General features: G+C 40.4%; 1 protein-coding gene and 1 long non-coding RNA gene across 2 annotated transcripts; one reads left to right on the top strand and one right to left on the bottom strand.

Moving 5' to 3' along the window:
- Positions 1-1,501: 1,501 nt before the first annotated feature.
- Positions 1,502-19,137, bottom strand: calcoco1a (calcium binding and coiled-coil domain 1a). Its single transcript, XM_086277492.1, has 15 exons — positions 18,925-19,137; positions 17,722-17,882; positions 17,529-17,631; positions 9,768-9,970; positions 9,384-9,596; positions 9,014-9,162; positions 8,852-8,921; positions 8,601-8,756; positions 7,978-8,232; positions 6,873-6,998; positions 6,566-6,661; positions 5,743-5,830; positions 5,317-5,564; positions 5,001-5,092; positions 1,502-3,503 (listed from the first exon to the last, which is right to left on the bottom strand). Exons 2-15 carry the CDS (start codon positions 17,851-17,853, stop codon positions 3,476-3,478), a joined length of 1,959 nt encoding a protein of 652 aa, XP_086133618.1. The 5' UTR covers positions 17,854-17,882; positions 18,925-19,137; the 3' UTR covers positions 1,502-3,475.
- On the top strand, positions 16,676-39,117 carry LOC147304785 (uncharacterized). Its single transcript, XR_015126619.1, has 3 exons — positions 16,676-16,777; positions 25,591-25,767; positions 39,059-39,117. It is a non-coding gene; the product is annotated as an uncharacterized LOC147304785 (long non-coding RNA).
- Positions 39,118-51,219: the final 12,102 nt, after the last annotated feature.

Below are 51,219 nucleotides of genomic sequence, written 5' to 3'. Positions count from 1 at the left end.
GGTTTAGTTTTCTATATGCTCATCCTCACACATTAGTGACGGTTGATTAAATAATGACTTGAGATGGGTAGGCTTATTCATTTGAAATTAAAGAATGGAAATGTGACACCTAGAGGTACAACTTCACAATGATTTAATAAAGTGTGAGAAAAAAATCACCCTTGTAATATTCTTACAACCAAAGGACATCAATTATTAAAAATAGTAAAGAATCCATAAAAGCAGGCCGTGAGTGTGCATACCAACGAATATCATTTGAATATTTAAACCCACACTGATATCCCGCTGCACATCTGAGCTGTAGCTACAACTCGGTCAACACACAGGAGAGATAATGGACCAGCAGCAGCTGCAGGGCTTCAGAGAGTGATCTGCAGGATAAAGCTCAGTGAACCCAAATGCTTCTGGCAGCAGTTAGTGAGGAAGGTGCTGGGCTCGGGGTGTGATAAAGGCAGAGAGTGTTGGTGCATGTGACCCAGGTTTGATGTGATAAAAAACTGTAGGGCCTTTCTGTGTGCACCTGAAGCTATATACAAGACAGAGAGGTGCATATGTCATGTGCTGGAAGCATAGAGCTGGGTGCAGGGTCATAATGTGAAATACCACATCATTTACTGTGTGCCTCCTGGATGGGTCAGAACAGACAAAAAGGACACGTTTGCCATTTGTTACATATGCGGCAAATCCACCGAGGGTTGGGGATCACAGTCAAGGAGGGAGAGAAAGAGAGAGGTGAGGAGAAGGTGAGAAACGTTTTCATGTGCAAAGACCATAAATTTAACACCTTCCCCTGTACGAGCAAGAAGGCAGACGGGCCATCTCACTGAAAGGGTAATGGAGAAAGTGATGAAGAAACGGGTAAAGGTATCTGTGACAAGAGTGAGAATGGAGGGCGTGCCAGAAGGGAGCCAGAGGAAATAAACAAGGCCAGGTAGAGGTGGGGGCGATTTGGGAATGAGGAGCAAGCACTGGGAAGGCGGGCAGGCGGGCAGGCGTCGGGGTCATAAAAACTAGGAGATGTGTTCTGGCCTCTGGGTCTTCATATCTTTTACATTTCTAATTAAAAGAGATAAAGAGTGAGGGAGTCATCAATCCCACAGTGATTTCCCAGTTAAGGTTTTAGAGGGGGCTGTAAACTAGGCAGCCCGGCATCATTGATTTTATAATTAGCTATTGTCACCCCAGACTTAAGATGGAGGGAGTGTGGTAGAGGGGCACGACGAGAGCTTAAAAGACAGAGCAGCACGACTCTGCTGGTGGAGTGAGGAGGATGAAGATGATGAGGAAGTCAGCCCTGAGGGGGGACTGCAGGAGAGTCAAAGGTGAGGAGAGAGAAAAAACCCAGAATGGGAATGTATATGAAACAGGCAATGAGCCAAAAGGGAATATAGGCTATAGAGCCGTGTGAAAAGAAATGGCATAGTTAATTACCAATGAAATGTCATGTGAGGATCAAAATATTGCTATAATCATTGGCCAGAAAAAGACACATTAGACCCAATAATGGATACATAAACGTTTTTATTATGCAGAACCCCACCCAAACCCCATTACATGACTGGTAAGAAAATACACAGTGTACATGTGGGATAACCTTCACATACAGAAGTTCAAAACAAACCGTAACCACTGGAGTTTTATTGCGGTGTGAGACAGTGTCCTGATGAGGAGCACTCGTACTGGAGATCTCAGTGGAACAACAAAAAGATAACTTCCTTGAGACATAAAGTCAGATTACAACTACAAACAAGGACTACTGAGAATACGTTTAGTGTGCCATCTTCTGGGAAAGAACACGGGGCTCCTTAAAACCTTTCAACCATCCACATATGTAGTGTAACACAAGGTAAATGAGGCGTCGGAAAGACGTTTACTTCTTTCACTCCTAATTTTATAAACTTAAACATTAGGATCAATTCCTTCCATATGTATTTTTTTACATCTACCTTTACCATACGATGTTGGCATCACTCCCTTCCATTAGCACCAATACCTTGCAACAACGTAACCTTTAAACAACCCATTAAAGTATTTGAAAGCATAAAGTAAAAATAGAAAAGAGATAAAACGTGAGTAAACACAACACACGTGGGTAATGGTTATGATAACAATGATGAAGGACACAGATGGCATATTGGTGAGTATCAATATCAACTTTTCATCTAAAAACTCTTCTCTAGTAAAAATAGGGTGCAAATACAGCAGATAAAATCAAGCATCAAGGTATCTAGTAAATTCTCTTAGCCAAGCATGGAAAATTTTGTTACACATTGCACAAACTGTGAAAACTGTACACCTGTTTCAAACTAAACCTGAATATAGTTTAATTGCAGCATAACTCAAATTAATTATAAATAGAAAATCATGAAAAATGCATATAATATTGATTAAAACGTAGGCAGCATTTCTTTTATTAGGCAGTATATTACCTCAGGGCTGGGGGAAAGTATCAACACCATGATTCTGATGTCAGGATCTATAAAGATGACTCTACTTCATTATTTTAGGCACAAATTTAGAACTGCATCACCATGATTTCTGTGCAATCTAGCTGTGATAAAGGCTGATGCTAAATATCCCGAATGAGCAGCTAGAGAATTTCAATAAACCCAGGTTCATTAATAAATAAAAAAAATTGCAGCTTTGCAGTGTAAAGCTAATAAACATTAATTTCATAATAACGATTATGTGAAGTTACTCAAGTAGAAAGTTGCATGTCGTCCCTATTTAAATAGACCTGAAGCACAATCTGTTGAATAAGCTTTCTATTTCAAAAGCTCGTCCTAAGCGTCAGCATCCCTAAATCACCTTAACTGCATCTGCATGACAACAATCACCTGCTAATGCATACAAGAAAGTTCAAATCAAATCTTAGTTCTGAGTAAATGGAGGAGAAATATGATGTCATAGACCTACATTACTGCAATATAATTTAGCATGATGCTGTATCATTACTTTATGCCGCCATGAAAAGTGCTCGAAGCTGCTGTGGAGAATTTAATGCTGGAAGAGAGTTTTGCTATGATTTCCAGCGGAGCTGGGCCTGCACAAAACATCATAATTACAGTGCCTGTCATGACTCCTGATCACAAATGCAATAAAAACGACATAACATCCATCGTAAAGCTCTCGACATAGCAATGATTCAACAGAAATCATTCTGCTACAGCCTGCAAACTCTCAAATGCCAGAGCCCACGTCTAAAAGCCTGCTGCTTCAAACTGTGCACCACTCTTATGTCAGTCATAAATATTGTGTTGACCTGCCACCGCTGGCAAAAACAGTCAGGGTAAAAACACAGCAATCTAGAAAGACAAAAAACAAGGTTTATGGCAGATACAACATAATTGCATATTAAAATTCTGTCTGTATATAGAGCATAAGCTGTATTTGTGCTTGTTATAGGAAGTAATGCGGAAACAACAAGGTCCCTCTTTCCCTTTTTGATCACTTGCTGTGGGTAGGTGTCCACTGGTTACCAGAGCGAGGTGTCAGCTGAACCACTGGAGGAAGAAACAAAGGAGAGAGAAAGGATGTGTGAGTGTGTTAAAAATGGAAAGAAACACACATTCTGGTTGAAAGAGCAGGCGAGACGAAAGGAGTGGGTGAGTGGGAGAGCGAGAGCCTTAATGATGCTGAAAATTGGCCCGTGACTGCGGTACACCCCTCAGGTAAATCATTGCTACAGCTTGCTGTCAACTCGTCTGTCCCCTTGTCCTCCCATCTCGCCCCTCCCATGCCCCGAATGTGTCTCAAACAGCCTCCCTCGCTTCACCCTGACTCAACTTCTTTTACGACCACGTATTCAAAACTTCCATCTTCGAGTCATATTCACCGTGCCACCATAAATAACTAGTTGCACATGTCTGTGTGCATTAGATACCTTTGAATTCATTGTGCACGCATCAAACCATTTCTGCGAGAAGCCAGTGAAGGAAAGTAACGGAGTACATTTACTCAGGCATACATACATTAGTTCACTCCCCAGTTTTGAGATACTTTTCTATGTTCCAGGGAGAAATATGATACTTTTTACCCCACTGCAGTTTTATAGCGGCTTTGTTCTTTAATTACTTTGCCGACTAAGACTGTACACACAAATCAAGTCATGAGCTCATAAAATATAAAGACGATGCTAGAGTTTAAAACCAGCCAGCACGACGGGGTGATATCTGGTGGCTTGTTTTGCCTCAGAGAAATTTTCATTTCCATATGCAGTCAGCAACGCAAATCTTTTTTGAACCTTAAATCTTCACCTGTGCACAATTTGTTGCAATCCCTCACGTGTTTAGCAATCCTACACCCTTTATTGAGAATATCCTTCAGTGTATTTTGAGTGCCGACAAGAAGTTATTTCTGACTTTTAGAGGCTATAACACTAGCAGTTTATGAAACTGTTATATCATCTGCGACATTAAATACTTCCTTGTAATAGTAAAAGGAAGCGGTTGAAGAACAAATATGCTTGAGTAAAAACTGTCCCGTACTACACATATTAGCAAAATATAAGTACTATGTCTGCCGTAGCATGGCCCTCATCACGGATATATTATTAGATATGATATTAATAGATTGTTACTACTAATGCAATAATCTGAAAATAGCATGGTGCATGTTAATATGGAGGTATTGTTTGTGAATTAAGGTCTTTTCAGTGTTTAAAAGAAGAAGAAAAATGATCACAAATCTTTGCTTCTTTAGATATTGTACACTTTGTCTCTCTTTCACTGGTAAAAAAGACTTTTTAACAATGCAATGTATTCTATGATCTGTACTATCGTACCCCATCCTAACGCTGATCAAAATCAAAGGGATAACTTTGGCTTTTAACATTTTAACCTAATTTTCTGTAAATACATAAAGTTTATACTTTAATACTGGTTAAAAAAAAGAAAAGAAAAAGAGTATTACTCCGTTAACACTTCACAGTAATGGGTATAAAGAGTAAGTGTTACATGTATAAACATATAAGGGTACGCGTTTGTAGTGGAAAGCTGTACCTGAGAAAAGTATCCATGGGGTCAGGCAACAAAAGAGCCGTTTCCTCCCCAGAGCTGTTCCTTCTACACTCACGTGGATCGCATTCCTCCTCCTTAATACAGTAAAACACACACACACGCACAGGATGACACTTAACACATTTCTATCCAGCAGCTATTACCATCCAATAACTTGCACACTAGCAGCCTAATTGGTACTAGGAGATAATGTCTATATCAAACGACCCACTGCCCATGTTTAACTGGTGTGCATGGCTATCAGCATGAAGGCATAGCTCAGTTTCAATATCACATATAATTATGGTGCACGTCTCACCGAATCAGAGCTGTGTGCCAGAGTGTCAGCGGTGGCCTGGTGTGGAAGGGAGAGCGGTGCCGGCTGGTTGATGACCACTTCCCTCCTGCTTACCTCCCTGGGGGAGAGAGGAGGGGTGGCAAGGAGCAACGAGTCAGGCTGCCCCTGCTCACATAGGCTGTAGTGTGCCAGGGGGGTCGGGGGGTGGAGGATCTGCAAAGCCTCTGGGTTCTCATCCTCCGAGTCAGATGACACACTGTCAGGACGGCCTGCCAGACAGAAACATTAGTTAAGAAATAGCGGTCACTTTTCCTCAGAGCGCTGCTCTTGTCGTCCACAACACGGGCCAATCTGAACAATATTTAGTGTGGCTCTTGAATGATAGTTAACACTTTTATTGTTCACATCTGCAGGGCATACAGTAGATTGATGTGTAGCTCAATTCACCTGTAGAGGCAACTGGGGCCGAGTTCCACTTGGCGCTTGCAACTGTTCCCATCTTCTGTTCCAGCTGACAGATGTACTCCATCAACTCCTGTGGTGAAAAATGCAGTCATCACCCTTATAACCCTCAAAATGTCAGACCTCTTCAAACCAGCACTACGTAACATTATTGCACTGTGAAAACACAACGGAAACATTTGCCATTATATAAATGTTACCACAGTACAATGAACATTTAAGTCCTTCCTTGGTTTCTCATGTGCCGCACATTGGCTGTTGTACTTAGATATGGCTGGAGTTATAATTAGGCTGGACAGTAATTTAGAAAAAGAACTGAATATTTACTTCTGCCTTCAGAGTGAAAATGTTATGGTAGTTAGCCAACAAAACTCTGCAGGCACTTTAACAACAACAGCACCGACTGCCCTGAAATCCACCGATTTATATTGCACTGTAAACAAATTATATTGCACAATAACAAGAGGACAACCACAGGGAGATGATTCCCAACAGCAGGGTCATTCACAATAAGAGTATTACTGTTGTTATATCAGTAAGGATGTGTGTTCATTATTAATACAAAGATTTTAGAAAAAATTGCAGGGGTGTGCCCAGGCTTTATAGTCACACACTAAACTAGATTTACATTTAAAAACTAAACCATGAGACCTCAGCAACTGATAATGGCACAAAGTCTGTGACACCACACACGCACAGTGTTAAATAAGTACACTACCCACCCAGAGTTTATCGTTCGCTGCTTTTTAAAACTAGTTTCTGTCAGTACTGATTCAAATCATGCACCGTGGCAGACAAGGTTTCTAACCTGTTTCTCTGCAAGCAGCTGCTCCTTCTCTTTGTGGGCAACCCTCAGGCTGGCCTTCAGCTCCTGAAGCTCCCTACGGGTTTCACTCAGCTGAACCTACAAGCCAGATATCACAAAACAGCAGGGTGAGGTATATTAGACCCACTCGAAAGACACTTTGACTTTTGTGTGATGTTCTAGAAGTAAACAGCCAACATCTAAATGATGCTCATTCTGAGTTTGACCTTGTTTTTGCCAGTTCAAACAAAACTATTTGTTCACACAGATACAGAGTAGGCTATAATGTATATGAAGCAGCTTCTCTCACCCGGTTGCAATCTTTTTCTCTTCCAAGCTCAACCTCTAGCTTCACTCTCTCCATCCTTTCCTCTTGCAGCCTCTCCTCCATCGCCTGCATCTCTTGGCTGAGTTTCTCCAAACGCTCATGGTCTTTCTATGAGGGTGACACACAGACACTACTACTTACTGTATTTACTTCATATATAATTTATTTGCCTCTGCCATTCGATCTTTAGGTTATGGACTCAAATATTGACTCGATGTCATACCACCTACACATTACACCTACAGAAGCTGCTCAGCCATGAAGCTCCTGGTGCAGTTTCCATGCTGATATTAAGGGAGTTTGAAACTCTGGAGTTACTGGGTCAGAATAGCGTTGGGGCCCCTGCTCTCTGTAGCTTTACATGCTCTGCCGCTTCATGGCTGAGTTGCTGTAGTTCCTAAATGCTTCCACTTTCCAATAATACCACTTACAGTTGATTGAGGAAGAAATTTCCCAAACTGACTCATTGCAATGGTGGCATCATATTACGGTACCACGCTCAATTTAAGCTCTTCAGAATAGGTACTTCATGTAATACACATCAGGCAATAGGATTGAACACACCTGAATTCAAAGAGTCAGAGGTGTGACCCAGTACTTTTAGTAGAACCAGCCATATAGGCCCATTTTGAGAACTATAGAACATTTTGTTCTTTTTCTCATTATTATTAATATCCACTTCATATGTCGAATGTTACATATACCAAATATTACAAATACAAAACCCTGCAACAACTTTGAATCAAAACAAAGACTTGTAAAAATAAAATCAGGTCTACTGGGTGTGACATACTTAAACCATTTTTATCAAAAATATAACAAACTGTTCAGATGTATAATAGCAATATATTGCTACCCTCTCCCTTGCACCTTCATATCAACATAATGTCGCACCTGCTAATATTGATATAAATCTCCCTTTTCTCATTTCTCTTTAAGCATTTAAAAACTGATCGTTTTTTCTTCTTTTATTATGCTGCATACAATTGTTATTGATGCCATGGGAATATTTCACTTTGAAACCTCGTGGCATTTATTAGTGACATTCTACATTTTCCAGATTTCATGCTCTACAGCGATGCAGTACCTCAGCCGAGCGCTGCATGTTCTGCCTCTCCTGGGCCCAGTGGGCTCTTCCCTCCCTCAGGGCCAGACTGGAATCTGCAAGCTGAAGGGTGAGCTGAGCAGCCTGAAGGCGAGCCTGATGCAGTTCAGCTTGCCCCTGATCCCTCTGGGCAACCATAGAGCTGAGGTCACTCTTCAAGCCCTCAGCAGCTCGTTCGCTCATGTGCAGCCGCTCACGCAGGCTACGCATTTCTTTCAGAGATGCCTCATTTTCCGCCTGTGCATAAAGGACCAAGAAACCATGTTGGTTACTCATCTCATACTTCAGGTGATTTTCTGTATATTGCCAGACCCAAACATATCTAAGAGTGGATTTGAACTGGTCATTGTTGTTTGTTTGTAATTCTTTTAAAACATAATTGCTGAGTTAAAATACAAAAAAACATGTTCCAAATAAAGTAGCAGTGATCACTTTCCCCCCAAAAATCAATTCTGATTTTATGTCCAAATACTTGTAACACATTTCACAAGAGTCGAGTTGAAAACAAACAAACAAACAAAAATCCTATTTTTACATCCTCTGAGTGAGCATCCTGGTCGAGTTTCAACCACTAAAACATTCATTAATAAGTCCTTTGGTTTGACCTCTTTCCTGTGGGCTGTGGTGAGTTTCTGGGTGAGGGTGGTGATGGTGTTTTGAAGCTGCAGGACACTGGTGTCTCTTTGGGCGAGGGAGTTCCTCAGGCCCTGGAACTCCTTTGACAGGATTTTGAGCTCGCTTTCTGTTTGTTCCAGCTTAGTCTAAGGAAAAAAGGCAAGAGATGGGAAAACTGAGATGTTGGGGGGGGGGAGGACCATGTTTTACTATGTTACACAGTATGTTTTGAACTGTGCACCTGCAGGCTTCTTCTCTCACTCTCCTCTTCTTTTCTCAGAGCTCCTGCCCTCCTGGCTCTTTCCTTAATTCTGCACATACAGATTTTGTTATAGACAATCAAAACTATTCACAGGACCCACATAAAAGTAAAAGAAGGACAAATGAGAAAACCATGTCAAACCTCTCTAACTCGGTCTCTTTTTCCACAGCTCTCTGTGCCAGGGTTTTGATGTCGTCCTCTAGCTCTCGGATTCGCGCTTTGCTTGCCTCCCTGGCATCCATTAAAGCAGTTTTCTCCTGGGCTAGTGATTCTCCTAATGCCTTTTCCTCCTAACAGACCAGAGGCGTGTTTAATTTTTGTGTTAATATAAGAACTCGGGCAATTTCTTAAATGTCTCCTGCTTACATTTTTACACTTAACACACAGGGACATTATTTAAGCAGAAATGCTTTATCTGAGAATGAGGGCACTGCTGTAGGGAAATGGAAGCAGGCACATCGGTTCTAATCAAATGACTGTGCCCACCATTTGCATAAGCTTCATACATCACCTTCTGCTTCTTCTGCAGCTCATCAAGCTTCTCTAGAGTTTGGTTCAGCTCTTTCTGAAGCCTGGCGATATCACCCTCCAGCTCTTTGCGTCTTCTGTCCCAGGCCTCTCTCGCTCGCTTGTACTCCTCATTCTCTTTCTCTCTTTGCTCTTTAACCGCCTCCTGCACCTGCAAAAGCTCAGCGCGCTCTCGCAGACATTCCTGCAGTCGATTCTAACAAGACAGAGAACAGAGGAAGCAAGCAGCATGACTGTGTGCCCGTCTTTGTGTAACTGCAGTAAACAAGAGTATTGATCCCCCCCCAGCAGATGTGTTTTATAAGCACTCGTTAATTTTGCAAAACTGAAAACACACACTCTCCCATGCAGTATCTTATCCACTCACCTGCAGCAGCTCAGCCCTGGGGACTACCAGCAGCATATCTGTGCCTGCCTCCTCTCCATGGGAGTCTTCCTCAAGAGTCACCAGATCCTCAAGTGGCTTTGGTGCACAAAAAGTGAATTTAGAGCTGCGAGAGCACACCTTCCCTTTAGCATCAATATATACGAACTCATACTCCTGGGAGCTGGGCTTGGGTAGGTAGGAAGCTAAAATAGTGATTTAAAAAAAAAAGCAAAAAAAGCAAAAGGTTATATTACAATCTGCAGAGAAGAATAATTGTTTTTCAAAGTAGCCATGCTTTAATTTAGACCCTACTTCCCATTATACTTTTAGTCAGTCTAAATTACATACCTATAATTTTGGAACATCTAATCACAATTTAAATTAATGTTCTGGTAAATATGAACTATGAGTCTAATACATTTATTTGTATTATATTGCTGGTTAAGATGATGTGTTTGCCATCAAAAATCCATTTCACAGACCCTTTTTACAGCAAACATTTTGACTTGTCAAAGTAGGGAAAGAATCAGAATCAGAATCAGAATCAGAATACTTTATTGATCCCTGGGGGAAATTATTTTTTGTTACATTGCTCCATTTTAAACCAACATTAAGACAAGACAGACAATACGCTAACTAAGAATAGTACAATATATACATATATATACATAAATACATAAGTCACTTATAAATAAATATTTGGAAAAGAAACATGTGTAGCTGTAGCAGCAAACAGTGTGTTAAGTGGATGCGTTGTACAGGGAGATGGCCACAGGCAGGAATGATTTCCTGTGTCGTTCAGTGGTGCTTTTCGGTAATCTCAGTCTCTCACTGAACGAGCTCCTGTGACTGACCAACATGTCATGGAGTGGGTGGGAGGTGTTATCCAACATTGTCTTTATCTTGGACAGCATCCGCCTCTCCGACACCACCTTGAGGGAGTCCAGCTCCATCCCCACAACATTGCTGGCCTTACGGATCAGTTTATTAAGTCTGTTGGCATCTGCGACCCTCAGCCTGCTCCCCCAGCATGCAACAGCATAGAGGATCGCACTGGCCACCACAGACTCATAGAAAATCCTCAGCATTTTCTGGCAGATGTTGAAGGACCTCAGTCGCCTCAAAAAATAGAGACGACTCTGGCCCTTCCTGTAAAGTGCTGTGGTGTTTTTAGCCCAGTCCAGTTTATTGTCAATGTGTACTCCAAGGTATTTATAGTCCTCCACAATGTCAACACTGACCCCCTGGATTGAAACAGGGGTCAAGTGTTTCCTGGTCTTCCTGAAGTCCACGATCAGTTCCTTGGTCTTTGCCACGTTGAGCTGCAGATGATTCTGCTCACACCACGTGACAAAGGAGTCGACCACAGCCCGGTACTCTGTCTCATCATCCCTGCTGATGCATCCAACCACCGCAGAGTCATCAGAAAACTTCTGAAGATGGCAGGTCTCTGTGCAGTGGCTGAAGTCTGTGGTGTAGAGGGTGAAGAGGAAGGGGGAGAGGACAGTCCCCTGTGGTGCTAATCACCTTGTCAGACACACACTGTGGGAGACGTACATATTGTGGTCTTCCTGTCAGGTAATCAACAATCCAGGACACCAGAGAAGCATCCACCTGTCTTCCTAGTTCCATTAAGTTTCCTATTTCATGGCAATAAAACAGAATGTGCAAAAGGGGGACCTCCCCTAAGTGGAATACAGCCATTATTCATACACTTTGGAGTCTGAAGCTGAAGCTGGAGCTGGAGTGGAAACTCCAGCAGAACAGCATGAGAGAGGTGTGGAGGGGCATGAAGACCATCACTGGATTCAGGCCAACCAACAGCAGGGGAGCTGAGGGAGGTGAGAATAGAGCCAACGAGTTGAATCTGTTTTTCAATAGATTCGACACCACAGTGTCTGCTCCCACCCCCACAACCTCACCTGCAGTCAGCCTGGAATCCAGAGCCACACCACTGTGCCAGCCTCTCTCTTCACATGTTGCCTCCTGTGAGATTCCTGACACCCCTCCCCCACCCATCACCTTCACTCAATACCAGGTTGAGATGCAAATGAGGAGACTTCACTCAGGCAAGTCTGCTGGACCAGACGGAGTGAGTCCCCTTGTCCTCAAGGCCTGTGCCCCCCAGCTGTGTGGAGTCTTTCATAAACTGTTTATGCTGAGTCTGAGTCTGCAGAGGGTCCCGGTGATGTGGAAGACATCATGCCTCGTCCCTGTACCAAAGACGCCTCGTCCCAGTGGCCCCCAGGATTACAGGCCCGTGGCACTGACCTCCCACATCATGAAGACCCTGGAAAGGCTCATCCTGGACCAGCTGCGACCCATAGTAAGACCACATCTGGATCCCCTTCAGTTCGCTTATCAGCCTCGTCTCGGAACAGAGGACGCCATCATCTACCTGCTCAATCGTGTCTACACCCATCTGGACCAGCCGGCGAGCACTGTGAGGGTCATGTTTTTTGACTTTTCCAGTGCTTTCAACACCATCAGGCCGACCCTCCTGGGTGATAAGTTAGCAGCGATGCAGGTGGATGCTTCTCTGGTGTCCTGGATTGTGATTACCTGACAGGAAGACCACAATATGTACGTCTCCCACAGTGTGTGTCTGACAAGGTGATTAGCACCACAGGGGACTGTCCTCTCCCCCTTCCTCTTCACCCTCTACACCACAGACTTCAGCCACTGCACAGAGACCTGCCATCTTCAGAAGTTTTCTGATGACTCTGCGGTGGTTGGATGCATCAGCAGGGATGATGAGACAGAGTACCGGGCTGTGGTCGACTCCTTTGTCACGTGGTGTGAGCAGAATCATCTGCAGCTCAACGTGGCAAAGACCAAGGAACTGATCGTGGACTTCAGGAAGACCAGGAAACACTTGACCCCTGTTTCAATCCAGGGGGTCAGTGTTGACATTGTGGAGGACTATAAATACCTTGGAGTACACATTGACAATAAACTGGACTGGGCTAAAAACACCACAGCACTTTACAGGAAGGGCCAGAGTCGTCTCTATTTTTTGAGGCGACTGAGGTCCTTCAACATCTGCCAGAAAATGCTGAGGATTTTCTATGAGTCTGTGGTGGCCAGTGCGATCCTCTATGCTGTTGCATGCTGGGGGAGCAGGCTGAGGGTCGCAGATGCCAACAGACTTAATAAACTGATCCGTAAGGCCAGCAATGTTGTGGGGATGGAGCTGGACTCCCTCAAGGTGGTGTCGGAGAGGCGGATGCTGTCCAAGATAAAGACAATGTTGGATAACACCTCCCACCCACTCCATGACATGTTGGTCAGTCACAGGAGCTCGTTCAGTGAGAGACTGAGATTACCGAAAAGCACCACTGAACGACACAGGAAATCATTCCTGCCTGTGGCCATCTCCCTGTACAACGCATCCACTTAACACACTGTTTGCTGCTACAACTACACATGTTTCTTTTCCAAATATTTATTTATAAGTGACTTATGTATGTATGTATGTATATATATGTATATATTGTACTATTCTTAGTTAGCGTATTGTCTGTCTTGTCTTAATGTTGGTTTAAAATGGAGCACTGTAACAAAAAATAATTTCCCCCAGGGATCAATAAAGTATTCTGATTCTGATTCTGATTCTGATTACTTTGACCTGCTCCTCCCCTGCTGTGACAACTAAAAATACACGGGTGACAAATTCAAGTAAAAACTACTCGCTGTAAACTTAATGGCCTTTAATTCGTCATCTGTCTTACTGCAGTCTAAAATGGCCTAGCTTTGCAAACTTGGATTAAGCCCACTGCTAAACTAAAACATTTATTAAATAAAGCTATCTTCTCATTTAGTCTTAGAAACTGTCTGATAATACTTCAATTCAGTAACACCAGGTTCACATGTTGCAATACAGCTTCTGGCCACTAGTGGCAGCAGTGCGGCCATTCACGGCAGGTGAGCGACAAAACGATGATGTCTTTTATGTAACTTGTGTCCCATGGGCTGTGAGGTCTGTAAGCGTCTATTCATTCTCGTTGTATCATTTGTGAAAAACCGCAGAGTACCTGAAATAGCAGAGCGTCTCTGGTTAGCTAAGCTGGCCAAAGTCTTAAACAGGTGTTTTAAGTGACTCTCGGGCAGTTTGGTGCTTTTTTTCCACGTAAAACTTGAAGCGCTTTGCGAGTTGAGCTTCTCTGCGCCATTTATATGTTTGTTGTAAACATCGTCGGCGTAACAGAAGCAGTTAAACAACTTTGTATGTTCTGCTTTTGTCCTGTAGTGTCAAAAACAGCTAGCTCCAGCCAGTGTTGCCAACTTAGCGACTTTGTCGCTATATTTAGCGAGTTTTCAGACCCCTTAGCGACTTTTTTTCTAAAGAAAGTCGCTAAAAAAGACGTGAAAGCTCGTATCGCTTTTACTCTCAACAAGCAGCGGGTGCTGTAACGCAGTCAGTTCTTCTTTTACTCTTATGCTGTTTTGTGGATCACAAGGTTTAAAACTACTTATAAACACACACACACACACACACACACACACACACACACACACACACACACACACACACACACACACACACACAGTTTTGGGTCCAAAATTCTTCAACTTGTACATTAACGACATCTGTAAAGTGTCCAAAGTATTAAAAATGGTTCTCTTTGCTGACGATACAAACATTTTTTGCTCTGGTGATGATCTGCAGAATTTATTGGAGGATATGACTAATGAAATAAGTAAAGTGAAGTTCTGGCTTGATAAAAACAAATTATCATTAAATTTGAATAAATCTAAACTTGTGTTATTTGGAAATAGTAGTTTAAATACAAATGCAAAGATTCAAATAAATGGTGTTGATATTGAAAGAGTCAGTGAAAATAAATTTCTGGGGGTAATAATAGATGAAAAACTTAACTGGAGAGCTCACGTAAGATATATTCATTCCAAAGTATCACGAAGCATTGCAGTACTAAACAAGGCAAAACAGGTATTCGACAGAACATCACTTCATATTCTCTACTGTTCACTGGTTTCACCATACTTAAGCTATTGTGCAGAGGTCTGGGGCAATAACTATAAAACCACATTACATTCACTTTTTACTCTTCAAAAGAAAGCAATTCGAATCATCCACAATGCAGGTTATAGGGAACATACAAACTCACTATTTTTGCAGTCTGAAATATTGAAAATTGACGATATAGTGAAATTCCAAACAGCACAAATTCTATTCAAAGCAAAAAATAAAGAACTGCCAGGTAATATTCAGAGTATGTTTTTTTTGAAAGAAGGAAGTTATAATTTAAGGGGTTTTTGTAACTTCAAAACAATGAAGGTACGTACTACAAGAAAAGGCTTTTGTGTTTCTGTTCAAGGAGTGAAACTATGGAACAAACTGAATATGGAATTAAAGCAATGTCCAAACATAAAACTGTTCAAAAAGAGTTATAAAAATATGATCTTCTCGATCTATAAAGAAAAGGAAAATATTTAAATTAAGTGAATGTCTCTATTTAAAAACAAACAAACAAAAAATTCACGATGTGATATTATAGTATATAGTATATCAGAAATCTGTTCACTATTTTTATTACAAATTATATCAGTAAGGAAGCTGACTAAATATTCACTGATAATTTATGGGACAGGGGTGGGATTAAATAAGTGTATACTTCTTCCCACTCCCTTTCAACATGTAAATTAATCAGAATGTTTTTTTGTATGTAATTTGTATAGTATATTTTTTTTCTCTCATTTCTTTTCTAAATGTACTTGTATATTGTTCACATGTTGAAATAAATTACCAATCAATCAATCAAACACACACAAAGTAACTCCACCAGAGTGCCTATTTCGGGTCACTTGCCGGTCCAAGCCCGGATAAAGGAGCAGGGTTGGAATTGTGACATTAAAAAAAACAATAATTGCTAAAAGAAATTTAGTTTGTAGTTCTAAATAAACTCTAAATGCATTTAAGACTTTTTTTTACTCACTTTATGTCTCTTCCACGATGTTATTTCTCTCTCCAACAACATAGGTTACAATTAGATTAGCATGACCAATTATGCAAATTAGGCGTTGACGTCATTTAGCGACTTCTAGCGACTTTTAGGACAGCCAATAGCGATTTTCCTTACTGAGGAGTTGGCAACACTGGCTCCAGCAAGCTAAACGCTCATTAAACAACACGTGTTTGTTTATCACATTATAAAATAGCTTTTCAGTCGCCTCGACTGTTTGTGCTATGCTGCTATGTCCTGTTGAAACCACAGAAATTAATCTAGTATCAATTCAACAAACATCCTGTTAATGACGCGGTCCATGCTTTCAGCTGTCCTGCCAAAAAATGTTTTCCTGCTATTTAAACCGCTGTAAATGACTAGCTGGCCTATAATCTGTCAAACGTATCTCTCATGAAGGATATCGAGTCATTATGTGCCAGAAAGAAAATTCCCGTCACAAAGTAGAAGCTACAATCAGTTTTTGGCAAAGTGACTTTTATATATCCTTTATGAATCGATGTAAAAACTATCGTTGACAGTAAAAACGTCTTCTCCAAAAGAGAGCTGGCCAAGAGGGCAGGAGAAATTGCAACAAATATAACATAACAGTTCTATAAAGATATTTTAAGTGGCCCAACAGGACTGGATTGATTAAAATGTAGAGCACAAAGTGGGTATGATAATGCTGAGTTAAAAGACACTTGCAGAACAGGTCATTTCTTTATTTTGTACGTAACCACTTCATAAATCTTGTTGACTACAGCCTATCTACCAATATAAGCAAAGCTATTAGTCATAAAAACACATCAGCAATCACTGTTTCGCATAAGACTGTCGCTCATAAAGTTGAAGGCTTACAAATTTTGAGAGCAAAATAACTGCTTTTCAGACCAGCTGTGCTACTTGCATAACGTTCACCTGAATCTGCTTTCTTTTCATGCACCTTTAACCAAGCATACTGGAACTGATGATGATACACCTCCTGCCTCCCACACTAACCACAAAGCAGTCAGCCTTATTCTGTGACTCCTTCCAGCCTATAAAGTAAGTTGATCTAATATCATTATCTCACACAGACCATAGCTTCATGTTTGGAGTGATTTACTTAGAATTACTGTTTCACAATACGGCTACAGCAAAGGGCCAAGATAGAAAACAGACAGAGGGAATGACACACGGTAAAGTTTATGAGCTGTATTTCAACTTCGAGCACCGGCTAAGGTCACAGAAGAGGCGACCTTCTTTTTAAATCACAGCATTGCTGCTGATAAGGAACCATCTGTACTTTCTTTAGTTTCCTTTCTCTGTACTGAAGAATGACATTGACAGTATGTTTAAGTTAGCGATAAATCACTTTACCAGGGGTCAATGCCACACCTGCTGCACACGTGCCCCTCACCCTCAATCAGGCTTATCAGCTGCCCCTGACACACAGGACAAAGTGAACACTGTATTCTCCAGTGAGCAGCAGCAGTCAGCAGAGCAGCCTTTGGGCCATTGTCTTACTAAAGAAATGAATTCAAACCATGACAGAGAGTGTCTCTGTTAGAAACCAAGTTAGATATTTCTCTTGTGCAAAGGATTTTTTCCCCTTTTTTCTGCTGAAGAATTATTTTAAGATAGAAATAAACATTTGCTTCCACTCAGCATGTGATTCGCTAGCTTTTTGTAAACAACAGAGCAATTCATTTTACAGAGGCATCAATCTCCTGCTGAAGGTTTTATGCGCTGATCTAGTACAGATCCTGTGTGACTATGGGAGGTAAACCCAGTTAGAAAACAAAGGTATGAATACCCTGAAACTGAACACAGCAGTTGACATCTGTGCCCTCTTGGTAGTCAGCCGGGGCTAGCGCCCATACAAAGGTGTGGTATTCCTTTACTGATGTCCATCCCTCCTGAAGAAGAAAATGTGTGCACAGTGTTAACTTCCAGTTGGATATTATTTATTTAGTTGCTTTTCCAGAAATTCGTCAGAACAGCAATACCTTGAAGAGCCCTATCCAATCATTACTGGCCCATATGTGCCGTGAGCTCAGCGTGTAGTGGCAGTCGACTCTGCTCTCAGGAAAGTAGCTGCAGCCCACGTTTCTAAACTCCACCTGCCAGTCCTTGTCCATGGCAACACAAAACAAATGCTCTATTGCACCTACAAGAAAGAAGGTAAAAAACAAACAAACCCCAAATCAACCTAGAAACCAACATGCACAGTTACATTACACAGCTATTTCTGGAATATAGGTAAGAGGTGGTCCCTGCTGAACAAACAAGAGGCCCCAAGTGTGTGAGTATTTTTGTTCAGTGTAAGATCTAGACTGAGTGCACACTTAAGGAAACAGCACCGATGCACAACTAATCCTCATTGACAGCATGGTCTTAAGGCAACATGACACGTTACACAGGTTGTCACCAGGGGCTATTTCAGTCATCTTCAAAATCATTTGCTATTATACAGCATCACGTGTAAGCATGCAGGATATGGCCTCAGATTCCACTCGAGGTTACTTGCCACGAATTTGTGGTGTCCCTGCAGTTAACCACACTGCTTGCCTACCGAAAGCACTATTTTTGTGTGTGGTGTAATAACTATGGTATAGGCAACATTTATGATGTGATGGTACACTGTTACACAAACAGGGTGAAACACATGGTAAATATACATTTTAATAGAGCAGCAGAGACAAGCATGATGAGATTTTCAAAAGGAACAAAAATAAAGCAAGCGCACTTTAAACCCAATGAGGATTTACAGCGAGCATGTTCTTTAAACTTGGATTAACTTTCTGTACTTTACATTTATTCCCTGTGGTAGAGTCAATAATCACAGATGATACAAGTTTTCTATTTTTGTTTTGCAAACAAACATCCGTTCGGACAAGATAAAATACAGACAGTGCGTAAAACAATACACCAGTGATCAAAATAGCTTTCCGTGGACTCGTTTTACATGGCACGAGGCTTAAGGCCCAACAGTAGCACATGTCAAGAAAACAGTGTTATGCCCGTCGATGAAAGCTTTAAGCTGACAAACAAACAAACACAGGCACTGCGGACAGACCTGAATCCGTGCACGTTAGTCATATTTGTTAATTTGATGGAAATGCAAATAATAAGAGACAATGCAGGGCTTTGTTAACTACCAAAAGAGATCTGCGCACATTATCTCGACCCGTTTCTGATGTCTTTGTTACCTTTACGGTCCTCAGCCCTCTGCAGACGGTCCAAAGGAGCCCTCTACGTGCGAGGTACCGGACTGACAGTCCTCAAGAAACCCACGAAAGAACACGGCCGATGCAGACTCGCTTTCCTCACGGAGCTCAGCTGGACCAACAACGCGAAATAACAACAAAAAAGCCAAAGCAAAACACAAGCACCACAGCTTCTTCTGCACCGTGGAATTATGGGAGCTGTTGTTCACGATGTAGCTGAAACTATGCCGAGATACTCCTTTTTAAACTACAACCCCCAGGCTCACAGTAGACTAACAGATCCGCTGAATGTAATCTGACGCGTCTCATCGGCCGCCGTTGTTTTTCGCATCGGATATCTGCCAAACCGCGGCTGTCCTGCTCGTTCACCAATGGAAAGAGTGTGTGTTATTTGCGATGAGAGGAAGACACTCTTAGCGGATGTAATAATGAAAACGGATGTTTTTATTTGCAGTGATTGTTCGAGTTCATAAATATTTGCTACATTGCGCTGTAAACAAATCTGCGCATTATTTTCCATGCAGGTAGACTTCGCACTATGACGGTTATTTAATTTGATGGTAAAGTATTACAGGTTGTATAGTTTTTGCCTATTTATTTTAGTTTAAATCAGTGTCCCACGGGAGCCTTTTCCACTTCATGTATTATCTATACTTTGATGAGGAAAATCAGGAACCACAGCAGATCCTCTGACGTCAGCCCACGTTCCAGATTTGATGGAGGGGAATTCGGATTTTAGCCAAAATTTTTTCCAAAATAATCCAGTGATCCTGCATTTTGGAAGCGCCCCAATTTGGCAGTTTCTTTAGGGTAAGCTTGATATCCCACAACGTCTTCAAACATGAGGACAAATAGAGCGCATGACGAGGTTACAGTGCCGGGCAGCAGATGGCAGTATACCATCTTGAAAACCAAAATTACACATGCAAGTCTAAACACACAGTGCGGTCTTTTAAGCCCACAATGAAAATATATCACAGCCTTTTTGTCCTTTCACTATTAGATACAAGATAAAAGGGGGGGGGGGGGGGGGGGGGGTACACTGTCTCTCTATGCTGCAAATTTTAAAAACAGCCTGGGTTCACCATCTCTAGCTTTGCCTTAATTCATAGTTTTGATTTTGCAGATATATCAGAAGAGAAATGCAAATATGGCTGTGCAGATAGGTCTCAAGGCTACAGTAGTAGTATTGTCTATCTGGGTTCACAATGTGTTATTCTGAGATTTTTAATTTAAAAAAAAACATTAAAATACTGGTTTTAGTTGAACTGATTATATTAAATGATTTAAATTTAAATTAGAGTTAAAATGGCAAATAAGTCTTTAACTGCAAAAAGCCATCAATAACAAAAACCTATTTAACAGAAATGGAAATTAAAAGTTAGCATTCTCTATTAAAGGTTATTAGTCCTCCACAACCACAAGTTAAATAATGCTCAGCCTGTATTATTATAGTTATTGATGTTAGCTCATTGCCCATAGCCAGCCTATTTATCTCTGCTCATTGATGAGACACTCCAGTCACACAATACTTTACTCCTCCTCAATTAGTAAGTCCAGTTTGGCTAATTTAGTCTGTTGACGACACTATAAGGATGCTTCATGTAATTTTATGCCGACGGACAGTCAATGCTGAGACCCTATAAATTGTGTTTAAGTGGATTAATAGTGTGCTGAGCCTGTGTGAGCAAAGTGGTGATGGAAATAGTGGCTCGCTCTCACAGTGGGATAATTAAATAGGTTCTACTGTGATGACTGGCTTATTCAGTAGCCACTGTTTACATGCGTGTTTAGCTTTAGGTATTATTAAAGAAAAAGATTTCTTCTGTTGAATTCTTCAACATAATTCAGTATGGTTGTCTTACGGGTTCCCTGGAACACAGAAAAATCAGATATACCAAAAATACTAGCATAAGTATTGTTTATGAATTAATTCTATATGCTTATTTCTGCTGGTTTTGTGCCACCCTATTTTATTTTATTTTATTTTAGTGTTGTGTCTGATTTCCCATAGCCTTGACTTTGAAGCGCCATTGTTGTGTAAAGTTAGAAGACAGTTGTGCAGTAGGAGTGTGAAGGCTTCACCATAACAGAGGCTAGACTTAAAGTGGATTGTCCATGAAACTGCTTGATCTTGACCTGGCTGCCTGCTGTTATGGCTCCTCTGCCTATCATAACATCCCACCTCTACCCTGCAAACTTGCGCACACATGCAGTTATGCTGACCGTGTGAATTTACAGCTCTTTTTTGTTTTTTGGGAGGAGATGGCTAACATTCACACTTTGAGGCGTTAGGTTGGGGGAAAAAATAGTGTTCTGGCACAAAACGTTCAACATGTTGTTTATTTATCTGTTGTGGAAGTACTCCACACAAATTTAATCCCTGTCATCTGCTGATTTCTAGCAGCTTGGCTTGGAATTTCTCTCAATGCTAGAAAATGGTATAGCCCCTGAGTGCTACTGCAGTTTTATTACCTGAGGTGGTTTGTCTGAATATAGCTTACCACATGTCTCATTCAAAGGGAATGGCAGGTATGTGTCACTAGTCATAAATTGCAACTAGCCTTCAGCAGTAATCAGTTGCCAAGGAAACCTCAAATGGGATTATGACCTTCTGTTGTGTATAGCCAAGCAAATTGTTAGAGTTGTCAAGATCCAAGAGACAAACATTAAAGATTTATGTCAGTAAACAATTTATTTTCTCATCATACTAAGTTAATGGGTAGCGTGTCTTGCGTGGAAATAAAACTGAGAATATAAGTTGGCGGCATTTTTTTTTCTGGCTGGGTATTACTTAAAACTATACGGGCAGTTTTGACTTTAATAATGGTAGTTACTGTGTTTTGAAGTAATGTTGTCTTGTTTTAAGATATAGTCAAAGAAAGGCATTACAAGGTAGAAAACAAAGAAAGAAGAGCAGAAGCAGAGTGCCTAGAAGGAGGGTAGAGTGTTGGGAGGGTGGAGATAGAGAAATGGGGGACGGTGGTATTTAGTATGCACGGCCAAGCTGCCCCATCTGCTTAGCGCAGCAGTCCCTGTCGTATAACTGTCTGCAGGCCGTGGGCCACATAAAGAATGTCTCAGATTTGATGTAATTCCGCAAAATTAATGACAGCTTTACTCGGTATGGGCCGTGAGGGAATGATTAGTGTTTGATCGTCCATCTGATCAGTTCCCTTGGCTGGCTGCTGAGAGATGCTCCACTATATGCCGGTATGTTGCCTATGGCAAGCACACATGCACACACAGATACACCTATCCCAGAGTAATTCCTGGGCCCCCATGTTGTAGTTTATGTTTAGGTTCTGGTTCGCGTTTCCCTCAACAAAAACATCCAATATCTTGTAAAATTCTCTGTGCTGTGACACTTCACATCAATGTGAACACCTACTGATGTGCTGGATGCAGGTCCCACTGGTAATGTGAATGTGCACAGGGCACTTTTATATTAGGCTGTGCGGTATTTCAAAGAAAAGTGGGACAACCAGCATCCAATTTAGAGAACTCGGAGGTCACACTATGACCTTTTACAAGATATGCTTTACTGCAGCTGTGATTGGAATTGGGTATTAGTTTTTAAAAGAGATGGTGAGTGGATTGGGAATTTGAGAGAGAAAAAAAATTGATCCATTGGATGGATTGCTGGAGTTGGACAAGTGGAATACCTCTCGTCGTTTTAATTCAGCCCCACCTCAGCGTTCCCAACCCCCATCTCTTTCCTCCTCTTGGGCTGCTGCGTTTACAAGCGAAGGGGGCATTCTGTTTTACAAGTGAGCCTGGTGCGTCTCGGTGTGCTAGCAACATTAAAATTGAACTCGTCTTATCTGTGCAAACCGCGAGGCTTTACATCATAGGCTGTCGTGCTACTGCCATGAGGCCCCACTGTGCTTTTATGTAATGTGGTGCAGTCAAAAACCCAGTGGACAATTAAAGTGAGCTGATAGATAAAGAAGTGATTGAAGACCAGAATCTTAGTTTGTGGAATGCCCTGTGTGTTGGGGGGAGGGACACTTTAGTGGTTTATTATTGTTAACAAGACACAACATCTCACGTAGACAGACTGAACTGGAGACACAGTTTTCAGAGTTGCATCTATTTTTTGTTTTTTGCTGAGTTGCATATGGCAAAGCTAATTTCCCATCTGACCATTAGTACTCTGGTCAAGTCCAAAGCATGGAGAGCCTAATTCAGCAAAGGCTTGGGGAGGGCTGTTTCTGCCAACACAGATTGTTGGACAGATTGGCAGTGCTTCACTCTGTGTTGATGCAGTACTTTTCCCTCAAATTGTGCACAATTATAACAAATCACTTGCAAAAACACCATTAAAGTAAACAAAAACTTGTTCCAGTTCAATTGCAACTCAGTCCATTATCCTCTCTGTTTTCTCCTTCCTCAGTACTTTAGAGTTTTTGTCCTTCCTTCCATAACACTCATTCCAAATTATTTGAACATGTTTCCTCCTGCTTGGGTTCCCCCCTTCCCTGTTGCCATTCTCTAATCTCCTTTCATTTTGCTCTTTTTCTTGGCCCACTCTTCCTCCCCCACTGCTTTCTTTTTCTCCTCTTCATTTTATATTTTTGGCTGAGCTGAGGACCTTTCCTGGTGCAGTGACCTTTCTGGTTTTAAATTAAGCCCCACTGCGGCACGTCTCTCTTCATAGATCGCCAGTTACGAGCCTTCAGAGAACCGCAAAAAAATAACGATTCTGATGAAATGGCCCCTTTAAAAAGCTCTTTCAAATTCCTTTTACATTTTTCTTTGCCTCTTCCCCCCTTTCTGGTTGCATTAATATTCACACTAATGAGGAACATCCTAAAGAGCAGACCATGGAAAATGTGAGAAGAGACATATGCATGTGCCTCCCGACATGCACGTCATACACATACTGTTGCTCATTGCTAATGGGGTCTAATTAAATGCCACATATGTTTGAAGTGATTTATGAAATCTGGGCATCCAGGGCTTGCATTATGATTGCTTAATCAGAAAGAGACCATTTTTCAATGAATAACACAGTTTGTGGCCTTTTAGAAGAGACCAATGTTTTGCATTATGTGATTAATAGGCCTCTAATAAATTTTTTTTAAAATGATAAATAGTTCTTACTGCGCTGAGGTCATAGTTCTTTTACCTGGTAGTCCAGCATTTGTCTTAATATTAGTGCAGAATTTATAGTATGATGTCAATAGGCTTGGGCCATGTTAAGAAATCGGGTTATCATAAACCACAATGCAATACAGTCACGAAGAACCTCCCAGGTGCTGAGTAAAAGCACAATGACTTGTTCAGGACCACCATCCCCTGGAAATGAGGAACCAGAATAATTTAAATACAGAAATGGCTTGAATTTAAACATAATTGGTCACAATCCAACCTCACCTGTTCACTGAAACCTTCTAAAACTCAAAATAGAGGGAGTGATAGCAATTATTGGGAGTAATTAAAGCATTTAAACTTTTCAGTGAGGACTCAAGACTGTTTTGAGCTACATTAAAAAATATGGTTTTAGTGGCTACTGGCAGAGATCAGTGTCTTGCACTGATAGGTGAGAAATTGTAATGTTTACTTTTGGTACATATACAGATTCACTATAATGTGTTACAAATGTTTATTTATCTATACATATCTAAATAACCTTTGTGTAAATAGTTCGAGACTGAGGATTTTTTTTTAAGCAAGAATACAATGGATACAGCAGAGAAAAGCACAATAAAAGACAACAATTACAAATATTGAGTAGTTTAAAAAATGATAGTAATGTGTTAAGCAAATCCTGTAAATTCTTTGGAGGTGCAATTTAATTTTTTAGAGCATATTGTTTTATATTGTTTGCAGTATTCTGTGCTGTGCTGAGATCCAAGCAAATAATTTTGTATTTTAGATGAAATGTGATGATTAAGACATAGGCTGCATAGGGTCTATATAAAAGTGGCAGCTTTCTTAGAAGACCTTAATCAACAGAGATTGTAGTGTGTGAGGTTATTGTTTTCGTTTTGCTGGTCCAGCTTGTTGCTCCTAGTGTTCAGTTATTATTGTACTGCTCATAAAATTAAGGTGTCCAAAATTAAGTTGGACATCTGAATGAAATATTCATGGTGAAAATCTTTACAGACATACTCAAAATGACACTAAAATCAAAGGTTAACCAAGTGTTCCCTTGTTTTGAGCGCTGTGCTGGTATTTGCAAACTTGCATATTTCTTTTTTCTGGAAGAGGTTAGGGCATGCTGGAATTATAGCATGGGAAGATGGCGGAATTTAAGCTCCCTAAAACTGTGCTTTTTCCAGTTACATATTTCATGTCATAAAAATTCCACTGACACCCTTAGCCGCAGAGTAACCTGTGACTTGATGTGGAAATATGCAGAAAGCATCACGATTGGTCCTCTCCAGTAATGGTGAGCTGTGAATGTTAATCTTCACTCTATATGGGCTGCATCCAGCAACATGCAGAGATTATTTCTGAGGCCCATCTCCTAAGGTGCTCCTTGTAGCCTTGGTAACCCTAATGAATTATGGGCCAGCCCAGTTAAAACATGTGTGGTATTACCCCATTCCACGGTATGTCCTCCTGGGTGTCTATGAATCACTGATCTCATCAAACTGGGTTTCTCTCTCTCTTCCTTTCTTTCTCTATCCTTCCCTCCAGATCGCCCCGTGTGCTTCCCTCCCCCATTGCTTGTCACCGTCCAGTCCCCTGGGGCGTCTGTCTGGGATCTGCCAGGCTCATCAGTGAGGAGAGGAGAAGGCTAACTGGGAGCCCTTACTGGCTGTAAATCCAGAGAGGGTGGAGAACTTGCAGCGGCCACACGTCCACTGCAGCCCAGTAAGTCCAGCAGCCACCTCTCCTCCCCCCAGCCCCCAGTACACTTAAGACACTTATAATCCGTCTGCATGTGCAAATGCATTCACACAAGTACTCAACAAGGGTTTGTTCTCCTACTGTTCAAAGTTAACCTAACTTAATCCTGTTGCAACCTGACCCAAGGAATGGGATTTTAGACACCAGGTATTTTGATGCAGACATTCTGTATCTTTATATAAAGGTTGAGAGGATTAACATGTTACAGAGTGTCTGTGTTTGTTATTGTTAATATTTTGCAATACTGTCAATTTTGCCTCCTGTTAAAACAATAAATGGCATGATTATAGGCCTGTATCTGTGGGCAAATTGTCTGTGTATGAATAAGCATATCGTTGGACTCAAGAAGAGTTTCTATTTGTGCTCAAGTGTTTATTATTTCCTTGAAGGAGGATGACAGCAAATGTTTGCTGCTAATGAGGTGATCAGAGTTCTAGTTGTGTCTAAGAAGTGAGACATCATTTAATCCATGGTGCTATGCAGAGGTAATTTCAGTCTCAGAGTAGCCATAAAGTGCTGGAAGCCTAGCACAGATCTCGACTGCAATGCAGTGAGAGGGGCCCTTCTCTCTCATACATACATTTAGCTGGGTGTGATACCATTCCATACACATAGACACACACCCTCCCTCTCCTTATCTGAGAAATAAGCATTTTTACAGAGTTTGAGCTGTAAAAGGAGAGGAGCAGATAGCCCATAAATCTAGCCATAAAAACGTTAAGTTGTCAGAGGTGCCATCAGCTATCAATCGTGTGCGGCAAGCTGATGAAGGGGAAATAGGTGATAAAAAACAGCATTTTAGGGAAATTATGTCCAGTCTTCCATTTGCGAAGTGCTGCAGTCGCATCACTGCAGAATCTTAATCACTGGCTGGTGTGGTCAGGGACTGTTCCTCGCTGTGACAGTGAGGAGGAGCACACCCTAGTGGGAGGGTGGGATATGGAGGAGGCAAGAAGAGCTGTAGCAAGGGGGGGAGGGGGTGCATTGGTGTGGGGGCAGCATTGTAGAAAATTATACAACTACCATAAATCACTTCTACACTACCGTTTTTTTCCTCTCCCTCAATTTCTCACTTCCCCCATCCCCACACTTGTGCTCTGCCTCTTTCTCTGTTTCTTTCTGTACTTCAAGGCTGTGCATCTTCTTCTCCTCATTTGCACTCCCACCCTGACGGTCCCCCTGGCTTTCCGCCCTTTATTCTTCTTTCAGTCCCTGGCGATGTTCTTTATTCGAAGCACTGTTGGTTACCCTCACTTCCCTGTTCTCTATCTGTCTCAGCTTCATTTACACTGTGGTTTGTTTACATGCTTTCTTTATTGATCTGCTTTTTGTTGCCTAGCAGGGATTTATCTCCTGTCCATGGGACTGTATTAGTAAACCCCGAAATTGACCTGTCTCTCTGAGATGGTTCCGATATAGTCTGTTCTTGAAATAAAAGAAAATGCCATCTTGTCTGCAGCTTATTTCACATTTTATCAGACAGCACTGTGACGGGATTCCTGGTTGCTTCTTTATTGGGGATTTTTTCCAAATAGAAAAACAACCAGTGATGCTTTTATATGCTGAGGCATTCTAGTACAAGTCATGTCTTTATTGAAATGGTCGAAATCCAAAAGCAAATTATGCAATATCCTATAGCTTCTTTATTTAAACTATATATATTGAAGAATGTGTCTTATTTGCACCAGTATGAAGGAGTACGTGCCTTTAGTGCGTAGAAATAATATAAAGGCATCCTGTGAGAGTATCCATGCCTATTGAATTGATAAATGCCTCCATTGTGTGATCTGTGACTCCCCTGTAATCTAAGGTCATTTGTTAATTAATTTGAATAGCCCTACAGGCTTTGGTTCTGCTCCAGTGGTCTTGGATGAGTGATGTCATTCTGTACTGAGCTGACTTTAAGCATTGTGAAATGAATGCAGTGAAGCATGTTCATCTGCAGTGGCCCCTTCAGTATGTCCTGCCCTGTGACCATATATCACGGGAAGGTGTTGCTGTGCATGAACCACTACCTAAGAAGTGGAAGTTGTCATTTTATTTTTCACTTTGTAATAATTATGAGGAGGAACTACTGTACAGACTCTACATATTATGTATAAAGAGCTTATTGTTGTTGTCTGGACGCGTTTGTAAAATTTCTTATATTTTCAGAGAAGACTTCTTCACCAAAGTCGCTGATCATCTACAGTGGATCTTTGTGGTTCTGGTGGGTTTATGCTCAGACATTAAAGATGTACTGATGGTGAGCGGTTATCCAACTCTTGTGTCAGGTGCTGTGCTGCCACCTTTAGTTAGCCTGAGGTACTGTAATGCAGTACCCATTTACACATCATCTCTCTACGTGGGCTATTCTGCAGTTTAGTCACACAGCATCTTTTTGTGACAGAGGGTAGTTTAACAACACATCTAACCCTACTGCATTACAGCTAGTGTACCTGTGAACATGCAGACTTTGTTTAAAAGGGGCTGTCACATAGAATAAAGTTGTTCCATGCTGTGAGTGTGATTTAAAAACAACTAACTTTGTAAGCAGTGTTGTCTTGCATCATGTGTGTCTCAAGTATTGCCTTGTGTTAGCTAGGCATTTTATTGGCTTTTTTAAAAAAACTCAAGAGTGTGCATTCAGATATGTCATGGTGCTGCTGCTAAAGCTGTGAGCCTGCCTTTTTCCATGCATCGTTAAAACACCGATCCCCAGGACAGATTTCAACCTTTTTCTGTTCATGTGTAGTTTTTGCATCAGCACTAGCAGTTATAGGTTTTGACATTTAGACATTTCCAGACATGCTACTTTGAACACAAAAGACTCTAATCTCAGCTGGATGGCAGTAGATTTCTTCCATGTATTAATACACAAAGTCAGAGACTAGGGATGTATGGGTTTAATTTACGCGTATCTACGCTAGAGTGAGTCCTAATGTAAAACTTGTGAAATGTAAATTGACATGATCTGGTCTCCACTTAAGATTTTTCCATTTTTGCAGTGCTCTGAATCCCATTATGCGTCATATATTTTTTATTCAGAGTCCCATTCCTCATAAAGAAAAACTTCTCCAAGTTTCAGACGGTATGTTTCTTTCTATCTCTCCTGAATCATTAGATGATTAGTCCTGACGTGGTCCCCCAAATAATGTTGATGGCATTAATTGCTGGGTGGGTATGGGTGAGCGCAGTACCTTCTTGTGGAATACAGTTTTAGGGAGTGGTTTTTCTTCCTGCTGACATGTTACTGCAGTGACAGCTGTATCTGCCAGGGGGCAGGCAAGCACACACATCAAGGCAGCAGAGAGCCACATGCAGCCCTGCCTTTGCAGAGCTTCACTCCCTCTTTTGTGGTAATATTGCTGTTTCTGTTTCTGAGTCTGAAGGTATTTAAATAAATATGCAAACTTCTTCATATTATTGCTGTTATATGTATTTGACTTGAATTATGAATATCATTTTGTAAAGCCTATTTAATTATAGACACTGTGGTTTATATTACCTATTCATGTTCGCTTTATTAGAATTAATTATATCTGTCAGTTTCTCTATTTGAAGGTCAGAGGAGACAATATGGTGATGCAGTGGTGATATTACATGTGCATTACAACAAATTTATGTTCAAACGTTCAACAAGAACATATTCCTTCTCATAAGTAAGCTTGCCAGCTACAGTTCAATGAAGTTAAGTTGGAGAGCTGTAATTTTGTACCAATAAAACTGTTGAAAGAATTTTATTCATTTCACTACCACTCATTTTCCTACTCAGCTATTTATGAGCAATAAGAATAGATACATTAATGTTACTGCATATCTGAATAATGGTTTTGCACTAAACCTCCTCTTGAGCATTCAGTGTTTTCCCTTTATTTTTAACCAAAAAAGTAAAATCAAGTTATGATTCCAGACCACTTATAATTTAGTTTGGAAGTACTTTTCATTTTTTCTTATTATCTATATTTATTGTAATTCCTCATTGTATGTTTACTATAGAACATATTAAAATAAAATATTGCAATTGCTTTCATGTTTTCATTCAGAATTAATTTGTCTACTCATCAGCATTTCTGCTGTTATGAAATGTCAGGAAGTGTTTGCTGTGAGTTCATAGTAGCCTGTTTAACCTTATTTGTTATTGTGCTATAAATGTGATTACATCCTAGGTCTAAACTTGGTTTTAAGCCCAATGTCGCTGCTGTTTCCTTAGGCCTCCATAGGAGAAAAAAAAGCCATAAACCTTTTTTTCTTCTTCTTCTTTTTTCTTTTTTGAGTAGCCGTGTTAAAAAGAACACCTGTAACTCGACACACAGACCCCTCTACTAAAATGCCAGGGCCATGACTCATGGGAATGGGCACACACAGCTAAATAGATAGTTTGTGTACAAGCTTGTCTTCCAGGTTGAATATTCTCCTGGTTTCAAACAAAACATGCATTTGGACAACATCTGAACGGAGGCCATTTTGGTTTGGCTTTATGTTTGCACAGTCCTGGGATTGTGCAGTTGCAAGTGGGGGATGGGCGAGCTACTGCGCTACCATGAAGACTTCTGTTAATGTTTTAGTCATTCTGGTGCCGCTGGGCTGGGAGACAGATTCAGTCAAAAAGCATTTGAGTACCCTCAGGTCCTCGGAGTGATTTACTATGTATTTGGACATCTGCAAAGAGCTCTTGCACCTTGAAATTCTCTCTCTCCTTTTCTCCCTCTCCCAATCGTTCTTTCTCTCTGTCTCTCTCTTTGCAGTAGTAAACCCTTAGGAATGATCTGTCATGCTGAGTCACCTTGAAGATATCTAAGGTACTATCACTTCCTGTCACCTTTTCCTTCATCCCTTCTCCAATCCGCCCTCCCTTCCACCGTCTATCTTACCTCATCTTTCTATCACCTTCAAACCTTCTGCTCAAGTCTCAGCCACATCCCTCTTATCTTGACAATGAGACTTTGTATGCAATGCTCCTTCTGCTCAGTCTCTTATCCTGCCTCTTGCTCACCAGCTGGGCACATCAATCCATGTGACAGGTGGTTGTCAGTCAGCGCCTCACTGGTCAGCACCCTAAAAAGTTTTAAACATTGCAAGGTTGCCAGTGCTAGAGAAATTGCATCAGTTAAATGAACAAATCTTAATATGGTTTTCATCCTCACTAACAAGTGTAAGTAAGTGATAAGCAATTATCAGTAAGTTATGTTACCTTGACAAGTTGTATTTACTGCTTTGTTGCCTATGGCAGCCACCCTGAGTCGAGTGAAGAGGAGAGCTGTCAGTGGCCATCAATAACACGTCTGTGTGGTGTGGGTGGTGCAGGCTGTGTGGCATGTGTTTTAGAAGTGATGGCCAGAGGCCCTCTGTCTATGCAGTTCAGAAAATATGGTGTCATTAGCATCTGTGTCTCCATAACTGGCCGAAGAGGCCCAAACATATCTGGTATGCAGTGTTTAGAAGGCACGCAGACGGGATAATTGGTGAGCAGAATGTGTCCGTAGCTCCAGACTTTCAAGTGCTCATTGCCTTTGAGTGTTTTACACCCCAAGTGGCTCAATAGCCTAGGGGAAACAAGGTCTGCATTGATTTATTGCTGACCCTTAGGTCTTTTGTTTCTTAGAGCCAAGGACAACTTAATAATCAACCGAAGTCTCAAAGTTGAATTCCTATAATGAATTTCATTTGATTATGTTATCTTTATTTGATAGAAATCATAATGCTGCAGGAGTATACATATAAATGAAACCTGTATGCTATGCCTTTGCTGCTGCATTCTCTGGCAGGTTTGGTTACTGCTGTGGATTTCATAATCACAGCAGTCTCTCTGTCAATGCTGGTGATTAAATGCAAGGAGAAAATGTTCTTCGTGAGGTAGCTTTTAGGGTTTATTTCAAACACTATATTTAATTAATGTTAGTTATCTATTGATTGCTGCTGCATAAAGTGCTGAACAGTATACTGTAATTGTAGGTCCATATTATTGTTTATTCTGTTACATTGCTTAATCTTTTTTGTGTAGAGTGCATAGATGAGACATTGCAAGGTAACCTAGAACTAAAGATGATCTCATGCTTCCCTCCTTCTGTATCTCAATTGCTTCCTGCTTATCTCATCAATACACAGAGAAATAATTCACTTAGTTTTCCATTACCGTTTAAATTTTTTGACCAAGACATATTTGCTGTCAAATGCTATGTCTTACCATGCCTATATTTATTTTTATAAAATACTCTAGTAGATATGGTTCAGCGATTGAAACCACAGTGAAGAATAAGAGTAAAAAGTCTGTGTGTGACTTTTCACAACATGAACTACACCTTTGTTACGATCATCTTCACCATGTCAAAAAAAGCATTTTTATTTTTTGTATTTTACTAACATAGTATATACATTTCATTGTATATTTCAATATCCAATTCCTTATATTTCAAATAGGTTACAAAACAATCTGCAATTTCTGGACATTTGTACTAGTATAGGCTTAAATAAGTCTGTGTATGAGGATATTGTTGCTACCTCTGCCAATCCAAACTGGGAAACTTTTGCCTTGTCTCAGGATTTCACTTAAATTAGAGCTGGAATATCTGCTCATTTGAACAAACCCCTGCCTAGCCCTCTAAGGTATGGCTTGAAGTATGCTAAACTGCAGCCAGCAGCAATTTCTTGCCAGCACTATAAATGCCCAGATGTCAGTACCTAAGCAAAGCCTGACATAAGGAAAAATGATTAAGACAAGCAGAATCTCCAACACACACACACAACTATAAAAGCTACTGAGAGATAAATATTAGCTTGAAGTTTTGTATCAGTTTAATCCAACTGAAGAGACGGAGCAGTCAATACATTTTCAGACAGTAGCTGTAAATTATGAGTATGTTCGTGGGAGATTAAGGACTACTTTCAAATATACTTACAGATTAGGTGGGAACTTGGGAGTGACAGTTGGCAAAATGTATACATTGACATGTAACCCATGCAGTCTATTGCAAGAAAATGAATAGTGACAGAAACATTTTGGCTATTTAATTAGAGACCACCTAATCGCTTCCATGTTGCTCTGCAGTGGTTATTCGTCATGGTTGGAAAGTGTTGGAAAGCAGTAGTAAAAAGAGAGTGAAATCAGCATACGTAAATGGAAACACATGAAGTCTAATTACATACTATCTGTATTTACCGTCATGAAATTGGAGATTTAGATGTCTAACTGAAAGACGGGAAACATTTGTGAATGATATCGATGGAAAAATCATCGAAGATCGTGGCAGGAAAGGTTTTGGAGGAGACATGTTGTGCGGATGCATATTTCCTCCATTTGATCAGAAGTGGCAAAGAAATACTACACCCTTTTCTGTCGTGGAGTTTGGACTCCACCTACATGACCAAAGATGTCCACCTTTCTTTACTACAAAGCCAAGGCTTTTGTGGTCTGGTTAAAAATAATACTGTTGTCCTTCTGCAAGAATTTTATGACAATGGTATATGCATATACTTGTGTAATTATTCACAGGGACACATTAAGTCACCAGACAGGGGTGTGTGCTCATGCACACATGGAAAACTCACTGAAGTCAAGAAAAAACTGCTTAGATGAAGAGAATTAAAGACCATGTCAAATGTCCGTTAGTGGTTGCACTTAAGAGGTAAAGCAGTGGCAAAAAGTGATTTTGATTCACAGCTTCTACAGTTTTTGATGACTTCATTTGATTTGATGTGCCAAATCCTCTCATAAATAAACAGACAACCTCCCACCAAAAGTTAAAACAAGGGATTGAAAGTAAATTTCATTCCTAAATTTATAGCCCGAGTTTTTTATACAATAACTGACAGTAAGTGACTGTTAAACAAGATAAAAAAAAAACACTTTACTGACTGTTAAAGGTCTAGTAAAAAAAAAATAGAGCTTTAGTTTTAAGTTACGATGTGATGAAAAAACTGAAAGCTATGGCTCATGAAGTATCTATAAATACTCAGAATGTTGACAAAAATGTGATAAATTTTGTTGCACTTAATTTTAAATGGAGACACAAACTATAACACATATTCCATATTATTTAATGCTGGTAAAAGACTTTTCCAGGAGCAGATCCATCACTCAGCTAATTTCTGCAGTAGGAATAATGATATACAGATAAAGGCATGCTTAGCTTCTTTACTTAAGTACAAAGTGTCCAGGTGTAAAATATTAAGAACTGTGTATGTATCTCACAAGTATGTGTTTTTAAGTAACCATTTTCTCTCTTTCTTAAACACTGTATTCACATTTGATGTCCAATAAATACGGTTATGAACTTCCAACCCAGTTTGTTTCTTTATGCATTCTTTTTTTATATATTGGAATTTACACTTAATATAGATAATAAACTAAAAACACTTTAGACATAAACTAAATTAAAAATAATAATGGCTTTGTCAAAAACCCTAACCCTAAGCGATCCCTTCAATTTTCATACATTCTGTGTGGAAATAGCAAAAGAAGCCAATGCGAACTAACTTGTTAGACTTGCGCAGTTAAAGCAGTTCAAGTATCTGTATCTATTTATCTCCCTCTCTATCTCTGTATGTCTGTTTATCTGTACTGTAAACCAATAAAAACCATAGAAATCAGTCTTGTTGATTTATGCTTCTCTGCAGCTGGCTTTAGCTCTCTTATGTGCATTTATAGTCTTCTTGCTTTGTGTGTGTATTGGCTGGATGTGTGGTTTCTATATCCTGGCTTTGTTGTGAAACCTGTCACATCTTCATTGGCTTCGATATAATTTAGCTGCGCTTGGATGGATAGATCCTTTTGATAGAATGGCATATGTGGCCCTTACTGTGATGGTCCTTCGGTACAGTTGTGTTTATAAGGATGCCATAGGAAGACAGGATGTGAAGCACAGATTACAAATGGCTGTTCCTGGCTGCTCTACAGACAGCTTAGGAAGATCTGAGCTGAACTAGGACTGCAGTGTTCTGATACATGTTGTTGTGGTCGACTGACTCTACAAGCGTATAGACTCTTTTGAAAGATTTGATCTGAACCTCAAAAAATTATGTTTCAGTATTTACTATTCTAGTTCATGGTGAGGTGATTGATATTTTATGGTTAAGTGGTTAACCAGGTGGTAAGGATTATGTTAGAAAATTGCAGGAAATATAAATTTAAAATTCCCAAAGTTAGTGAAATTAGCTGCTGTGTCATCTAGCCATCAGCTGGTGGCTATAGGCTCATGTGTTAACACCCAAACAAATAAAAATCCACCCCATACAATTGTAATGAAGGGGAAAATGTGCTATAAAGACGAAACCTGTTTTTTGGGGGTTGGGCTATAAAGATGTGTTTTTCTTTCTTTCTTTTTCTTTTTGCTCTAAAGTAGGACATCTTAAAATGGGACTCATGGTGAGCTTTAAGTAAATGTTTGGGGATCTTCAGATGTTGAGGCATGGGGACTGAAAGGCTGCTATAAACGAAGTATTGATAAAGGCAAAGTTTAAAGGTTGAAATGATCATTTCAATTAAAAAAACACACTGTATCCTTTTGTGTATTTGCTCTTACTGATTGTACAAGTATTCATGGGGACATGAACAAATGTGAGAATTATCTGCAGATCTTGAAATGAAAAACCTGACTTCTCTGTGCATCTAAAGTTACGTTCTGGGGCTGAATCGGAGAAGCCAGGCATAACCAGTCATTGTTCAAAATCTATTCAACAATTAGGTGATTTCTTATTACTTGTTGGTAAATTTGAGGTTTAAATAAGATGGGTTCCACTGCATAAAGAGGTTGTAATTACAAGCTCGTAATCTGAAATCTTGTATGGAATTGGAAGCTAGTGGGGATTGTGTTCTCTTTATTAATCCTGACTGCTGTAAAGAAGATTACATCTTTGTTTGTCCAAAAATATTAAAAATACCCTTTCTTTAACCCCTTTTCTCTAAGAAACAAGGAAGAAATATGTCTCAAATCTCTACATATTCCTCTAAATTCTCTTTGGTTTTTATTTTAAATAGATAGATGATAAATATCATGTATATTATGTATGCACATTTAATCAAAAGTACATAACTGATGAATTTTAACTGGATTTCTGCATTAGAACTGTGTACACAGCTAAGTCAGAGTAAATTATTTACAAAGATTACACTTTCATTCTGTCCATTAGTCAGTATACTTTTCTTTTATTTACCTTTCCAGTCCAGACTAAAAAAATCTCAACTATTTGAAAGATTGCTGCTACATTTTGGAAGAGAAATTCATTGTCAACTTTGGCAACTCCATTTAACATCACAAGTAAGTTGAAGGTTCCAGTTTAATGTGGCATATATTTTCAAGAGCACCAAAAGACTTTGATGGTGGCTATCAGGGGGGCCTGGAGACAATGATTCTTTTTTTTCTATATTTGGGTCCACTATGAACACCCTGTAACACCCATTTTCCAAAGAAGATTTTGAAGTAATTTTTCTTGTGTATACATAAACAAAGTTCTTGCTGTCTATTTGATTTTACGGACAGTATGATGGTGGAGTGGTTAGCATTGTGGCCTCACAGCAAGAAGCTTCCTGATTCGAATGCCAGTTGGGCCTTTCTCTGTGGAGTTTGCATGCTCTCCCTATGCCTGTGTGGGTACTCCTGCTTCCTTCCACACCATATGCATGGTAGGTTTAATGGAGATTTTGCCATGGATGTGAGGTAGATAAAGTACTCGAAGTGCATACAATAAGTGCTCTGTGAATGTAGAGTTAAAATTTAACTAGTCTAAATTAGAGATGGACCGATCCGATATTACCTATCGGTATCGGTCCGATACTGACGTAAATTACTGGATCGGATAACGGAGAAAAATAAAAAAAACGTAATCGATCCATTAAATATCAAAAAAGCACCTCACAAAACTTGCGACATGACGTAATTCGGCTCATAACCGTAGCACGTCGCAGCAGTAGGCCTCACGTGATAGAGCGGCTGTGTGTATTTGTAGCCTCGCTACCAATCCGGCATTTCATCTCAGAGGAAGTGATCCCAGACAGAAGTAAAGCAAGTGTGTAAGTTCATCTCTGAATGTTTGTAAAGCATTCCCATGTTAAGCTTAACAACCGATATATGGAGCGACTGCCTCTCTCTCCCTCTCTCTCCTGCTGCTACTTCAATCATGAAACTGATCAATGATCAGCTGATCGTCTCTCTTGTTTGTTTATTGCTCACTTCGCGCCAGAAAGAGGAAACCAGCGGCTGAACAACAGCAGCACATTTAAGCTTGATAAGCTGTTGTTAGAATTTATTTACTTTCTACTCGAGGATCTTTTTCTACGTAGCTGACGCTGGTAACTGTGCAGGGGCGGATCTAGCAAAGTTTAGCCAGGGGGGCCGATAGGGCATTAACAGGGAAAAGGGGGCACAAAGACATACTAACTACAAAGACATAAATAATTATCTGAATCTTACACCCAAAGTTTTAATCTGATGTAAATAGTTACTGTATATAGTAACTATTAAGTCTAATATACCCTAGTAAGCTATACTACTTTTTCCTTTGGGAAGGTACCATCTGTGCAGTCTGCAGTTCTGTTGAAGAAAGATGTTGAATCTATTTAATTATTCTTGGAAAATAATTTATTTCGGTGCATTTATTTCACACTGCATCAAATTAAAGTTGATTACATCAATTAAGCATCATGAGGTGGAGGGTGGGGGGTGGTTCCCTATTTATTTTTTTTTGCTGGGTGTTTTAGAGCCCTATTTGTTAGGTTGCTTACTCTTTAAAATACTTTAAAATACCAGAATAGGGAGGATGGAGCAGGTTTAAGTTCATTAGATTGATCAGTTTTGTTGAACTATGAAATATTTTGGGTGCAGTGTATTTTTTGCATACAGATATAACTGAATAGCTTTAGTGTTTGTTTTTTTAACTTGAGAATGAACTTATTCAAAAAGCAGCAAGATATTAAAAAACTGTGTTATTGATTAAAAAACACACTATATCGGATTCATATCGGTATCGGCAGATAACCAAATTTATGATATCGGTATCGGACATAAAAAAGTGGTATCGTGCCATTTCTAGTCTAAATTGCTTCAAGTGGTCAGTAAGACTAGAAAAGTGTTATCACACACATTCTTACATATTCTTTGAAAAGATTAGCATTGTGTTTACAGCTGTGCTAATTATTCTGTATTAGTACTGAGCACAACGGCAATTTTAACACACTTGTGTTTACTGGGTAAAATGTACACTGTTTTAGTTTAGACAGAAAATACAAAGTACAACTGAAGCTCATGGAAACATATTTTTATGATGTGGTGATTGCAGTTTGTTTGCTAGGTACCATTTCTGGTAATTAATTACTACTGCTTGTTATGGCCCCTTCTCAGTGGGCTAAGGAAGGACACAGTAGCACGTGACGATCTAAAATTAATGAAAGAGAAGGTTGAGGGCAAGTGTAAAAGACATGCAGTGTTTATTTACTGCATGTTAGCACAATACTCAACTGGATAAAAATTGGGTGAGGGGGGAGGACCAAGTGGTTGCGCCAAATAAAAGAAATTAATAAAATACAAGCAGCCTACAGCCTCTCTAAGGTCTAAGTCAAACAAACTCATAATAAAAAGGCCTATCTAGCTGGTCTACTAAAAGGTTAGCCAAAACCCATACAGAAGTGGCATCAACCGCATAACCTTGTGTCTCTAACGTGTGTCTATGTGTTGCGTATGTATAGGGTACCACAAAATAAACCTATCCAGCCTCCCACCACAAACACATTACCCATCCACAGAAAATACAGAACACTACTCAGACAGCGTTAACAGCTGGCCAGCTGGTCAAGGAGCTGCCCCATTTGTGATGATCCCTGGTGAGTGATTGGTCTCCTGTGCCCAGATCAGCCAATAGGCATGTGCTAATAAAGTTTGAATAGGCCAGTAGGTGGAAGCTTTACACCTGGAAGAGAAAAGAGAGACAGAAAAACAACCGTGCCACCTATCCTGGCATGTAACACCCATTAAAAACCAAACCCAGGGTTGGGTACAATCTTTTAGACTGCACAAGAGAGAGCGTCTGCTACAATATTCTGTGAACCTTTTTTGTAATGGATGTCTGCGATATGGGGACATAGCTTTGCCCAGGGACTTGGGCAAAAGTCATTGGTTATGATTATATATCCTAGACAGGAACACCAGAGGCTTATGATCTGTGAAGATCTTAACACATGTAATATGTACCATGTAACGCTCATTGAGAATTTTTAGTCAGGATCAAAGTTTCACTGATAAAAAGACATTATTGAGACTGTAATTGTGCTATGATTTGATTTCAGGGTGCAGAGACACGCTGTGAGGTTAACTGATGATTCTAAAGGGGCCAAAGATGTGGATGTGAGTGTTAATGTTATTTTTCTCTCTTTGTGTTAGCTCTGTGATAAACTAGCAACCCGTGGGTGTTTTATGCTTGCATGTATTAAGCAGAAATCTTTTCCTAAACCACACCAAATGGTACCAAGTGCAATAAAGAACAAACCACAAAAACAAAGGGTGAGTGGAAACAAAACATCAGTCTAAAACCAATGGTCATACATGAACTCCAGTCTTCTTGGTGAAAATCCTGACCACCACTCCTAAGATGGAGTGGAGCATGTATTTTCCTCTATAATTACATTTGTGATTTCATATCCAAACTGTTGGAAGTAAAAGGAGAAACAGTCTGTTGACAAGTAAAATATGAAACAGCCAGTTACTTTCCATAATTATGGCGTTGCATTAAAGGAAGGATGGCAAAACACAACAATGCTCAGCAGTTGTAAAATTTCCTTTCAAATTTCATAATGTCATTTTTATGTTTGTCTTTTTGTCTGAATCACTACTCTTACACAGACATTTGTGGCAAAGAGAAATAAACATTACTCTTCAGTATAACCAAAAAGTGTACACAGTAGGAAAAAAATCTTAAAAAGACTTAACATTTCTGCAGCCGGGATGCCATATAAATGCTGTACAGTAACAGACATTTACCCACAAAACTGTAAAATACAGTTTAAGAGTTTTAAATTACGCAAGTTCTTGTGAGTTTAGCAGATAATATATGTTAAAAAAGGTGTATAAATATCTTTATATTAAAAAAAAAATCAAATACTTTTGTAATACAAATAATCAGGCTTAATATCACAGAAAAAAACACTGTTATAATTTGTGTTTTGTATTTCATTTTATTTGAACATTTTTACATTTGATCCATATTTAATTTTATGGCTGTTAATGTTATAGATTCCATTAATGATTTAATAATTATAATATGTAGTTTATATTACTATATAGTCATGAATATATGTAAGAGAACATGTTATGGCAATTATAATGTACTCTTAATTACAGATAATATAAAGTGAAACTTTATTTTGTACCTGATCTATAATTCAAGATTCTTTATTCATCACATGCATAGTTATACAAGTATAACACGCAGTGAAATGTAACCTGACACGCTCCTCGACTTGTGCAAAGGGGGGAGAGAGGAAGAACATTATATATTATATACATTAGGTGAATGTGCAGTAGTAGCATTGTATGCAATGTAATTAAGCTAATGTCAGGTAAAGTGATATTTTACAATGGCGTCTGGACTTCTTTAAGTTGCTTCAAGCAACTTAAAGAAGTCCAGATGCCTTTCTTTCCAAGCTCCTTAGACTGCTACTGTAAGACTGCTTAAGTTCAATGACATTTTTTATATAGCACCAAATCACAGCAACAGTCACCTTAAGCCACTTCATAGTGTCAGGAAAAACCCTACAATAATAGAGAAAATTCCAGCAAACAGCGCCCTTTGAGCAAGCACAGTGGCAACAGTGGGAAGGAAAAACTGCCTTTTAACATGAAGAAATCTCTGGAAGTAGCAGGTTTAGGGTGGGGGAGTCATCTGTTGTGATGAGTTGGAGGGGAGGGAGACAGGACAGAACACACTGTGGAGAGATAGAGATTAATAATAATTAATGACTGAATTCAGAGTGGTTTATAAACACATAGTGAGAGAAACAGATGAGTAAAGAAGAAATACTCATTGCATCATGGGATGACCCCAGCAGCCTAAGCTTATTGCATCATAACTAAAGGAGGATTTGGGATCACTTGATGTGTTTTATGTTTTATCAAAAAGGAACATTTTAATCCTAATCTGGAAAGTAGTGAGAGTGTCTGTCTTCTGAGTCCAAACTGGGAGCTGGTTCTACTGAAGAAGGAATGAATTACAATAGTCCAGCCTAGAAGTAAAAAAATGCATCAACTAGTTTTTCAGCATCACTCTGAAACTAGATGTTTCTAAATTAAAAATATTGCACTAGAAAGCAGTCAAGGACTTCTCCTGGTTAAAAGATTTTTAGAGCAGAGTACAATTACCTCAGTTTTATCTGAGGAAATTAAGAGGTCATCCTGGTCTTTGTCCTTAAGACATTCCTGCAGTTTTACTAATTGGTGTTCGTCATCCGACTTCGATGACAGATAAACCTGGGTATCATCTGCATAGCAACAAAAATGTATGCTATGCCTTTGAGTTATAGTCCCAAAGGTAAGCATGTATAATGTACACAGAATTAACCTTTGTGTATGAAAAGGACTCCACATTTACATTAACAAGTTGAAATCTATTTGATAGCTATTATTCAAACCACTGCAGTGGAGTACCTTTTATTTCTAATACTCTAATCGCTGTAATAAAATATTTTGGTCAACAGTATTTGCTGCAGATGATCAGTTAACTCTTTACAAGTACTCTTTCAAAAAAATCTTTTAAGTAAAAGAAAGATTGGCTATTGGATTATAATTGGCCAAGATAGCGGGGTCAGATGATAGCTTTTTAAGTAATGGTTTACTTACTGAAATCTTAAAGACCTGTGGTGCATATCCCATTAATAGAGAGAGATCGATCATTTAAGGCTGAAGCAGTAATTAATGGTAGGACTTCCTTGAGCAGTCTTGAAGAAATGGGATCTGGTAGATTCATCACTTTGCCTTCATCTTTATTTTTACTTATTTATACAGGGAGATATTTCGCATTTGAAGCTGTGGTTGAACTAGATAAATTATTGAACAATGAGATTTAGTTTTAGGGTGACCGCTCTTATACAGTTTGGGCATAATTACTTCCTGGTCTTAGGCTGGAACGCTAAACTTTGAATCACATTGAATATGACAAGTTTCCCTGTGCTGCCTATACCGGAAGAATTCTGGCCACTTATAGACTAAAAACTTGTGCTTCACCCCAGGTACAGCTCACAACAGGTACAGCGAAGGTTCACAAGTAAAGTGAATAAATTAGATTCAGAATACTTTATTAATATCTAGGGAAATTATGGGGGTTACGGTTGTGCCAGGACACTAACATTAAGAAAAACAGAAACAAAAAAACCCAACAAAAACAGACTAGACCAGTCTGTCTCAAAGTGTGGTACGCGTAACACTAGTGGTACGCGGGAAAACTCCAAATTTTTTTAAGATTAAATAATATACCATTGTGGAGGTATGCAAAGACGACACGAGAGTTTCCGAGGCTCTTCTGGGAGCCGGAGTCAACCAGAAAACGTGTCCCCGAGCTTGAGTTCTCTATAAAGAGTAGCCTTTCCTTATCATAAGGCGTCGTGGCCACTACGGAGCACTGGCGGGTTCGTTTCCCTGCAAAGGTGCCACAGCGCTGTCACGCTGATGGTTAAAACACAGCCATCATGCTGCGATCCCAGCCACCATTGATGAGTTGGAGGCCCCCGGGAGAATCGATGGGGCCGTCGGTGAGTCGGGAACTATCGCCTGGGTGCCGAAGCCCCTAGTAGTCAGGAGAATGCGATCTGCTTCTTCTGCAAGTGAGTGGTTATCCTTTGTGGCCAGTAGCGGGGAGTTGTCGAGGCCAGCTCGCACCGGCAACTGTCGGAGGAAGACGTGAGTGAAGAGGAGTCTGCCGTCATCCGTTCCTAGCAAGGACAGTGTGCTCTCCGTGAGCTCGAGTGCGGTACCATCACCCAGGCCCGAGAGAGAGAGGAGTTTCTTGGCCACTCTGCATCAGAGAGGGAGTAGCGCCACAGCAGCAGTGCCTTGAGAGCGGGGTATTTCTCTTGGGTGAGAAGTGAAGCTGGAGGATGAACGCTAACTTTTATTCCACTCAGTGAGGGTTACCGATGGTTAGGAACAAATGTAACTGCATGGCAGGATGCTGTTAACGGACCAAACTTCAGTCTGGAAAACAACTGCAATGTAAGGTTAGTCATTAATTTAGTGCTGCATGGGCTGTAGTTACATCGTAAGGTTTTAAAAACGGAGCTTTAAAATGAATAGTGATGATAAAAACCGAGAGGCCGACAGTGATCACTGACCTTTATGGGGGCTCGTTCAGATTAAATAGAACAAAAATAAAAGCATTAATAAATGCAGAGTAGTTTGGACTCAGAAGCAGGTTTCATCAGGTCATCACTTAAAGATGGGATATTCCACCTGTTGTGAATGTTTTAATGCAGTACAGTTGTTATTATTATCATTTGTCACATCCTGTTTATGATATTAAAAATAAATAATGTTTATACAAGAAATAAAATTGACTCATGTAAACTGTATGTAGAGTTAAATATAGGCCTATACAACTGTACTTTAATGTCGGTCATAAGGGTGGTACTTCAAGAGCCATATATTTTATGAGGTGGTACTCATTGTGAAAAGTTTGAGAACCACTGCACTAGACTATTAGCAATACAATATGTCAAGATATAAGGAATAGTACAATATATACACTATAAACAAATCACCAAATAATAAATATCCGGGGTTGACAGATGTGATTATAAATGAATATCAAGAAAATAGACAGCAACATTATTAAGTAGAAAGGGAGATGGCCAGAGGCAGGAATGATTTCCTGTGTCCTTCAGTGGTGATTTTTGGTAATCTCAGTCCCTCACTGAACGTGCTCCTGTGGCTAGCCATGTGGCTAGTCATGGACTGTGTGGGAGGTATCCAGCATTGTCCTTATCTTGGACAACATCCGCCTCTCCGACACCACTTTAAGAGAGTCCAGCTCCATACCCACAACATTACTGGCCTTACGGATCAGTTTATTGAGTCTATTGTCATCAGCAACCCTCAACCTGCTGCCCCAGCATGCAACAGCATAGAGGACAGCACTGACCGCAACAGACTCATAGAAAATCCTGAGCATTGAAAATCAGGATTTTCTAAAACAGATAAAACAGTTTGCCATCCTTGAGGAAAGGTGGCCAAACATCATTGCTCACTTCTTATCCCTTCTATTTTTTTCCCTTCTATTTATTTTACATTTCGTTAGTGTCCTTGTTATGACTAGCATCACGAAACAGTAGCTGCAGCCCATTCAGATTGCTGACCTAATCCAGGTCCTCTAGAATAGCCTATTCATATGTGGTCTTGCCGTGTCTCCCAGTAAAGAGTGCGGTAGAGAGACCAGCACACAGACTGCTACACGCGGAAAGGAGGACAGGGCTGTAGAAATGCATCAACCCAGCAGCAGGATCAGTATCTCCTCCTTTGTGTGAGGAGGCTACTCGTGCATGTTTCTGACAAAACTGTCAGAAACCGACTCCGTGAGAGCCCAACTTCTCTTAGTGAGACCTGTGCCAATAGCCCACCACCGTGGAGAGCAGGCTTGCGCAGTTTTTGTTAGCACCGAAAGACCACCAACTCTCTTTTTTTTAGAAGAAAAAAAAAGAACAAGTAGAGAAAAAAACAAAACAAACAACAACAATAAATCAACAATAAAGTGCTAGTGCTTATCCTTATAGATTAATATTAACATTAATCAACATTAGTTAATATTAATATTAATGACTACTTGCTCCTCTGTTGAAGCAAATTAATAATGCTGGAATATCTTAAATGAAGTGGAACAGCCACTTCCGGCAATAGCAGGAAAATTTGTGCACGGTCATACGAAGAGATTTCTCGTGCTGGTAATTTTTCTAAGCATTTAAGTAATGGTTTCCAGTAAGTAAAAAGTCTATTCGACGAGCCTCTGAGGGAGAATTCTATCTTCTCCAAATTTAGAAGTCCTTGGACATAGGTGTCAAACTCTGGCCCGCGGGCCAAATTTGGCCCGCAGCCTAATTACATTTGGCCCGCGAAGCCATACCAAATTACTATTAGAGCTGGCCTACTGGTATTACACAGCTACTATATATATATTGTTTAGTATTAAGCTTTGCTTGTTCCATATTCAGTTTTTCAGCAAAACTTGTTTGAGTCCATAAGAAAAGATTCATTCTTATATCTGGAGGAAGATTTTTCTTTCAATAAATATTAATGTTAGCCCGCGACCTTGTTCCAGTTTTGAATTTTGGCCCACTGTGTATTTGAGTTTGACACCCCTGTCCTAGGATGTCATGTAACCAGACTTTGATTAATGGTGACTGAGATGATTTCCACAACAACAAAATTCATTTTCGGGCAATAAGAGAAGCAAAGGCAATAAGATTATTTTGGATAGCTGTGATACTAAGGTTATTTGGTGGTTTGCCAAAAATAGCAATATGTGGAGTCGGAGTTGGATTTATACCTAATATATCTGAAATTGTTTTGAAGAATTGATGCCAAAATTCAGACAGCCTGAGGCACGCCCAAACATATGAGTAAGGTTGCAAGGTGTCTGTGAGCATCTATTACATTTATCATCAAATTTATCTGGATATAATTTTGACATTTTTTCTTTACTGCACTGTAGTCTGTGGAAAACGTTAAATTGTATTAATGAAAGTCTGGCACAACTAGAAGACGAATTAATGGCCCCTACAGCTTCCTCCCAGAAAGACTCAGAAAAACTCATGTGGAGTTCTGACTCCCATCTTGGTCCTACGTAAAAGAAATTCACGAGGTGGAGAAACTAGTTTGTAAAGGTAGGAAATATGGCCCTTTGACAAAGTATTAGCTCTAAGAACCAAGTCTATTCCTCTGGGAGTTTGGATTTGTGGGAATAAAGTTGAACACTTCTTTGCAAAATGTCAAAACTGGAAATACTGGAAAAAAATCGGATTTATTGAAATTAAAGCAAGTAAATAATTCATTGAAACTTGCAAAAACATAATTTACGTATAAATGACCTAGACTACAAAGTCCTTTATCTTCATCTTTGCTGGAACGAATAAATGATTTTGCAAATCTGGGTTGCTGGAGGGAGGGTGAGCCATCCAAAGTGGCGTCTTATTTGTGACCAAATTTTTAATGTTCCAGCAACAACTGGGTTGGAAGGTAGGCTTAATAAGGATGATTGTAAGGTATCGCATGCTAAAGCACATGATGACGAGGAACAGGAGGCCACTTCACTCTGACACCAATTAGTATGGGGAGACGTACACCACGATAATATTTTATACATGCTGGATGCCCAATAATACCCAATTAGATAAGGCAGTCCTAATCCTCCAGCTGATCTATCTCTATAGAGAAGTGAACGACTAGCCCTTGGATGTTTACCAGCACAAATGAACAATGATATAGCGTCATTTATAGTCCTAAAAAATGTTTTAGCTTTCATTGTAAGTAAGGTAAAATTCTGTTCTCGCATTAATCGCAGAGGTCATGTAAATGCAATGCTGAGATATTTGAACCCTGACTTAGCCATTTTAAAGGGTATAGTTGATGTACAGTGGGGCAAAAAAGTATTTAGTCAGCCACCGATTGTGCAAGTTCCCCCACTTAAAATGATGACAGAGGTCAGTAATTTGCACCAGAGGTACACTTCAACTGTGAGAGACAGAATGTGAAAAAAAAATCCATGAATCCACATGGTAGGATTTGTAAAGAATTTATTCGTAAATTAGGGTGGAAAATAAGTATTTGGTCACCTCAAACAAGGAAAATCTCTGGCTCTCACAGACCTGTAACGTCTTCTGTAAGAAGCTTTACTGTCCCCCACTCGTTACCTGTATGAATGGCACCTGTTTGAACTCATCATCTGTATAAAAGACAGCTGTCCACAGCCTCAAACAGTCAGACTCCAAACTCCGCCATGGTCAAGACCAAAGAGCTTTCGAAGGACACCAGGAAAAGTATTGTAGACCTGCACCAGACTGGGAAGAGTGAATCTACAATAGGCAAGCAGCTTGGTGTGAAAAAATCAACTGTGGGAGCAATCATCAGAAAATGGAAGACATACAAGACCACTGATAATCTCCCTCGATCTGGGGCTCCACGCAAGATCTCATCCCGTGGGGTCAAAATGATCATGAGAACGGTGAGCAAAGATCCCAGAACCACACGGGGGGACCTGGTGAATGAACTGCAGAGAGCTGGGACCAAAGTAACAAAGGTCACCATCAGTAACACACTACAACGGCAGGGAATCAAATCCCGCAGTGCCAGACGTGTTCCGCTGCTGAAGCCAGTGCATGTCCAGGCCCGTCTGAAGTTTGCCAGCGAGCACATGGATGATACAGCAGAGGATTGGGAGAATGTCATGTGGTCAGATGAAACCAAAGTAGAACTTTTTGGTATAAACTCAACTCGTCGTGTTTGGAGGAAGAAGAATACTGAGTTGCATCCCAAGAACACCATACCTACTGTGAAGCATGGGGGTGGAAACATCATGCTATGGGGCTGTTTTTCTGCCAAGGGGACAGGACGACTGATCCGTGTTAAGGACAGAATGAATGGGGCCATGTATCGTGAGATTTTGAGCCAAAACCTCCTTCCATCAGTGAGAACTTTGAAGATGAAACGAGGCTGGGTCTTCCAACATGGCAATGATCCAAAACACACCGCCCGGGCAACAAAGAAGCATTTGAAAGTCCTGGAGTGGCCTAGCCAGTCTCCAGACCTCAACCCCATAGAAAATCTGTGGCGGGAGTTGAAAGTCCGTGTTGCTCGGCGACAGCCCCAAAACATCACTGCTCTCGAGAAGATCTGCATGGAGGAATGGGCCAAAATACCAGCTACTGTGTGTGCAAACCTGGTAAAGACCTATAGTAAACGTTTGACCTCCGTTATTGCCAACAAAGGTTATGTTACAAAGTATTGAGTTGTATTTTTGTTATTGACCAAATACTTATTTTCCACCCTGATTTACCAATAAATTCTTTACAAATCCTACCATGTGGAGTCATGGATTTTTTTTTCACATTCTGTCTCTCACAGTTGAAGTGTACCTCTGGTGCAAATTACTGACCTCTGTCATCATTTTAAGTGGGGGAACTTGCACAATCGGTGGCTGACTAAATACTTTTTTGCCCCACTGTAGGTATGTCTGCAGCCATTTGGTTAACTGGAAAGTATTCGCTTTTGGAAATGTTAAGCCTATATCCCGATAGGTATCCGAAGGAGTTTAATACTGACAAAATGTGTGGGATATTTAATAAAGGATCATTCACATAAAGAAGCAAGTCATCTGCATAAAGCGACACCTGATGTTTTATACCCCATCTATTAATCCCTCCGAATCTTTCCACCATTTTTAAAGCTACTGAAATAACTGGTTCAATCGCTAATGCAAATAGTAACGGGGATAATGGGCACCCCCGTCTTGTTCCCCGAAAAAGTGGGAAAGGAGTGGAGCGTTGATTATTTGTACAGACAGAGGCACAGGGAGAGGAGAAGAGTAGTTTGACCCATGAGACAAAATTATTATTAAAACCAAACTGTCTTAGAGAGAAGAAAAGATAGACCCACTCCACTCTATCGAAAGCCTTCTCGGTGTCAAGAGATATTATGGCTTCTGGAACATTAGAAGATGATGAAGAAAGAATGACACCAAGAAGTCTTCTTATGTTGGAATGTAAACGTCTTCCCTTTGTTATCTTCTGATCCTCTGAAATATTTGAGGGCATGATTGATTCTAATCGCCGGGCTAGAATTTTTGCGAGAATTTTAACGTCTATGGGAGGAGTGATATTGGCCAATAAGATGTGCAGCTCAGTGGGTCTCTGCCTTTTTTAAAAAAAAATTAGGAGAATAGTGGCTTGCATGAGTGTGGTACAATCCTCTTTCTTGAAATGTTCTTCTCTTTTGATTGGAGTACATCTTTCCACATGTTAAACTCAATGCAAAAACTCAATCAGCAATCAGTAATTAAATGTAGAATCCACTACATACTTGACTTACTTGTTATTTCTCTCTGTAAAGTATTTTGTGAATTGTCTGTGAAAAATTCTATATAAATAAATTTTACTGAGGTAATTTTTTGGGGGGAATTTAATCAGCACATAAGCTACGCCCATTAAGCGCTAGTTTAACTGCTTAATAGTTAGCTGACTCTTCTGTTAACTATATGCAATATGTCTGGTCATAGATGTTTAATACCGTGCTCAAATGAGCTTTGTTTCTTATATTAGCCAGCTAATGCTACTCAGTGCTACTCGAGAAATATCTGAAAAGACCCCCACGACAAGGAATTGGATAAGCATAGAAAATGAATGGAAGTATCTGAAAAGATGCTATTAATTGTGTTTTTACTTATAGGAACTTAATTTTTACAGACATTTAACATTTTATTCTTCAAACTCTTAACGTTAAATATAAATCTATGTAGAAGACCCATTTTCTGCTTTTACTTTAAATCAAATCAAAATCAAATCAAATCACTTTTATTGTCACATCACATGTGAGGCACACTGGCACAACACATGCGAGTGAAATTCTTGTGTGCGAGCCCCACAAGCAACAGAGATGTGCAAACACAACAACACAAACGAGCAAAATACAAGAATGGCCAACCTGAAACTAATAAATATATGTACAATATATAATAGTGTATGCATTTCTGGATGTGTATACTAAATATTTTCCTACGTGTGTGTGTGTGTGTGTGTGTGTGTGTGTGTGTGTGTGTGTGTGTATACACATTTTTACAAATTAAATAGTAAAAAAAATAAAAATAAAATAATAATAATAATAATAATAATAATAATAAAATATATAAAATATACAGAGTTGAATATGTGCAAAACAGTGGCGTTACTGTACAGTATGGAGTGCATAATGTTGAAGTTCCAGTAGTGAAGCTGAGGTGTCTATGACGTGTTCAGCAGTCTGATGGCCTGATGGAAGAAGCTGTCTCTCAGTCTGCTGGTACGGGACCGGATGCTGCAGAACCTCCTTCCTGATGGAAGCAGTCTGAACAGTTTATGGCTGGGGTGACTGGAGTCCTTGATGATCCTCCCCGCTTTCCTCAGGCAGCGCTTCCTGTAGATGTCTTGGAGGGAGGGAAGCTCACCTCCAATTATCCGTTCAGAGCACCGCACTACTCGCTGGAGAGCTTTGCAGTTGTAGGCGGTGCTGTTGCCATACCAGGTGGTGATGCATCCAGTGAGGATGCTCTCAATGGCACAGTGATAGAAGGTCCTGAGGATGCGGGGGCTCATGCCGAATCTTTTCAGTCTCCTGAGAAAGAAGAGGCGCTGCTGCGCCTTCTTCACTGTTTTGTTTGTGTGTACTGACCACGTAAGATCCTCAGCCAGATGTACTCCAAGGAACCGGAAGCTGCTCACTCTCTCCACAGCAGCGCCGTTGATGGTGATGGGGGTGTGTACTTCTCTGCACCTCCGGAAGTCCACTATCAACTCCTTTGTCTTTGCGACGTTGAGGGTGAGATGGTTGTCTTGACACCAGTGGGTCAGGGCGCTGACCTCCTCCCTGTAAGCCGTCTCATCACCGTTGGTGATAAGACCCACCACTGTAGTGTCGTCCGCAAACTTCACAATGATGTTGGAGCTGTTAGTGGCTGTGCAGTCGTAGGTGTAGAGTGAGTACAGGAGAGGGCTCAGTACACACCCCTGTGGAGCACCAGTGTTCAGTGTGATGGGGGATGAGGTGATGCTGCCCAGTCTGACCACCTGGCGTCTGTCAGACAGGAAGCTAAGGATCCAGCTGCAGAGGGAGCTGCTCAGTCCTAGATCCTGCAGTTTCCTCTCCAGCTTCGAGGGAACGATGGTATTGAATGCTGAGCTGTAATCTACAAACAGCATTCTCACATATGTGTCTCTCTTCTCCAGGTGTGACAGGGCAGTGTGTAGTGTCAGGGCTATGGCATCATCAGTGGACCTGTTGTGGCGGTATCCAAACTGTAGAGGGTCCAGTGAGTCGGGTAGTGCAGAGCAGATGAAGTCCCTGACCAGCTTCTCGAAGCATTTGCTTACGATGGGGGTCAGGGCTACAGGTCGCCAGTCGTTCAATGAGGAGATGGTGGAGGATTTGGGTACAGGGACGATGGTGGCCATTTTGAAGCAGGCTGGGACTACAGACAGAGAGAGGGAAAGGTTGAAGATGTGCGTGAACACTCCAGCCAGCTGAGCCGCGCATGACTTGAGGACGCGGCCGGGAATCCCGTCCGGACCAGTAGCTTTGCGCGCGTTCACCTTCCTGAAGCACTTCCGCACATCCTCCTCAGACACAGTGTGCGCACTGACGTCATCCGCGGTGCGCACACTGTCCGGTCTCATGGTGTTCGCTGCGTCGAATCTAGCGTAGAATACGTTTAGATCCTCACACAGAG

The sequence above is a fragment of the Aulonocara sp. 'chitande type north' Nkhata Bay genome, linkage group LG20, assembly GCF_057382095.1.
Source record: "Aulonocara sp. 'chitande type north' Nkhata Bay isolate Kocher_YH1m ecotype deep benthic linkage group LG20, A_spYH_male_GT1.1, whole genome shotgun sequence".
In the NCBI taxonomy this organism is placed as follows: Eukaryota; Metazoa; Chordata; class Actinopteri; order Cichliformes; family Cichlidae; genus Aulonocara; species Aulonocara sp. 'chitande type north' Nkhata Bay.
This window is presented reverse-complemented; position numbering and strand designations above follow the sequence as displayed.

Excerpts from the sequence above, each read along its gene's own strand:
- calcoco1a (XM_086277492.1), bottom strand. The coding sequence starts at position 17,853 with ATGGACAAGGACTGGCAGGTGGAGTTTAGAAACGTGGGCTGCAGCTAC. Across the intron at positions 8,757-8,851 it reads GTGAGAGAAGAAGCCTGCAG|ACTAAGCTGGAACAAACAGA; the intron begins GTGCACAGTTCA and ends TTTTTTCCTTAG. Across the intron at positions 5,093-5,316 it reads TGGCACACAGCTCTGATTCG|GAGGAGGAATGCGATCCACG; the intron begins GTGAGACGTGCA and ends TACTGTATTAAG.